The following is a 72,089-nucleotide window of genomic DNA, read 5'->3' as shown; positions in this document are numbered from 1 at the left end:
TAAAGCACTAGAGTGTATTGACCCACTGGACTCACCGGCCAAGCCCCCCGACACCGGGACGGTGGGGGCTGCAGTGCAGATCGCCCGACATCCAGGAAGAGGAACTTCCGCTGCTGTCTCGCCGACCGGGGAGCCCACCCGGTGACCAGCCTGCGAGGAGGCGGAACGGCTCCGAGATCTAGGACAAGGAGAAGAAGTCCTGGGTAGGGTGTAACGGACATCAATACCCCTCCCGTCACGACCCCGGGAGCGCCTGCTCTGTACCGAAGCCTCCCGCTGACCTCTACCACCACGTGGCACCCTGGAACCCCTGGGGCTACGACTCCTCCCGTCTCTACTATTAGGCCGCCCCTGCCGACCATACCTAGGGGCTGCCGCACATTCCCCTGCCGAGCTGTCCGAGGGGGAGCAGTGCCGACCCGACCTCCCCCGCGCCTCCCGGGACCCCTGCGATCTAACGGGTGATGGACTGTCGCTACCACTCCCAGAATCCGGGCCCCCCCGCCGCCCGACCACTACCGAGGATCCCGGTCCCCGACCCCCCTTGGTCCTCCGACTGACTGCCTCCGGAACCCTTTTTCCCGCGCCTACCACCACCGCCCCTTTACCCTTACCCCCCTGCTGACTAGACCCCGACAGCCCAGACCTACCCACCACCCCTACGGGGGACCCGCTCTCTGACCTGGCCACATGCCGAGACCCCCCCCCGCCCCTGGAACTCACACCTTTCGATCCACGTTTACGCTTAGGGGCCTCAGAACCCTCCCCCCTTAGGACTATGGCCTGGGCACTCCCCCGCTGGCCTACTCCCGCCCCTCTCCGTGGCAGAGCTCCCCCTAACGACCTTCCCGCCAAGAGGGCCCCGGCCGGAGCCCCCTGCACTTGCCTGTTGCCTCCCAGGCCGGCCATGTGGTCTCCCGGATCCAGCCTCGTCATCCTCGTTACTCTCCGATGGGGGGGAAGCCCGCCCAGACCTCCCCTCCGTGGGTCCTGCAACACCAGGGGGCCGCCCGGCCACTTCCGACCCGAAAGCAGCAGCGCCCCCGTCCGCGACATCCTTCTGCCGCCGAGTGCTCGTCCGAGGCTCTGTCCGCACGCGGGGAGGCAAGGCCTCGACCACGCGGCTCCCGGGCCTGCTGCCGGTCGCAACCGAAACCCCACTGCTTCCAGGGACAACTTCACCGGGCCCCGTGCCCGGGCTTAGCCTCCTCGGGGGCCTCCGGGCCCTGACCGGTCTCCCGCCATCACCGTCCCGATCCGCCGCCTCCACCAGGGCAGGGCCGAGCTGTGCCCGTAGCCAGTCGACACCCTGATGCCGTGCTGCCGACCTGATCCCCTCCAGCAAACGCTCCACGTCGTCCATGGCCCTGCAGAGGAGACAAAGGAAATCCAACCAAGCAAAGTCCGCGCACACCGAGGTGAACACAAACTCAACCAGGTAGAAAGTTAGAATGACTCACCTAAAATGGCTGCTCATTTAAATAGCCAATCCTACTTACCCATAATCCAACCCTTGCTTACTTCCTCCTAAGCCTGCTTCCTAACCCCTGTCAAGGCCTTTTTCCGCTTAGCTGCGCTCTAGCTACATGGGGCTACAGGCATCATGGAGCTCTCCTCCAGATTCCAGCGCCATCTTGTTAATTCAAGGGTGTTAGTTGACTACAGGGGAAATTCCCTAGCGGCCATTTTAAGTAACTTATGAATAATATTGATTATAGTTATGCAGAGCAAATAGGCATTTTACGAAAATTAATAGTCATTCTGTGTAACAAGGATTTCCCATTCCTGTCCACTCTATCTAAGGCACTTTGTGGTCTGTAACTCCATGGTCGGCCCGTGTTCCAACCCGCTGCTTTCCAGGAACTACAGTGATGTCCCCAATGGTCACCAGTCACACAAATGTGTGGGTCCTTTTTATTAGGTATGTCTTTGTATATAGTCGAATGTTGGGATTGTGGAAAAGTACAAGAGACAATATCACAGTAAAGCTTCCTCTGGAGCTGGAACTTTCTTGCAGTGCGAAGCGTGTATCCAAGTGTCCTTCCCAGCTAGTTTTACTGAGGTAGATGTAGTTAGAAGGACTTGGAATAAACCATGAAATCTTGGCTCAAGTGTGTGCTTTCTCAGGAATTTCTTAACCAGAACCCAATCACCAGGGAGTAACTTATGGGTGATTGTATCAGACACTGGATCTGGAATAGAAGAAAACACTTGCGCATGGATTTTGGTCAAGGCATGAGAGAGAGCAGTTATGTAATTTACCATTGCATCTGACTGAATTTGGAGCTGCTGAGGAAAGTAACAGCCTAGCCTGGGAGCTGAACCAAATAGAATCTCGTAGGGGGACAAGCTAAATTTCCCTCTTGGAGTGTACCTCACGCTAAACAGTGCTATGGGAAGATAGGCTCAGAGCGTGGGCTGAGTAGTCTCTGCATATCATTTCCGCCCATTGTTGATGTGGACTGGTATAATTAAGGCAGAGTTTATCCCTGCCTGTTGAACAGAGCCAAGGGACACCAGCCACCTTATCCATTTTAATGAGCTGTCCCTTTAAGAGCAGAGCTCAGCTAAGAAGAACAGCACAATCACCAATTTCAGCATTTGATCAAACAATGAGATATAGAATAGGTTTGATGATTTCTTTGTGCTGCGGAATCTGTCTTCCCAAAAGGTGCAAACACCAGTGGTTTTTGAAGTGTGCGACCACACTGGGACCATTGGACAGTGGAATATCCAGGCCCAGTAACTACCATTAAGTTATTTATTTTCCCTTATAAATCCATTCTTCTCAAGCATTAAATCTATAACATGTCACTGCACAGAAAGGATCAGAATTGTAAGAGCAAATAAATCAGGCATTGTTGTAATGATGATGAGGGTTGGAAAGTGAGAGACAGCATTAGGAAGTTGGAGAATTTCAAAACGTCAGGTTCCCTGTGTACAATGTATTGATGGGCTTAAATCGCCTATCTGAAAATGGTCTGGGTGGCAGATCGGGATTATTAAGGAATGAAAGAATTAATATTACTGGTGCTCTCTTTGGTTCTAGACTTGCAATAAATTACAATTTGCAAACTAATGATTGCTTCCGGTTCCTACGTTTTCACTGTGCTTTGCCCTAATAATATAAAGCAGAATCCTCAGAAAAACAACAAAATAAAGAATTCAGTTATAAAACTTTTTTAATAAAAAACTTTTTCCTTTACAAGCAAGCAGTCTTTTTCCCCACAACAATTCCTTCTTTAAAAGACTTTCCATTTCATCTCTTCTTTCACCTTCGTCACCTCCATCACCTCTTCCTCATTCTTCTTCTCCATGCCTTCCATTGCCATCTTCCCCCTCTTGGCCAAGTCTATTAAGACTATCTGGAATACACAGAAAACTGTGGCCACTAGATAAAGGTGCTCATAAATAAGGAGGAGAAGGAGGTACAGTGCGTATGTTGTACTCAGGAAGACTGCCGTATAATGAACACGGGATTTGACCGTCCCTTGTAGAAATAAAGAGTCCAGCATTAGCCGACATGTTGCTGAGTTCACAGAAACACATACATAAATGCACGTGTAACATATGAGCAGGAAAGAGCTGGCACAAATATGGAAATATTCACTGCTAATGGAGGGTGGTGGCGGTTTAAATTTCCTATTCACTAAGAATTTTACCTGTATTAAAGAGGAAAAACACTGTTAGACGGAGTATATAATTTTATCGAGAGTCACAATCTTTCCAGTTTGATTTTTGTCACAATCGAGTCACAATCTTTCCAGTTTGATTTTTTTTCTATTGATTAAAGATGGCATAGGACACAGCAATGTACCCAATAACTGGAATATCTATTAGAGACAAACAAATCTGACCAATTGTTAGCTACCACTCACTTTAGGCAGTCTGACAGTGAAATAGCCTGTTGGTAGCCATATGTATTGGGCAGGTAGTAGATTGAGAGGGATAGAATGTGGAAAGAAGGGAGCTGTAAAAAACAGGACTGGTATCTGAAATAAAGTGTGTGAACAGAATCCTGTTGCAGCAGCTGGCTTTATATGCAGAGTAAAGTTGGACATATTATGGAAGCATGGGTTGGTGAATAAATGAAGAGAAAATTACACAAATAAATATCAACTGTGTCTGGAGGAACAGAAAAGGGTAACAATGAGTGGTATGGGTATTGAAAGGTCAAAGCAGTGGTTTCTGGGAAAATTGATATATGGCTGCCGGCAGCATAAGAAATAAACGTTGGATTCCATTATTTTAACAATCACCTATGGTGTATTTATATGGAGTTTATATCAATACTTTATTTATAGCACAAGGAAATCAGTAAGGACTTTATAATCAATAATTAATTATTGTTATTAATATCTAAGCATTTTATTATTGTGTTGCTGTTTAAGCTCATATTTTAAAGTAACAGTATAATCACCAAAACAACTTTATATTAATGAAGCAGTTTTTCTGTATACATTATGCCTCTGAAGTCTTACTGCTCAATTCTCTACCATTTTGAAGTAAAATCACTTTTAATTCTGTCTATCCAGCCCTAGCTACACCTCCCCTGGCTGTAAATCACAAAGCCTGCAAAAAAACATGTAATTTTCTTTTAGATGTTACTTATTTTAAACGTTTTTATCTCCTGCTATTCAAATGAAACTTTAATCACACACAGGATACCCCTGCATGGTCTAGCAAGCTATTAACAGAGTAGGAGATACGAAATTCTAAATTAAACATAATTTGTAGTAAAGGAAGTGTAAGCTTTACAAAGCTCTTTTCAGGAAGTGTTTAGGAAAGTTGTGTAAGTCACATGCAGGGAGTTGTGACTAGGGCTGCATGAACATAGTGATTCAATTCCTAAATGATATAGAATTGAGCAGTGTTCCTTTAGGTTTTTATTTAATGCAAAAAAGTAACAAAATAAAAACTTAAAATTTGTAATTTCATTTGTTTTAATTATTTGAAAATGATAGCTAGACAGATAGATATAAAGCAGAAAAAGAATCACTCACCATTCTCATTATACTTGTTTTATAGGATAGCAAAGTACAAGTCAACGGTCCTGTACTCAAGAGGTGCCTTTTCACAAGATCCCTTTGCAGGTGAGTAGGAAATATATATTTCCAGTTAATATAACCACTGTCCAGGTAAAGTGTAGCTCTGAGTGCTGTGAGTGTTCACGGAATGTTTGAAAATGACATCACTGTGTGTTACCTAGACGTACTCTGCTGTAATTTATGACATCACAGACTCTGCTCTTGTGCATAGGCCTTACTAAGTATTGCAATGTCAACTTTGTTATTACTTATTTTTTTCATAGATAAAGCAGAGGGTTTGAAAAGGCCATTAGGTACTTTTTTTGCATGAAATATAACTTCTAATCTAAACTTCAAATTGACTGTACGAACAACAAAAACAGAAATATATTTTTATATTATTAACAGCAATGAATAATATATATACCTATGTCCCTTATAGATTTCTAAGTAGTGCATAATCGCTATTATATACAATATATGAGTTCATGCGCTGTTAATTATTGTTAAATGTTACATTTGTGGAGTTTTTTCTTTATTTGCTTTTCCTGTGATCAACTTGGACTCTACTTGAATTTGTTATATACATCTAGTTAAATAATATATAAGCACACACATATTATATACATAGAGAGCTTAACATCTATAGCCTGGAGAGCCCATGGCATACTCTCCATAAATTGCCAATGACTTACCAGTAGTGAGTTGAAATTATTATAGATACTGTGACGAAACCAATCTCACCACATTGTATTGGAGGAGCCTGGTTGCCCGCCTGCTGCCTCTGGACTATGGACCGGCAGCTAAAGGGTTAATTTTACTGTGCAGAAGGATTTATTTCTCCCTTTCTGCACAGCAGTTCGGTAGATTTAATCTACCGAACAAACAGCCGTTCACCAACCTCCCCAGAGCCGTGGGAAGCCGGCCAGCGTTGTTAATTGGCCACCCAGAAGCTGGAGTGTGCTGCCAATTTACCTCCCTGAAGCTGCGGTTAATTGCCTGTTAACTGTGTGGCCGCTGTTACACTTAGCGGCCGCTAGGTGGCGCTGTTCTGGAGCTCCCCGGGCAGCCAGCACTTTTCTGCCCGGTTTTCATGCACCAAAATCGGACACTTTTCCGTGCAGGCACCGCTGAACCTCCAGCCCCTGGTTCTCATTCGTATGGATTTGGTGAATGCAGGGAAATTCGGTAGTTTATGTTTTATGTGAACTGTAGTAACCCAGATAGCCTGCCATGGAGCCTGTTCGTATAATTAAAGACTTTGGCTCCATGGCAATTAAAATGTATTTGTGTGATCTGGGTGCCATTCACCTAATAATGTGCACCCAGACCTGAGCTATCTGGGGATATGTTACATGTCTATGTTTTGTGTATAAAATGTGTCTGTATGTATTTTAAAGTGATAGTCTGTTTCTGTGTCACCATGTGCATAATGGAGTCTGGCCTTTGTCCTAGGAGATAATTGAATTACTTCATTAATTATCTCCAGGACAGAGAGGAGGAAACCAAGATGCATTGTGGGAAAGTATTGTGGCTGTGTGTACTAATCTGATACATGTCTGTCTGCTGTTTCAGTCTTCCATCTGGTCCCCTAGGGGAGTGTCCACCAGGTGGGAGACCTGCATAAATACAGGGGCAGGTAGCCCTGAATAAACAGACCACTGCTTGACCTTCAACACGGAGCCTTGTCTTGTTCTTGGGGGGATTCACTGTATGCTGTTGGAGTTTGACTGCTAGGAGTGTAAGCTGATGTCTGCTTTTCCTATTCATCTGCTAGCAGCTATTCGTGAGGTTCCAGCTTAGAGTGCTATCTTATTCCCTGGTATGCAGTTCGGGAGTTTGGTGCATTCATTTATATCCAAATTCGTGAGTTTTGGTGCTTTTACAGTAGCTGTGCCTTTTTGGGAAAATGGGATTATCGCCTAAACCGATTTTTCCCCTTTTATGCTGAAACGGTCCGTAACAGATACATATATATATACATGTATGTGTGTGTGTAAATATAATCATACCTTGTCCAGATATTTGTTATGTGTTGGAGCAGCTCTTGGACAAGTTGGTAGATTTGATTAATAGTATTAATAATCGATCTATCTGTAAATATATATATATATATATATATATATATATATATATATATATATATATATATATATATATATATATAAACTTCATTGAGATACACCTTTTGTATAATCATCCCTTATTCGGGTTTTGTAAAATCTGGAGAAGATACATAGATGATTCTTTTTATGTGTTGGAGCAGCTCTTTTCCACGTTTGAAGATTACATTGATAGTATCAATAATCTTGATTAGAATATCAAACTCACTGCTATGGTTACAAAGGTACCTAGTTTGAACTAAATTGTACATGAGCCTAGAGAATGTTCTTTATATGAAACCCAAATATAAAAAATAATCTGTTGTTATTTTAGATTTTTCTATCCTAAAAATCATTAGAGAAAATTACCATATTGCCTGTTGCTGGGAAAACAGTTTCTAGTTTCTAATCAAAAGTGAAGAAAAATTGCAAGAAATTTGTGCTGGGTTTACAGAAAAGCTGTTGTGGATCAAATCAAGTGCTTGATATTTTTGCATATCTGCCCCTGTCCAAATTAATAAGTATTTACGTGCACGCTCCCAAAGTAATTCACACCAGACACAAGTTTCAGGTTAATGAAAGACTTGAGGAATCTTTATTCCGAGGGTCCGGTAAAGCAATTGGTTAGGTGTTAAGTGGTTCATCAATTGCTCATCCTACCGGGTGTGATGTCACTGGCATCATGGAGCTCTCCTCCAGATTCTAGCGCCATCTTGTTAATTCAAGGGTGTTAGTTGACTACAGGGTAAATTCCCTAGCGGCCATTTTAAGTAACTTATGAATAATATTGATTATAGTTATGCAGAGCAAATAGGCATTTTACGAAAATTAATAGAGTTAATATTCTGTCCACAACAGTCCCCCCTAAAAATTACTATTTACGATGTAAACAACTACTATCTATCCCTAATAATATCCCTAATAGGCTGCTGCTCATCTTCTCAAACATGTTTTCTTGAACTCTTCACTGCACTAGAACCCGTAGCGGCTTGTCCACTACATCTCCGCAACAGACTTTTTACCCGTTAGACAAGACGCTGTCCCTATAGTTTCCCTAGAGAGAAGTAATTGTATACTTAATGTGGTGGGACTGAAGAGGTGCATGTGTTGTGTCACAGGTTCCGTCATCAATGTCTTGGTGTAGGAATGTTGGGGTGGTGCGGTCAATGGTTTGATCTACAGTCTTCTGCAAATATTTCTGTGCACAAGGCATTATACAGCAGACAAAGAAGAGGAAAAGAATCATTACAGTTAGGACAGCCATACCCACTTGGAAGAGTACTTTCTGCCATCCGTTCATCCATCCAAACCATCTATCCCAAGAATTGGTGATCCCTGAGTTTCTTTTTAACTCTTCAGAGAGGCTTTCAAGCTTCTCGATGGCCATAGTTACTTTCCCGTTAGGGCCTGTGTTATCTGGGATAAAAGTGCAGCATGTCATGGTATCTGGGAGTATTTCACACACACACCTCCTCTCCCCCGCCAGAATCATGTCTATGGCCATCCTATTCTGAAATGACATTTGGGAGGTGGCTTGTAATTGTTCTGCCAGTCCCTGGAGGGCATCTCTGGTATAATTGACAAGACATTGTTGGTTTTAGTAGATGTAATTAATCCAATTTACATTCTTATAGGCCGTGATGAGTGGAATCAAGGATTTGAATCCAGCTGCAACCTCATCCCTGGCTTTAAAATCATTTGGCACCCCCCTTGGCATCTATGTATATGTGAGGGTCGAAACTGCCCTGTACAGGAGTGTCTCTTTTTACTCTAAAGTATGTGTGTGGTGAGTCAAGAGGGCCTTGGTGGTTGTCTGATATTATGTGTATGGGCATGATAACTTTAGTAAAAGCACATTCCCCCCACCATAGGCCTGTCAATTTGGATCTGAGTTGCATGTATCCACATAGCCAATAAATGTCTCTCAAGTATTTAACTTGATGTATTAACAGGGTAGCTGGAGGCTTTCGGTATGTAGCACAATAACCAGAAGGGAATTTTCCCACAAACTTCCCTGTGGTACTGTGTGTAGTGTATCAAGTGTAATTACCTGAATATACTGTGACTCCATAAGGTGGCCTGATATCCCTTTGGGTTAGAGGGTATATCTTCTTCCATGATTCACATACTGATGAGTTTGTAATTGACTGCACATAGAGACTTAAAGGACCACTCTAGGCACCCAGACCACTTCAGCTTAATGAAGTGGTCTGGGTGCCAGGTCCTTCTAGGGTTAACCCATTTTTTCATAAACATAGCAGTTTCAGAGAAACTGCTATGTTTGTGAATGTGTTAAGCCTTCCCCTATTTCCTCTAGTGGCTGTCTCACTGACAGCCGCTAGAGGCGCTTGCGTGATTCTCACTGTGAAAATCACAGTGAGAGCACGCAAGCGTCCATAGGAAAGCATTATGAATGCTTTCCTATGTGACCGGCTGAATGCGCGCGCAGCTCTTGCCGCGCGCGCGCATTCAGCCGACGGGGAGGAGAAGAGGAGGATCGGAGGAGGAGATCTATCCGCCCACCGCTGGAAAAAGGTAAGTTTTTACCCCTTTCCCCTTTCCAGAGCCGGGCGGGAGGGGGTCCCTGAGGGTGGGGGCACCCTCAGGTTACTCTATTGCCAAGAAAACTAGTATGTTTTCCTGGCACTAGAGTGGTCCTTTAAGAAACATGTTTCAACATCAGGAGGTAGATTTAGAGGCACTGTACCTAGATGGGGTCTGGCTCCACCACAAACATAACAGTTAGTTTTATTATGAGAATTAGCATTATATCTCATCCACTCAAGCCATAGATTAGTGTCTGAAAAAACAGTCTCTACTGCCATAGTGTCTTCAAATGTAGGGTTAGCTATGGCTACCATGTCTTTAAGAGTCTTAATGTGGGGTTTGAGAGGGTTGATGGTCATATGTCTTGTATCTACGCACTCAGGTGATGTGTGCATGTCTTGTAAATAGAAAGTTCCCAATTTATTGTATGAACTACCCCCTCTCCAGTACATTCCCATTATATACTCCCCAGTGTCTCCTGGACTAGGGTGTTCTATGTTTAAGGTAAGTTTCATTGGAGTAGACCCAGTTGGTTTGCACAAAGTCATTCTGTGTAACAAGGATTTCCCATTCCTGTCCACTCTATCTAAGGCACTTTGTGGTCTGTAACCCCATGGTCGGCCCGTGTTCCAACCCGCTGCTTTCCAGGAACTACAGTGATGTCCCCAATGGTCACCAGTCACACAAATGTGTGGGTCCTTTTTATTAGGTATGTCTTTGTATATAGTCGAATGTTGGGATTGTGGAAAAGTACAAGAGACAATATCACAGTAAAGCTTCCTCTGGAGCTGGAACTTTCTTGCAGTGCGAAGCGTGTATCCAAGTGTCCTTCCCAGCTAGTTTTACTGAGGTAGATGTAGTTAGAAGGACTTGGAATAAACCATGAAATCTTGGCTCAAGTGTGTGCTTTCTCAGGAATTTCTTAACCAGAACCCAATCACCAGGGAGTAACTTATGGGTGATTGTATCAGACACTGGATCTGGAATAGAAGAAAACACTTGCGCATGGATTTTGGTCAAAGCATGAGAGAGAGCAGTTATGTAATTTACCATTGCATCTGACTGAATTTGGAGCTGCTGAGGAAAGTAACAGCCTAGCCTGGGAGCTGAACCAAATAGAATCTCTTAGGGGGACAAGCTAAATTTCCCTCTTGGAGTGTACCTCACGCTAAACAGTGCTATGGGAAGATAGGCTCAGAGCGTGGGCTGAGTAGTCTCTGCATATCATTTCCGCCCATTGTTGATGTGGACTGGTATAATTAAGGCAGAGTTTATCCCTGCCTGTTGAACAGAGCCAAGGGACACCAGCCACCTTATCCATTTTAATGAGCTGTCCCTTTAAGAGCAGAGCTCAGCTAAGAAGAACAGCACAATCACCAATTTCAGCATTTGATCAAACAATGAGATATAGAATAGGTTTGATGATTTCTTTGTGCTGCGGAATCTGTCTTCCCAAAAGGTGCAAACACCAGTGGTTTTTGAAGTGTGCGACCACACTGGGACCATTGGACAGTGGAATATCCAGGCCCAGTAACTACCATTAAGTTATTTATTTTCCCTTATAAATCCATTCTTCTCAAGCATTAAATCTATAACATGTCACTGCACAGAAAGGATCAGAATTGTAAGAGCAAATAAATCAGGCATTGTTGTAATGATGATGAGGGTTGGAAAGTGAGAGACAGCATTAGGAAGTTGGAGAATTTCAAAACGTCAGGTTCCCTGTGTACAATGTATTGATGGGCTTAAATCGCCTATCTGAAAATGGTCTGGGTGGCAGATCGGGATTATTAAGGAATGAAAGAATTAATATTACTGGTGCTCTCTTTGGTTCTAGACTTGCAATAAATTACAATCTGCAAACTAATGATTGCTTCCGGTTCCTACGTTTTCACTGTGCTTTGCCCTAATAATATAAAGCAGAATCCTCAGAAAAACAACAAAATAAAGAATTCAGTTATAAAACTTTTTTAATAAAAAACTTTTTCCTTTACAAGCAAGCAGTCTTTTTCCCCACAACAATTCCTTCTTTAAAAGACTTTCCATTTCATCTCTTCTTTCACCTTCGTCACCTCCATCACCTCTTCCTCATTCTTCTTCTCCATGCCTTCCATTGCCATCTTCCCCCTCTTGGCCAAGTCTATTAAGACTATCTGTAATACACAGAAAACTGTGGCCACTAGATAAAGGTGCTCATAAATAAGGAGGAGAAGGAGGTACAGTGCGTATGTTGTGCTCAGGAAGACTGCCGTATAATGAACACGGGATTTGACCGTCCCTTGTAGAAATAAAGAGTCCAGCATTAGCCGACATGTTGCTGAGTTCACAGAAACACATACATAAATGCACGTGTAACATATGAGCAGGAAAGAGCTGGCACAAATATGGAAATATTCACTGCTAATGGAGGGTGGTGGCGGTTTAAATTTCCTATTCACTGAGAATTTTACCTGCATTAAAGAGGAAAAACACTGTTAGACGGAGTATATAATTTTATCGAGAGTCACAATCTTTCCAGTTTGATTTTTGTCACAATCGAGTCGCAATCTTTCCAGTTTGATTTTTTTTCTATTGATTAAAGATGGCATAGGACACAGCAATGTACCCAATAACTGGAATATCTATTAGAGACAAACAAATCTGACCAATTGTTAGCTACCACTCACTTTAGGCAGTCTGACAGTGAAATAGCCTGTTGGTAGCCATATGTATTGGGCAGGTAGTAGATTGAGAGGGATAGAATGTGGAAAGAAGGGAGCTGTAAAAAACAGGACTGGTATCTGAAATAAAGTGTGTGAACAGAATCCTGTTGCAGCAGCTGGTTTTATATGCAGAGTAAAGTTGGACATATTATGGAAGCATGGGTTGGTGAATAAATGAAGAGAAAATTACACAAATAAATATCAACTGTGTCTGGAGGAACAGAAAAGGGTAACAATGAGTGGTATGGGTATTGAAAGGTCAAAGCAGTGGTTTCTGGGAAAATTGATATATGGCTGCCGGCAGCATAAGAAATAAACGTTGGATTCCATTATTTTAACAATCACCTATGGTGTATTTATATGGAGTTTATATCAATACTTTATGTATAGCACAAGGAAATCAGTAAGGACTTTATAATCAATAATTAATTATTGTTATTAATATCTAAGCATTTTATTATTGTGTTGCTGTTTAAGCTCATATTTTAAAGTAACAGTATAATCACCAAAACAACTTTATATTAATGAAGCAGTTTTTCTGTATACATTATGCCTCTGAAGTCTTACTGCTCAATTCTCTACCATTTTGAAGTAAAATCCACTTTTAATTCTGTCTATCCAGCCCTAGCTACACCTCCTCTGGCTGTAAATCTGTCAGGGTACCTGAGGTCTCTACCTCTGAGAGAGGTAGAGACTTAGTCGTTTATCCGTCTAGACGAGCCGTTTCCTCCGTTCCTCGCGGTCCATCCAGTCACTTAAACGCTGGCCGCGAGGGATCCGCTTCCTTTTCTAACATGACGCTCAGTACGTGACGTCATGACGCCAATCCCGAGTGACCTGTAACTCAATTGTCCGATATCAAATCAGGACTTGTCGGAGGCGTGTCTACTCTCCGGAGTCAGGGTATTTAAGCTTGCTTCTCTCTTCAGCTCATTGCCCTGTCGTGGTTCTAGCTTGTCTAGTCACTCAGTGCTCTTGTATTCTAGTATTCTCTTTGGTTCTGACCCGGCTTGTTGTACTATTCTGCTTATCTCTGTTATCCCTCTGACCCGGCTTGTCTCTCGCTTACCTGTCTTCTCGTTCCCTCGACCTCGGCTTGTCTCTGACCATTCTCTGTTATTCTCTGTACGTTAGTCCGGCCATTCTAAGGCCCGGTACACGTACCTTTCTACTGTTTGGACTCTGCGTGTTGGATCCCTGTCCCGATCCTGACATTACGACAGGGCCAATGGATCCTGCAGGTACAAACAGTCAGCTTGGTTCTTCCGACCCCAGGTTTGATGCCATGGAACACAGGATGGATCAGATGGCCCTAGCACTACAGGCGCTATTGTCTCGTGCTAGTAACCCACCAGAGGAGACACGTACTCCTTCGATCTCTCCTGTAAGTTCAGGTCTAGAAGTAGCTACTGTAGGTGCTTCTTCTCGTATTACTCCACCAGTACGTTATGGCGGTTCTCCTGAGAAGTGTCGTGGCTTTTTGAACCAGATCAGCATCCATTTCGAATTACAACCCCGCTCCTATCCTACAGATAGAGCGAAGGTTGGATTTATTGTTACGTTACTCATTGAGAAGGCTCTGAGATGGGCTAATCCTTTATGGGAGAATGATAACCCGTTAGTGTATAACTATAATGCCTTTGTAGCTGCTTTTAAAAGAACTTTTGACCCCCCTGGTAGGAAGGTCAATGCAGCTAGATTACTGTTGCGCCTTAGACAGGAAAATCGAACACTTGTGGATTATGCACTAGAGTTCAGATCCTTGGCGGCAGAAGTTAAGTGGAACGAACAGGCTTATATAGACGTATTTTTAAATGGGTTATCAGATGTAATCCTTGACGAGGTCGCTACTAGAGAGCTCCCTGAGAATTTGGAGGATTTAATTTCTTTTATCTCTCGCATTGATGAACGCTTAAGAGAGAGGCAGAATACTCGAGATAGGACTCGTAGACCCTCCTTTAAACTAGCTCCTGCATTTCAAAATTCTGAGATCAAAACCTCACGTTTCCCAGAGCCTATGCAGATAGGTAATACTCACCTCACAGAGGAGGAGAGACAGTACAGGAGAAGGGAGGGTTTATGTATGTACTGTGGAGTCAGAGGTCATTTACGCCTAAATTGTCCCAATCGTTCGGGAAACGCTCGCACCTAAGTTTCTCTAGAGGACAGGCCTTGGGTGTATCTATTTTGTCCTCTGTTCACAATTATAAAGATCACAGGCTTCTGTTACCCGTTTCTTTGACTTGGGAGAGGGGAGTAGTAAAAACCATGGCTTTGATCGATTCTGGAGCCGCTGAGAGCTTTATCGATCAAGTTTTTGTTAACAAGCATACTATCCCATCCCAGTTAAGGGAGACACCCCTGGCCGTTGAGGCCATAGATGGTAGACCTTTACTTGAGCCTGTTATTTTCCGTGAGACCATACCTGTTAATTTAACTGTTGGTATCTTGCATGAGGAAGACCTATCCCTGTTGATCATTTCCTCTCCTTCTATTCCCATAGTCCTGGGGTACTCCTGGTTAAAGAGACATAACCCTATCTTTAATTGGGAGTTAGGGGAGATAGTTTCATGGGGTCAGAATTGTCAAGAGAGATGTTTGCGGAGGGTCTCGCCTCTTTGCCTGGCTAACACGTCGGCTAACTCCTCTAATCCTACAGAGACACAAATACCGCCTCAGTACCTGGATTTAAAGGCAGTATTTGATAAAAAGAGAGCCGATACCTTACCTCCACACAGATCCTTTGACTGCAAGATTAACCTACTTCCTGGTACTATGCCTCCCAGGGGTCATGTATACCCGTTATCTACTAAAGAGAATTCAGTTCTAGAGGAGTATATTCACGAGAATTTAGACAAGGGATTCATTAGGAGATCCTCCTCCCCTGCCGGGGCTGGATTCTTTTTTGTTAAAAAGAAGGATGGTACACTTAGGCCTTGTATTGATTATCGAGGTTTGAACAAGATAACCATTAGGAATGCTTATCCCATTCCTTTGATTACCGAACTCTTTGATCGTTTAAAGGGTTCTAACATTTTCACCAAGTTAGATCTCAGAGGGGCATATAACTTGGTGAGAGTCCAGCAGGGACACGAGTGGATGACGGCGTTCAATACTCGATACGGTCACTATGAATATACAGTTATGCCTTTTGGGTTATGTAATGCACCGGCTGTATTCCAGAATCTGATAAATGAGGTTCTTAGGGAATTTCAGCATGAGTGTGTTATTGTATACCTGGACGATATACTCATACATTCTAGAGAGATTGAGACTCACCACGAACAAGTCAGAAGGGTTTTGCACAAACTTCTTCAACATGGTCTGTACTGCAAATTGGAGAAATGTAGTTTCGATCAATCCCAAGTAAACTTCCTCGGTTATGTGATCTCTGGGGAGGGATTTAAGATGGACCCGGATAAACTCCAGTCCATTCTAGATTGGCCTCTACCCAAGGGTCTTAAGGCCGTTCAGAGATTTATTGGGTTCTCCAATTATTATAGGCGCTTTATTAAGGGTTATTCTTCTATTATTGCGCCCATTACCAATATGACCAAACAGGGGGCTGATACTAAGAATTGGTGTAAGGAAGCTCTCCTTGCTTTCAAAACTCTCAAGGAGCTTTTTGCTTCCGCCCCAATTTTAGTTCACCCTAATACCACTCTTCCTTTCCTACTTGAGGTTGACGCCTCGGAGACTGGCATTGGTGCTATCCTATCCCAAAGGCTAGGTGTGGATAAACCGTTACACCCATGTGGATTTTTTTCTAAAAAATTGTCTGGTGCTGAGAGCAGATATGACATTGGTGACAGAGAACTACTAGCTGTTATCAAGGCTTTAAAAGAATGGAGACATTTATTGGAAGGGACATTACATCCTGTTACTATTTTAACGGATCACAAGAACTTGTCCTATATTGGAGAGGCCAAGCGATTGTCCTCCAGGCAAGCTCGTTGGTCGTTATTCCTCACCCATTTCAATTACGTTCTCACTTATAGGCCTGGTTCGAAAAATTCTAAAGCCGATGCCCTATCTCGCCAATATGAACCTTCTGCTTATCTGAACCGGTTCTGTCCTCTATTGTACCTAAATGCAATATTATTGCTAACACAAGTCTCAAAATCCATTCTCCGTTGCTTGCCCAGATCATGAATTCACAACATCTGGCACCTGGACAGACTCCTGAGGGAAGAAACTTTGTTCCTCCTGAACTCCAATTGGAGCTCTTACAGTGTTTCCACGAAAGTAAGGTGGCTGGTCATCCTGGCATTCGCAAGACTTATTCCCTGATCTCCAAGGATTTCTGGTGGCCTTCCTTATGAAAGGATATTAAGGAGTTCATCGGAGCTTGTGAGATTTGTACCAAGACTAAACAGCCTCACACATCGCCATGTGGTCTATTACACCCTTTGGACATTCCTGAGAAACCATGGTCCTGCTTGGCCATGGACTTTATTGTGGATTTACCTGCTTCCAAGAGACAGACTGTTATTCTCACGGTGGTTGATAGATTTACTAAGATGGCTCATTTTGTGCCGTTACCTAAACTCCCGACTTCTCCTGAATTGGCGGAGATTTTCGCGAGAGAGGTTTTTCGCTTACATGGGATACCTTCTGAAATTGTTTCTGATAGAGGTTCTCAATTTGTCTCACGATTCTGGAGATCCTTCTGTTCTCAATTAGGCATCAAATTGAACTTTTCCTCTGCCTATCACCCCCAGTCTAACGGGGCTGCTGAACGTACCAATCAAAAGATTGAACAATATCTGCGCTGCTTTGTTTCCGAACACCAGGATGATTGGGTCGGTTTGATTCCTTGGGCGGAGTTCGCACACAATAATCTCGTTTGTGATTCTACTCGTTCTAGCCCCTTCTTCATGAACTATGGCTTTCATCCTTCCATTTTTCCTTCGGTCTCTTCTTCCCAAGGAGTACCGTCGGTTGATGATCATGTCGCCAATCTGAAGAAGTTGTGGGATCAGACTCGTCAGATTCTCCTGCATAATTCTATGTTGTTCAAAAAACACGCTGATAAGCACAGAAGGGCGGCTCCAGTTTTTGTTCCTGGGGATAGAGTATGGTTGAGTACTAAGAACATTCGTTTAAAAGTTCCCTCTATGAAGTTTGCTCCTCGTTACATAGGTCCTTACAGGGTTCTGACTCGTATCAACCCGGTTGCGTATCGCCTAGCTCTGCCATCTGCCTTACGCATCCCCAACTCCTTCCATGTGTCTTTGCTGAAACCGCTAATTTGCAACAGATTTTCCTCTACGGTTTCCTCACCTCGTTCAGTTCAGGTGGAGGGTCAGGAGGAGTACGAGGTCAACTCCATTATCGATTCCCGAGTCTCCCGGGGGAAGCTACAATATCTAGTCAACTGGAAGGGATATGGTCCTGAGGAGAGGAGTTGGGTACCTCAGGAGGATGTTCATGCTCCTCGCCTCCGCAGGGCGTTTCTCACCCGCTTTCCATCTCGTCCCGGTTCCTTCCGCCCGGTGGGCGTATCTGAGAGGGGGGGTACTGTCAGGGTACCTGAGGTCTCTACCTCTGAGAGAGGTAGAGACTTAGTCGTTTATCCGTCTAGACGAGCCGTTTCCTCCGTTCCTCGCGGTCCATCCAGTCACTTAAACGCTGGCCGCGAGGGATCCGCTTCCTTTTCTAACATGACGCTCAGTACGTGACGTCATGACGCCAATCCCGAGTGACCTGTCACTCAATTGTCCGATATCAAATCAGGACTTGTCGGAGGCGTGTCTACTCTCCGGAGTCAGGGTATTTAAGCTTGCTTCTCTCTTCAGCTCATTGCCCTGTCGTGGTTCTAGCTTGTCTAGTCACTCAGTGCTCTTGTATTCTAGTATTCTCTTTGGTTCTGACCCGGCTTGTTGTACTATTCTGCTTATCTCTGTTATCCCTCTGACCCGGCTTGTCTCTCGCTTACCTGTCTTCTCGTTCCCTCGACCTCGGCTTGTCTCTGACCATTCTCTGTTATTCTCTGTACGTTAGTCCGGCCATTCTAAGGCCCGGTACACGTAACTTTCTACTGTTTGGACTCTGCGTGTTGGATCCCTGTCCCGATCCTGACAAAATCACAAAGCCTGCAAAAAAACATGTAATTTTCTTTTAGATGTTACTTATTTTAAACGTTTTTATCTCCTGCTATTCAAATGAAACTTTAATCACACACAAGATACCCCTGCATGGTCTAGCAAGCTATTAACAGAGTAGGAGATACGAAATTCTAAATTAAACATAATTTGTAGTAAAGGAAGTGTAAGCTTTACAAAGCTCTTTTCAGGAAGTGTTTAAGAAAGTTGTGTAAGTCACATGCAGGGAGTTGTGACTAGGGCTGCATGAACATAGTGATTCAATTCCTAAATGGTATAGAATTGAGCAGTGTTCCTTTAGGTTTTTATTTAATGCAAAAAAGTAACAAAATAAAAACTTAAAGTTTGTAATTTCATTTGTTTTAATTATTTGAAAATGATAGCTAGACAGATAGATATAAAGCAGAAAAAGAATCACTCACCATTCTCATTATACTTGTTTTATAGGATAGCAAAGTACAAGTCAACGGTCCTGTACTCAAGAGGTGCCTTTTCACAAGATCCCTTTGCAGGTGAGTAGGAAATATATATTTCCAGTTAATATAACCACTGTCCAGGTAAAGTGTAGCTCTGAGTGCTGTGAGTGTTCACGGAATGTTTGAAAATGACATCACTGTGTGTTACCTAGACGTACTCTGCTGTAATTTATGACATCACAGACTCTGCTCTTGTGCATAGGCCTTACTAAGTATTGCAATGTCAACTTTGTTATTACTTATTTTTTTCATAGATAAAGCAGAGGGTTTGAAAAGGCCATTAGGTACTTTTTTTGCATGAAATATAACTTCTAATCTAAACTTCAAATTGACTGTACGAACAACAAAAACAGAAATATATTTTTATATTATTAACAGCAATGAATAATATATATACCTATGTCCCTTATAGATTTCTAAGTAGTGCATAATCGCTATTATATACAATATATGAGTTCATGCGCTGTTAATTATTGTTAAATGTTACATTTGTGGAGTTTTTTCTTTATTTGCTTTTCCTGTGATCAACTTGGACTCTACTTGAATTTGTTATATACATCTAGTTAAATAATATATAAGCACACACATATTATATACAGAGAGCTTAAAATCTATAGCCTGGAGAGCCCATGGCATACTCTCCATAAATTGCCAATGACTTACCAGTAGTGAGTTGAAATTATTATAGATACTGTGACGAAACCAATCTCACCACATTGTATTGGAGGAGCCTGGTTGCCCGCCTGCTGCCTCTGGACTATGGACCGGCAGCTAAAGGGTTAATTTTACTGTGCAGAAGGATTTATTTCTCCCTTTCTGCACAGCAGTTCGGTAGATTTAATCTACCGAACAAACAGCCGTTCACCAACCTCCCCAGAGCCGTGGGAAGCCGGCCAGCGTTGTTAATTGGCCACCCAGAAGCTGGAGTGTGCTGCCAATTTTATAACAAGACACGGAGGCTCATATTGCATATCCCTTTCTTTACTGTTGACAAATAGCAGCAAAGGAAACAAACAGAATGAAAAAAGAATGAACATGTGATAACATAGGCCCCTCCCCCTCAGGTCCCAGTATAACAGGCAGCACTTCCCTTCCATTTCCCTCTTTCTTTGCTGCTCTGACACAAAGATAAGTACATGCCATATTTCTCTTATATACTGTTCATTGATAATTTTTCTCTTATTTAACTTGTATTGATTTAGTCTTTTATTTTCTAAGGTTAGTATTTGTCTCTTTATACACTAGCCTCAGGGCCCAGACCTCCCCTGCTTATGTAATCTTGTCTGTTTCTTCTGCTCGAGCGCCTTTCTGCGCACTTCTTCTTGTTTCGTAGTTTTACCGCGTATCTCGCGGGTGCCGCGAATCCCGCGAGATTCCCGGCGGCCATTTTCTGACATCCTGTCCCTACCTCTTAGTGTGTCGCTGGTCTGGGCCCTGGTGAGAGCGTTTTTTCCTTGCTTAGTTTGTTTGGGTGACTAACCCATACGTCCTTATTTCCTATCACCATCATGCCTAAACCCAGACTATCTACTGGGTCCGCTCACTCTGGGGAGTCGGATTCCCCAGTAATCAGAACTGAGGCCCCTGTCACCTCAGATATTTCGCCTTCTATGGCGGATGGGAATACCCAACCCGGTGGACCACAGTTTCTAGCGCTACAGCGCTCAGTAACAGACGCCATTATGGCTGCTATGGGGTCTATGTCCTCCACCCTCTCCCACACCATTTCACAAGCCCTCTTGCCCCGTCCTTCTGACGAGCAACTCTCGGGCACCTTGACACCCCAGGGAGAGGTGTCTAAAGGGGACTTCAAAATGGCTGCCCGTAAGTCCAAACACTCCTCTGCCTCCAGAAACACCATGACTGGCGTACCTTCGGTCGCCCCAGAAAGCGTGTCCCATCCACGCAAAAGAGCCTTTCCGCGCCAGGCAGAACGGGCGCGGCTATGGAAATGTGCTAGAGCACAGATTGAGAGCGACACCGACTCAGAAATCGGGTCAAATGAGGAGGCTATGAACGAGTCAGATACCGACTCTGATGCGGATTCCGCCGATGGCGCTCTTGACCTCCTTTCCTCTGCTCAGGCAGAGATGCCCGGAGGCGAGACAGGGACCAGGAACCCCGCGGCTGCGGGGCCATCCCTCGTGGATCCTTCGGGGGTCCCACTCTTCGACCCGGATGACCTTCATCATCCGAGGTCGGCGGAGTGGCTCCCGGCCGACCACGTTGCCACATACCTGGAAAATTGGGTCAGAAAACCCTTAAGCAAGGCGGCCCGCAACAAATTGAGGGCGGAGTGTCCTAGGCCTCTGGTGCCCAACAAGGTGTGTGACACCCCAGAGGTTGATCCTAAAATGACTCAGTTCCTCACTAAACTGGGCTGGAATCCCCGTAAAGGACTAGAGTCCGCTTTGAAGTCCTGCCAGGACAAGCACCTGGACATATTCGGGCCTTTGGCCAAACTATTTGACTTGGCGGAAGACGCCAGAGCGGAGAACCGCATGGTCGACCCTGAAGACCTTAGAGGTTGGGTCCAGAGAGCAATTTGTATTGCTGGGAGCGTAAATACCTCCCTATCTATTGAAAGGCGTAAAGCCATATTATTCAAAATTGAGCCCAAACTGGCCAACCTCGCCCTTACGGAGGCGGGCAAAGACGCCCAAGGACTCCTCTTCGGAGATTCCTTCATTAAAGACTTAGGGCGTTTTGTGGGAGCATTCACGGCTCTAGACAAGGCCCAGGCCTCCATGAGGCGAGTATTCCAGGGGCGGGTCTCTACCAGGGCCGGCAGAATCAGGAGCCGTCTGTCCGGCCGCAACTATCCCCAATCCCGTGGCACGGGAAGAGGCTCCTTTCAACACTATAACCAGTACCAGGAGACCTCCCGCCCCATGTTTTTTCCATCCCGCGGACGTCAATGGCGATCCAGAGGCCTTCGGGGTAACCCAAACTCAAGACGACTATACGGTGAGTTGCCTTATACCACACATTTCTTCTCCGGGTTACATAGGGGGCAGACTCCAACATTTTTTCCCAGCCTGGTCGCAAATCACTTCAGATCCCTGGGTACTGGCCACTATCCGGGGCTTCAATATAGAACTCTCCTGCCGCCCTACACACATTCCCCCTCCTCGACCGATCCGCTTTTCCCTCCAGGATCGCGGTCGGATCGACGAAGAACTTTCAACCCTCCGGTCCAAAGGGGCTATCGAACTAGCACCCCCCAACCCTGCGGGCGTAATAAGCAATATATTCCTAGTGGAAAAGAAAGGCGGCCAATTGAGGCCAGTCATAAATTTGCGCCCCCTCAATGCCGTAGTCAGGTACCGCCATTTCAAGATGGAGGGTATTCACCTGCTAAGGGATCTCCTCCTTCACGGAGACTGGCTAGCGAAACTAGACCTAAAAGACGCGTACCTGACAGGGCCAATAGCGGAGGCCTCTCGGGACCTCCTACGCTTTTACTGGCGACACGAAACATGGCGGTTCACCTGTCTGCCCTTTGGCCTATCCTCAGCCCCGTGGTGCTTCACAAAGCTTCTACGGCCCGTTATGGCCTGGCTACGCAGTCGAGGAGTTCGACTAATCGTCTACCTAGACGACATTCTCCTCATGGCTCAGGAGCGTTCCACCCTCCTCACACATCTCCGACTAGCCATAAACCTCCTGTCACGCTTAGGTTTCATAATCAACTGGGAAAAGTCATGCCTGACCCCCGCCACCCGCTTGGAATTCCTAGGATTCCAAGTGGATTCGGGGGCTGCAACACTGAGTCTCCCGATATCCAAGATTCGATCCATCCGCAAAGAATTGCGCAGGGCCCTTATCCGACCCCAACTCACCTTACGCCAATTGGCACGCCTCATAGGCCTGCTGGCCTCTTCAATCCAGGCCGTGTTCCCAGGCCCACTCCACTACCGAGTGCTACAGCGCCTAAAGATCGCTCACCTAAGAGCCGGGGCATCCTACGCAGACCTGGTCTCTCTGGACAACGAGACGAAAGACGAGTTGCGATGGTGGATTCTCAACCTGTCTGCATGGAATGGCAAAGCCATCTTCGGCTCAATGCCGGAATTCACGATCGACTCGGATGCGAGTCTACACGGTTGGGGAGCCCACTGCGAGGGAATCTCAACTGGGGGCCGGTGGTCGGAGTCCGAAGCCCGACTACATATCAATGCCCTGGAGCTTCTGGCAGGCTCCTTCGCCATCCGCAGCTTCGCCAAGGACCGTGCCCTATCATGTATACGGCTCCGCATGGACAATGTTTCGGCGGTGAGATATGTCAACCACCTGGGTGGTACACAGTCGGCGGTCTTGGCCAGGTTGGCGAAAGATTTTTGGGAATTCTGCCTGGAACGGAACCTGATGGTCTACGCGGAGTACTTACCTGGTCTGCACAACGTCCAGGCGGACTGGGGTTCACGTTATCTTTCAGACACCAGCGACTGGAGATTAGCCAGGAAGGTGTTCTCCAATATTTCATCTCTCTGGGGACCATTTACCATAGACCTTTTCGCCTCCCGGCTCAATGCCCAACTCCCACGCTTCTTCAGCTGGAGGCCGGATCCAATGGCGGAGGCAGTGGATGCCTTCCTGCAAGATTGGCAGGGAGGCCTCCTCTATGCCTTTCCCCCATTTTCCATGATCCCTCGCTCACTCCTGCAAGCCCGCAATCACCGGGCGGAGCTAGTCATGGTCACCCCATTCTGGGAAACGCAGTCTTGGTTTCCCCAAATACTCGAGATGACGTTGGACTACCCTCGACTCCTGCCGGGACACCACGACCTGCTGCAAGACCCGACGGGGCGCTATCATCCCCTCCGGCTAGAGGGCTCTCTCCCACTTCTAGCTTGGCGAATCTCCGGGGACCCTGGGAAATCCCAGGAGTTTCGGACGCAACTAGACACTTATTGGCAGCAGCATGGGCTCCCGGCACTAGACGGGCATATGGGTCAGCTTGGCGAGCTTGGGCTAGCTGGTGCATGGCTCGGAACGAGGATCCCGTTTCGGCCCCTGTAACAACGATCCTGCAGTTCCTGACGTCCCTCTTCGAAGCCGGTAAGGCTTACAGGACTATTAACCTTTACCGTTCCGCTATCTCGGCTATTCACCAAGGTTTCGAGGGCCGCCCCGCGGGACAACACCCTCTTGTGTGCCGACTCGTCAAGGGTTCTAGATTTTCAAGGCCGCCCAGGCCCCGCTACTCCACGACCTGGGATGTTTCCGGTATTGGCTTTCCTCTCATCCTGGCCCGCTAACGCTGGACTCTCCCTCAAACAGCTGTCCGCCAAATTGGTGTGCCTGCTCTGTCTCATCTCATGCAAGAGAGTCTCGGATGTTAGTGCACTAGACGTCGATGCCAAGTCATACACCCCGGACGGGGTAACTTTTAACATCAGCAGGCGCACTAAGACTTCCATCAAAGCGGTATCCTACCCTAGTTTCCCTGCCTCTCCTTCGCTATGCCCAGTGACCTGCCTTCGTGAATATGAATCTCGCACCGAACCACACCGCTCTACTGCCTCTCATCAGTTGTTCTTATCTTTCCGTCCTCCTTTTCACCCAGTTTCCAGCACTACCTTGTCACGCTGGGTGAAATGGCTGCTAACCCAAGCGGGCATTGACACTACAGTGTTTGGCGCCCATTCAGTACGAGGGGCATCAGCCTCTTCTATGATGTCAGCGGGCGCCCGCCTAGAAGACATTATGAGAACAGCTGATTGGTCTAGGGAATCTACCTTCCGAGAATTCTACTTTCGGCCGGCCCCACACACATTCGCTGTGATAATGGATCAGCTTTAAACTTGCAATATGAGCCTCCGTGTCTTGTTATAAAATTGCATGATTTTGCTATTACATGACGAAAAGTCATGATTTTATTAAAGACACGGAGGCGAGTATTGCCCCACCCTTTTTTGTTCTTCTTACACGATGGTAAGTATGTATCTCCCCACCCAAATTACTCATACCACGATACACCGCATAGTATAGTTTGAGAAGGTAAGTGGGGCCGTCCTCAGACCTTGTTGTTTTCAATAATAATGGAAATGTTAACGTTAATTGTTTTGTGGGACTGTACATACAGGGGTCTTTGTTCTCACTGGTGTAACCTTGTAACTTGTTGCAAGTATCGACTTTAACCTGTTGGCTCCTGTTCTTTATATCTCCACAGCTTAATCCGGCAAGACGTCTAACAATGGTCCGGTTTATTGGTCTCCTCCCGCTGTCCTCCATCGGTCCTATGGATTCTACGGTCACACTTCCCAGTTTTTGATGTTATGCCTTCTTCGGTTTTATGCTAGTACCTTGGAACTTTATTCTCACACTACTCTAGTTATTGACATTGTTCTTTGGTCGCATCTGCAGAAAGAGGGAAATGGAAGGGAAGTGCTGCCTGTTATACTGGGACCTGAGGGGGAGGGGCCTATGTTATCACATGTTCATTCTTTTTTCATTCTGTTTGTTTCCTTTGCTGCTATTTGTCAACAGTAAAGAAAGGGATATGCAATACTCGCCTCCGTGTCTTTAATAAAATCATGACTTTTCGTCATGTAATAGCAAAATCATGCAATTTACCTCCCTGAAGCTGCGGTTAATTGCCTGTTAACTGTGTGGCCGCTGTTACACTTAGCGGCCGCTAGGTGGCGCTGTTCTGGAGCTCCCCGGGCAGCCAGCACTTTTCTGCCCGGTTTTCATGCACCAAAATCGGACACTTTTCCGTGCAGGCACCGCTGAACCTCCAGCCCCTGGTTCTCATTCGTATGGATTTGGTGAATGCAGGGAAATTCGGTAGTTTATGTTTTATGTGAACTGTAGTAACCCAGATAGCCTGCCATGGAGCCTGTTCGTATAATTAAAGACTTTGGCTCCATGGCAATTAAAATGTATTTGTGTGATCTGGGTGCCATTCACCTAATAATGTGCACCCAGACCTGAGCTATCTGGGGATATGTTACATGTCTATGTTTTGTGTATAAAATGTGTCTGTATGTATTTTAAAGTGATAGTCTGTTTCTGTGTCACCATGTGCATTATGGAGTCTGGCCTTTGTCCTAGGAGATAATTGAATTACTTCATTAATTATCTCCAGGACAGAGAGGAGGAAACCAAGATGCATTGTGGGAAAGTATTGTGGCTGTGTGTACTAATCTGATACATGTCTGTCTGCTGTTTCAGTCTTCCATCTGGTCCCCTAGGGGAGTGTCCACCAGGTGGGAGACCTGCATAAATACAGGGGCAGGTAGCCCTGAATAAACAGACCACTGCATGACCTTCAAAACGGAGCCTTGTCTTGTTCTTGGGGGGATTCACTGTATGCTGTTGGAGTTTGACTGCTAGGAGTGTAAGCTGATGTCTGCTTTTCCTATTCATCTGCTAGCAGCTATTCGTGAGGTTCCAGCTTAGAGTGCTATCTTATTCCCTGGTATGCAGTTCGGGAGTTTGAGTCCTATTCACTGAGAATTTTACCTGCATTAAAGAGGAAAAACACTGTTAGACGGAGTATATAATTTTATCGAGAGTCACAATCTTTCCAGTTTGATTTTTGTCACAATCGAGTCGCAATCTTTCCAGTTTGTTTTTTTTTCTATTGATTAAAGATGGCATAGGACACAGCAATGTACCCAATAACTGGAATATCTATTAGAGACAAACAAATCTGACCAATTGTTAGCTACCACTCACTTTAGGCAGTCTGACAGTGAAATAGCCTGTTGGTAGCCATATGTATTGGGCAGGTAGTAGATTGAGAGGGATAGAATGTGGAAAGAAGGGAGCTGTAAAAAACAGGACTGGTATCTGAAATAAAGTGTGTGAACAGAATCCTGTTGCAGCAGCTGGTTTTATATGCAGAGTAAAGTTGGACATATTATGGAAGCATGGGTTGGTGAATAAATGAAGAGAAAATTACACAAATAAATATCAACTGTGTCTGGAGGAACAGAAAAGGGTAACAATGAGTGGTATGGGTATTGAAAGGTCAAAGCAGTGGTTTCTGGGAAAATTGATATATGGCTGCCGGCAGCATAAGAAATAAACGTTGGATTCCATTATTTTAACAATCACCTATGGTGTATTTATATGGAGTTTATATCAATACTTTATGTATAGCACAAGGAAATCAGTAAGGACTTTATAATCAATAATTAATTATTGTTATTAATATCTAAGCATTTTATTATTGTGTTGCTGTTTAAGCTCATATTTTAAAGTAACAGTATAATCACCAAAACAACTTTATATTAATGAAGCAGTTTTTCTGTATACATTATGCCTCTGAAGTCTTACTGCTCAATTCTCTACCATTTTGAAGTAAAATCACTTTTAATTCTGTCTATCCAGCCCTAGCTACACCTCCCCTGGCTGTAAATCACAAAGCCTGCAAAAAAACATGTAATTTTCTTTTAGATGTTACTTATTTTAAACGTTTTTATCTCCTGCTATTCAAATGAAACTTTAATCACACACAAGATACCCCTGCATGGTCTAGCAAGCTATTAACAGAGTAGGAGATACGAAATTCTAAATTAAACATAATTTGTAGTAAAGGAAGTGTAAGCTTTACAAAGCTCTTTTCAGGAAGTGTTTAGGAAAGTTGTGTAAGTCACATGCAGGGAGTTGTGACTAGGGCTGCATGAACATAGTGATTCAATTCCTAAATGGTATAGAATTGAGCAGTGTTCCTTTAGGTTTTTATTTAATGCAAAAAAGTAACAAAATAAAAACTTAAAATTTGTAATTTCATTTGTTTTAATTATTTGAAAATGATAGCTAGACAGATAGATATAAAGCAGAAAAAGAATCACTCACCATTCTCATTATACTTGTTTTATAGGATAGCAAAGTACAAGTCAACGGTCCTGTACTCAAGAGGTGCCTTTTCACAAGATCCCTTTGCAGGTGAGTAGGAAATATATATTTCCAGTTAGTATAACCACTGTCCAGGTAAAGTGTAGCTCTGAGTGCTGTGAGTGTTCACGGAATGTTTGAAAATGACATCACTGTGTGTTACCTAGACGTACAATAAGATAAGGGAAGCTTTACAATATATTGACTGGCATAAACTCTTTAGTGAAAAGAACACTGAGGATAAATGGATCATCTTCCAACAAATATTAGAAAGGTACATTTCTCAGTATGTACCATTGGGAAATAAGTATAAAAGAAACAAATTAAAACCAATGTGGCTTAGTAGAGAAGTAAAACAAGAGATTAAAAATAAGAAAAGGGCATTTAAAGCATTTAAATCAGACAAATCAGATGCATCTTATAAAAGATATAAGAAAGCAAATAATGCGTGCAAAAAGGCAATTAAACTTGCTAAACTTCAAAATGAAAAAATGATAGCTAAAGAGAGCAAAACCAACCCAAAGCATTTTTTAAGTACATAAATTCCAAAAAACCCAAAAATGAAAGTATAGGTACACTTAAAACTGAAACGGGGGTGTTAGTTAATGAAGACCAAGAAAAGGCAGGAATTCTAAATAACTATTTCTCCTCCGTATATATTAAAGAAGAACCCATGGCAATAGATGTGCAAATGATTGCTACTAAAAACTTGCAGAATAATTGTAATTGGTTAACTCAAGACAATGTGCTGCAGCAACTAAAGAAAGTTAATATAAACAAAGCTCCAGGGCCTGACGGTATCCATCCACGTGTACTTAAGGAACTAAGTGTAGAAATAAGTGAACCTCTGTTTTTAATCTTTCAAGATTCTTTTCTTTCAGGAAGTGTTCCGGAGGATTGGAGGAAGGCAGATGTGGTTCCTATATTCAAAAAGGGTTCAAAATCCTTGTCTGGAAATTATAGACCTGTGAGCTTAACTTCTGTGGCTGGTAAAATATTTGAAAGGTTATTAAGGGATAATATTCAAGAATTCCTTGAGAAGAATATGGTTATCAGCAAAAATCAGCACGGTTTTATGAAGCACAGGTCATGTCAAACTAACTTGATTGCGTTCTACGAAGAAGTAAGTAGAAGTATAGATCAGGGTGTTGCAGTGGATGTGATCTATTTGGATTTTGCCAAGGCATTTGATACAGTTCCACACAAAAGATTAGTGTTCAAACTCAAGGAAATCGGTCTTGATGAAAATGCTTGTTCTTGGGTAGAACATTGGCTTAAAAACAGAATACAAAGAGTTGTCGTTAATGGTAAATTTTCAAGCTGGACAGAGGTGGCAAGTGGTGTCCCTCAGGGGTCTGTTCTGGGACCCCTTCTATTTAACATTTTTATAAATGATCTTGAAGACAGCATTGAAAGTCATGTTTCAGTGTTTGCAGATGACACAAAACTTTGTAAAATAATACAATGTGAGCAAGATATTACTTTGCTGCAGAATTATTTAGATAGACTGGAGGACTGGGCACTCAAATGGCAGATGAAATTTAATGTTGAAAAATGCAAAGTTATGCACTTCGGCGTAAAGAATACACAAGCAACGTATACCCTTAATGGAAGCGAATTAGGGATAACAACACACGAAAAGGACTTGGGAATTGTTATAGACAACAAACTATGCAACAATGTGCAATGTCAATCAGCAGTGGCCAAGGCCAGTAAGGTATTGTCATGCATGAAAAAGGGCATTCATTCTCGGGACGAGAATATCATTTTGCCTCTCTATAAATCACTGGTAAGACCACATATTGAATATGCTGTGCAATTTTGGGCACCTGTTCTAAAGAAGGATATCATGGCACTAGAAAAAGTGCAGAGGCGGGCTACAAAATTAATAAAAGGAATGGAACATATCAGCTATGAAGAAAGGTTAACAAATTTAAACCTATTTAGTTTAGAAAAACGTCGCCTGAGAGGGGATATGATAACATTATACAAATATATTCGGGGCCAATACAAACCATTGTGTGGAAATCTATTCACAAACCGGACTTTACATAGGACACGAGGCCATGCGTTTAGACTGGAAGAAAGAAGATTTCGTCTAAGGCAAAGGAAAGGTTTTTTTACTGTAAGAACAATCAGGATGTGGAATTCTCTGCCTGAAGAAGTGGTTTTATCAGAGTCCATACAGATGTTCAAACAGCTACTAGATGCATACTTGCAAAGACAGAATATTCAAGGATATAATCTTTCAATGTAGGGTAATAACTGCTTGATTCAAGGATAAATCTGACTTCCATTCTGGGGTCAATAAGGAATTTTTTGTCCTAGCTTGTTGCAAAATTGTGCTTCAAACTGGGTTTTTTTTTTTTTTTCTCTTTTGGATCAACAGCAAAAAACAGGTGTGAGGAAGGCTGAACTTGATGGACGCAAGTCTCTTTTCAGCTATCTAACTATGTAACTATGTAACATAAATGCACGTGTAACATATGAGCAGGAAAGAGCTGGCACAAATATGGAAATATTCACTGCTAATGGAGGGTGGTGGCGGTTTAAATTTCCTATTCACTGAGAATTTTACCTGCATTAAAGAGGAAAAACACTGTTAGACGGAGTATATCATTTTATCGAGAGTCACAATCTTTCCAGTTTGATTTTTGTCACAATCGAGTCGCAATCTTTCCAGTTTGATTTTTTTTCTATTGATTAAAGATGGCATAGGACACAGCAATGTACCCAATAACTGGAATATCTATTAGAGACAAACAAAGCTGACCAATTGTTAGCTACCACTCACTTTAGGCAGTCTGACAGTGAAATAGCCTGTTGGTAGCCATATGTATTGGGCAGGTAGTAGATTGAGAGGGATAGAATGTGGAAAGAAGGGAGCTGTAAAAAACAGGACTGGTATCTGAAATAAAGTGTGTGAACAGAATCCTGTTGCAGCAGCTGGTTTTATATGCAGAGTAAAGTTGGACATATTATGGAAGCATGGGTTGGTGAATAAATGAAGAGAAAATTACACAAATAAATATCAACTGTGTCTGGAGGAACAGAAAAGGGTAACAATGAGTGGTATGAAGCCCATGGAACAGTGAAACAGGGGAGTGGGCCTTGACAAGGCCAGGAAGTGGGCAGGTGGAAAATTATGGGATGGTTTAGGGCGGGGCTAAGTAGGGGAGGAGTCAGGTAGTGTAAATAGGTGGCCATCTTAAGTGAGGAGCCAGTTAATCTGAATTGCACTGACCTGTCACTTGTCCCTCCCTCCCTCCCTATAGTTGAGGTTTGATCCCGTTTGGTCACAGCGGCGGGAACAGGGCGTGTTAAAGCCAGGAGTTAGCTGGAATTGGGAATGGACAGGCCAAGGCCTAGGCTGGAGTAGGCCAGATGGATAAGAGTGTTGGTAGGTTCAAGCTCTTCGGTGGCTACGAACCTAGGGGGCAGGGGTGTCTGGGTACACCCCTACAGTTAACAGTATGGTTTTGGGGCCTCTCTGGTAGGCCGTGTGTTACTAGTTATATGTTAAGTGAATGTTAATTATTGTTCAAAAGATAGGGTCATTGTCAGGGGTATTGTGCAGGGGGATAGTAATATAATGTTAGCTGGACAATGACCCTAAATTGTTAATTTATTTATTTATATATTTAATAATTAATAAAGCTGTGGACGTTATAATCCAACAGATAAATTTGGTGTCAGTGTTTTATTTAAGGTAAAACTAAAAGTAGCACCTGCCGAATAACGATGGTGCATATGTCATGGGTATTGAAAGGTCAAAGCAGTGGTTTCTGGGAAAATTGATATATGGCTGCCGGCAGCATAAGAAATAAACGTTGGATTCCATTATTTTAACAATCACCTATGGTGTATTTATATGGAGTTTATATCAATACTTTATGTATAGCACAAGGAAATCAGTAAGGACTTTATAATCAATAATTAATTATTGTTATTAATATCTAAGCATTTTATTATTGTGTTGCTGTTTAAGCTCATATTTTAAAGTAACAGTATAATCACCAAAACAACTTTATATTAATGAAGCAGTTTTTCTGTATACATTATGCCTCTGAAGTCTTACTGCTCAATTCTCTACCATTTTGAAGTAAAATCACTTTTTATTCTGTCTATCCAGCCCTAGCTACACCTCCCCTGGCTGTAAATCACAAAGCCTGCAAAAAAACATGTAATTTTCTTTTAGATGTTACTTATTTTAAACGTTTTTATCTCCTGCTATTCAAATTAAACTTTAATCACACACAAGATACCCCTGCATGGTCTAGCAAGCTATTAACAGAGTAGGAGATACGAAATTCTAAATTAAACATAATTTGTAGTAAAGGAAGTGTAAGCTTTACAAAGCTCTTTTCAGGAAGTGTTTAGGAAAGTTGTGTAAGTCACATGCAGGGAGTTGTGACTAGGGCTGCATGAACATAGTGATTCAATTCCTAAATGGTATAGAATTGAGCAGTGTTCCTTTAGGTTTTTATTTAATGCAAAAAAGTAACAAAATAAAAACTTAAAATTTGTAATTTCATTTGTTTTAATTATTTGAAAATGATAGCTAGACAGATAGATATAAAGCAGAAAAAGAATCACTCACCATTCTCATTATACTTGTTTTATAGGATAGCAAAGTACAAGTCAACGGTCCTGTACTCAAGAGGTGCCTTTTCACAAGATCTCTTTGCAGGTGAGTAGGAAATATATATTTCCAGTTAATATAACCACTGTCCAGGTGAAGTGTAGCTCTGAGTGCTGTGAGTGTTCACGGAATGTTTGAAAATGACATCACTGTGTGTTACCTAGACGTACTCTGCTGTAATTTATGACATCACAGACTCTGCTCTTGTGCATAGGCCTTACTAAGTATTGCAATGTCAACTTTGTTATTACTTATTTTTTTCATAGATAAAGCAGAGGGTTTGAAAAGGCCATTAGGTACTTTTTTTGCATGAAATATAACTTCTAATCTAAACTTCAAATTGACTGTACGAACAACAAAAACAGAAATAGATTTTTATATTATTAACAGCAATGAATAATATATATACCTATGTCCCTTATAGATTTCTAAGTAGTGCATAATCGCTATTATATACAATATATGAGTTCATGCGCTGTTAATTATTATAGATACATATATATAAACATGTATGTGTGTGTGTAAATATAATCATACCTTGTCCAGATATTTGTTATGTGTTGGAGCAGCTCTTGGACAAGTTGGTAGATTTGATTAATAGTATTAATAATCGATCTATCTGTAAATATATATATATATATATATATATATATATATATATAAACTTCATTGAGATACACCTTTTGTATAATCATCCCTTATTCGGGTTTTGTAAAATCTGGAGAAGATACATAGATGATGCTTTTTATGTGTTGGAGCAGCTCTTTTCCACGTTTGAAGATTACATTGATAGTATCAATAATCTTGATTAGAATATCAAACTCACTGCTATGGTTACAACGGTACCTAGTTTGAACTAAATTGTACATGAGCCTAGAGAATGTTCTTTATATGAAACCCAAATATAAAAAATAATCTGTTGTTATTTTAGATTTTTCTATCCTAAAAATCATTAGAGAAAATTACCATATTGCCTGTTGCTGGGAAAACAGTTTCTAGTTTCTAATCAAAAGTGAAGAAAAATTGCAAGAAATTTGTGCTGGGTTTACAGAAAAGCTGTTGTGGATCAAATCAAGTGCTTGATATTTTTGCATATCTGCCCCTGTCCAAATTAATAAGTATTTACGTGCACGCTCCCAAAGTAATTCACACCAGACACAAGTTTCAGGTTAATGAAAGACTTGAGGAATCTTTATTCCGAGGGTCCGGTAAAGCAATTGGTTAGGTGTTAAGTGGTTCATCAATTGCTCATCCTACCGGGTGTGATATCACTGGCATCATGGAGCTCTCCTCCAGATTCCAGCGCCATCTTGTTAATTCAAGGGTGTTAGTTGACTACAGGGGAAATTCCCTAGCGGCCATTTTAAGTAACTTATGAATAATATTGATTATAGTTATGCAGTGCAAATAGGCATTTTACGAAAATTAATAGTCATTCTGTGTAACAAGGATTTCCCATTCCTGTCCACTCTATCTAAGGCACTTTGTGGTCTGTAACCCCATGGTCGGCCCGTGTTCCAACCCGCTGCTTTCCAGGAACTACAGTGATGTCCCCAATGGTCACCAGTCACACAAATGTGTGGGTCCTTTTTATTAGGTATGTCTTTGTATATAGTCGAATGTTGGGATTGTGGAAAAGTACAAGAGACAATATCACAGTAAAGCTTCCTCTGGAGCTGGAACTTTCTTGCAGTGCGAAGCGTGTATCCAAGTGTCCTTCCCAGCTAGTTTTACTGAGGTAGATGTAGTTAGAAGGACTTGGAATAAACCATGAAATCTTGGCTCAAGTGTGTGCTTTCTCAGGAATTTCTTAACCAGAACCCAATCACCAGGGAGTAACTTATGGGTGATTGTATCAGACACTGGATCTGGAATAGAAGAAAACACTTGCGCATGGATTTTGGTCAAGGCATGAGAGAGAGCAGTTATGTAATTTACCATTGCATCTGACTGAATTTGGAGCTGCTGAGGAAAGTAACAGCCTAGCCTGGGAGCTGAACCAAATAGAATCTCGTAGGGGGACAAGCTAAATTTCCCTCTTGGAGTGTACCTCACGCTAAACAGTGCTATGGGAAGATAGGCTCAGAGCGTGGGCTGAGTAGTCTCTGCATATCATTTCCGCCCATTGTTGATGTGGACTGGTATAATTAAGGCAGAGTTTATCCCTGCCTGTTGAACAGAGCCAAGGGACACCAGCCACCTTATCCATTTTAATGAGCTGTCCCTTTAAGAGCAGAGCTCAGCTAAGAAGAACAGCACAATCACCAATTTCAGCATTTGATCAAACAATGAGATATAGAATAGGTTTGATGATTTCTTTGTGCTGCGGAATCTGTCTTCCCAAAAGGTGCAAACACCAGTGGTTTTTGAAGTGTGCGACCACACTGGGACCATTGGACAGTGGAATATCCAGGCCCAGTAACTACCATTAAGTTATTTATTTTCCCTTATAAATCCATTCTTCTCAAGCATTAAATCTATAACATGTCACTGCACAGAAAGGATCAGAATTGTAAGAGCAAATAAATCAGGCATTGTTGTAATGATGATGAGGGTTGGAAAGTGAGAGACAGCATTAGGAAGTTGGAGAATTTCAAAACGTCAGGTTCCCTGTGTACAATGTATTGATGGGCTTAAATCGCCTATCTGAAAATGGTCTGGGTGGCAGATCGGGATTATTAAGGAATGAAAGAATTAATATTACTGGTGCTCTCTTTGGTTCTAGACTTGCAATAAATTACAATCTGCAAACTAATGATTGCTTCCGGTTCCTACGTTTTCACTGTGCTTTGCCCTAATAATATAAAGCAGAATCCTCAGAAAAACAACAAAATAAAGAATTCAGTTATAAAACTTTTTTAATAAAAAACTTTTTCCTTTACAAGCAAGCAGTCTTTTTCACCACAACAATTCCTTCTTTAAAAGACTTTCCATTTCATCTCTTCTTTCACCTTCGTCACCTCCATCACCTCTTCCTCATTCTTCTTCTCCATGCCTTCCATTGCCATCTTCCCCCTCTTGGCCAAGTCTATTAAGACTATCTGTAATACACAGAAAACTGTGGCCACTAGATAATGGTGCTCATAAATAAGGAGGAGAAGAAGGTACAGTGCGTATGTTGTGCTCAGGAAGACTGCCGTATAATGAACACGGGATTTGACCGTCCCTTGTAGAAATAAAGAGTCCAGCATTAGCCGACATGTTGCTGAGTTCACAGAAACACATACATAAATGCACGTGTAACATATGAGCAGGAAAGAGCTGGCACAAATATGGAAATATTCACTGCTAATGGAGGGTGGTGGCGGTTTAAATTTCCTATTCACTGAGAATTTTACCTGCATTAAAGAGGAAAAACACTGTTAGACGGAGTATATAATTTTATCGAGAGTCACAATCTTTCCAGTTTGATTTTTGTCACAATCGAGTCGCAATCTTTCCAGTTTGATTTTTTTTCTATTGATTAAAGATGGCATAGGACACAGCAATGTACCCAATAACTGGAATATCTATTAGAGACAAACAAATCTGACCAATTGTTAGCTACCACTCACTTTAGGCAGTCTGACAGTGAAATAGCCTGTTGGTAGCCATATGTATTGGGCAGGTAGTAGATTGAGAGGGATAGAATGTGGAAAGAAGGGAGCTGTAAAAAACAGGACTGGTATCTGAAATAAAGTGTGTGAACAGAATCCTGTTGCAGCAGCTGGTTTTATATGCAGAGTAAAGTTGGACATATTATGGAAGCATGGGTTGGTGAATAAATGAAGAGAAAATTACACAAATAAATATCAACTGTGTCTGGAGGAACAGAAAAGGGTAACAATGAGTGGTATGAAGCCCATGGAACAGTGAAACAGGGGAGTGGGCCTTGACAAGGCCAGGAAGAGGGCAGGTGGAAAATTATGGGATGTTTAGGGCGGGGCTAAGTAGGGGAGGAGTCAGGTAGTGTAAATAGGCGGCCATCTTAAGTGAGGAGCCAGTTAATCTGAATTGCACTGACATGTCACTTGTCCCTCCCTCCCTCCCTCCCTATAGTTGAGGTTTGATCCCGTTTGGTCACAGCGGCGGGAACAGGGCGTGTTAAAGCCAGGAGTTAGCTGGAATTGGGAATGGACAGGCCAAGGCCTAGGCTGGAGTAGGCCAGATGGATTAGAGTGTTGGTAGGTTCAAGCTCTTCGGTGGCTACGAACCTAGGGGGCAGGGGTGTCTGGGTACACCCCTACAGTTAACAGTATGGTTTTGGGGCCTCTCTGGTAGGCCGTGTGTTACTAGTTATATGTTAAGTGAATGTTAATTATTGTTCAAAAGATAGGGTCATTGTCAGGGGTATTGTGCGGGGGGATAGTAATATAATGTTAGCTGGACAATGACCCTAAATTGTTAATTTATTTATTTATATATTTAATAATTAATAAAGCTGTGGACGTTATAATCCAACAGATAAATTTGGTGTCAGTGTTTTATTTAAGGTAAAACTAAAAGTAGCACCTGCCGAATAACGACGGTGCATATGTCATGGGTATTGAAAGGTCAAAGCAGTGGTTTCTGGGAAAATTGATATATGGCTGCCGGCAGCATAAGAAATAAACGTTGGATTCCATTATTTTAACAATCACCTATGGTGTATTTATATGGAGTTTATATCAATACTTTATGTATAGCACAAGGAAATCAGTAAGGACTTTATAATTAATAATTAATTATTGTTATTAATATCTAAGCATTTTATTATTGTGTTGCTGTTTAAGCTCATATTTTAAAGTAACAGTATAATCACCAAAACAACTTTATATTAATGAAGCAGTTTTTCTGTATACATTATGCCTCTGAAGTCTTACTGCTCAATTCTCTACCATTTTGAAGTAAAATCACTTTTAATTCTGTCTATCCAGCCCTAGCTACACCTCCCCTGGCTGTAAATCACAAAGCCTGCAAAAAAAACATGTAATTTTCTTTTAGATGTTACTTATTTTAAACGTTTTTATCTCCTGCTATTCAAATGAAACTTTAATCACACACAAGATACCCCTGCATGGTCTAGCAAGCTATTAACAGAGTAGGAGATACGAAATTCTAAATTAAACATAATTTGTAGTAAAGGAAGTGTAAGCTTTACAAAGCTCTTTTCAGGAAGTGTTTAGGAAAGTTGTGTAAGTCACATGCAGGGAGTTGTGACTAGGGCTGCATGAACATAGTGATTCAATTCCTAAATGGTATAGAATTGAGCAGTGTTCCTTTAGGTTTTTATTTAATGCAAAAAAGTAACAAAATAAAAACTTAAAATTTGTAATTTCATTTGTTTTAATTATTTGAAAATGATAGCTAGACAGATAGATATAAAGCAGAAAAAGAATCACTCACCATTCTCATTATACTTGTTTTATAGGATAGCAAAGTACAAGTCAACAGTCCTGTACTCAAGAGGTGCCTTTTCACAAGATCCCTTTGCAGGTGAGTAGGAAATATATATTTCCAGTTAATATAACCACTGTCCAGGTGAAGTGTAGCTCTGAGTGCTGTGAGTGTTCACGGAATGTTTGAAAATGACATCACTGTGTGTTACCTAGACGTACTCTGCTGTAATTTATGACATCACAGACTCTGCTCTTGTGCATAGGCCTTACTAAGTATTGCAATGTCAACTTTGTTATTACTTATTTTTTTCATAGATAAAGCAGAGGGTTTGAAAAGGCCATTAGGTACTTTTTTTGCATGAAATATAACTTCTAATCTAAACTTCAAATTGACTGTACGAACAACAAAAACAGAAATAGATTTTTATATTATTAACAGCAATGAATAATATATATACCTATGTCCCTTATAGATTTCTAAGTAGTGCATAATCGCTATTATATACAATATATGAGTTCATGCGCTGTTAATTATTATAGATACATATATATAAACATGTATGTGTGTGTGTAAATATAATCATACCTTGTCCAGATATTTGTTATGTGTTGGAGCAGCTCTTGGACAAGTTGGTAGATTTGATTAATAGTATTAATAATCGATCTATCTGTAAATATATATATATATATATATATATATATATATATATAAACTTCATTGAGATACACCTTTTGTATAATCATCCCTTATTCGGGTTTTGTAAAATCTGGAGAAGATACATAGATGATGCTTTTTATGTGTTGGAGCAGCTCTTTTCCACGTTTGAAGATTACATTGATAGTATCAATAATCTTGATTAGAATATCAAACTCACTGCTATGGTTACAACGGTACCTAGTTTGAACTAAATTGTACATGAGCCTAGAGAATGTTCTTTATATGAAACCCAAATATAAAAAATAATCTGTTGTTATTTTAGATTTTTCTATCCTAAAAATCATTAGAGAAAATTACCATATTGCCTGTTGCTGGGAAAACAGTTTCTAGTTTCTAATCAAAAGTGAAGAAAAATTGCAAGAAATTTGTGCTGGGTTTACAGAAAAGCTGTTGTGGATCAAATCAAGTGCTTGATATTTTTGCATATCTGCCCCTGTCCAAATTAATAAGTATTTACGTGCACGCTCCCAAAGTAATTCACACCAGACACAAGTTTCAGGTTAATGAAAGACTTGAGGAATCTTTATTCCGAGGGTCCGGTAAAGCAATTGGTTAGGTGTTAAGTGGTTCATCAATTGCTCATCCTACCGGGTGTGATATCACTGGCATCATGGAGCTCTCCTCCAGATTCCAGCGCCATCTTGTTAATTCAAGGGTGTTAGTTGACTACAGGGGAAATTCCCTAGCGGCCATTTTAAGTAACTTATGAATAATATTGATTATAGTTATGCAGTGCAAATAGGCATTTTACGAAAATTAATAGTCATTCTGTGTAACAAGGATTTCCCATTCCTGTCCACTCTATCTAAGGCACTTTGTGGTCTGTAACCCCATGGTCGGCCCGTGTTCCAACCCGCTGCTTTCCAGGAACTACAGTGATGTCCCCAATGGTCACCAGTCACACAAATGTGTGGGTCCTTTTTATTAGGTATGTCTTTGTATATAGTCGAATGTTGGGATTGTGGAAAAGTACAAGAGACAATATCACAGTAAAGCTTCCTCTGGAGCTGGAACTTTCTTGCAGTGCGAAGCGTGTATCCAAGTGTCCTTCCCAGCTAGTTTTACTGAGGTAGATGTAGTTAGAAGGACTTGGAATAAACCATGAAATCTTGGCTCAAGTGTGTGCTTTCTCAGGAATTTCTTAACCAGAACCCAATCACCAGGGAGTAACTTATGGGTGATTGTATCAGACACTGGATCTGGAATAGAAGAAAACACTTGCGCATGGATTTTGGTCAAGGCATGAGAGAGAGCAGTTATGTAATTTACCATTGCATCTGACTGAATTTGGAGCTGCTGAGGAAAGTAACAGCCTAGCCTGGGAGCTGAACCAAATAGAATCTCGTAGGGGGACAAGCTAAATTTCCCTCTTGGAGTGTACCTCACGCTAAACAGTGCTATGGGAAGATAGGCTCAGAGCGTGGGCTGAGTAGTCTCTGCATATCATTTCCGCCCATTGTTGATGTGGACTGGTATAATTAAGGCAGAGTTTATCCCTGCCTGTTGAACAGAGCCAAGGGACACCAGCCACCTTATCCATTTTAATGAGCTGTCCCTTTAAGAGCAGAGCTCAGCTAAGAAGAACAGCACAATCACCAATTTCAGCATTTGATCAAACAATGAGATATAGAATAGGTTTGATGATTTCTTTGTGCTGCGGAATCTGTCTTCCCAAAAGGTGCAAACACCAGTGGTTTTTGAAGTGTGCGACCACACTGGGACCATTGGACAGTGGAATATCCAGGCCCAGTAACTACCATTAAGTTATTTATTTTCCCTTATAAATCCATTCTTCTCAAGCATTAAATCTATAACATGTCACTGCACAGAAAGGATCAGAATTGTAAGAGCAAATAAATCAGGCATTGTTGTAATGATGATGAGGGTTGGAAAGTGAGAGACAGCATTAGGAAGTTGGAGAATTTCAAAACGTCAGGTTCCCTGTGTACAATGTATTGATGGGCTTAAATCGCCTATCTGAAAATGGTCTGGGTGGCAGATCGGGATTATTAAGGAATGAAAGAATTAATATTACTGGTGCTCTCTTTGGTTCTAGACTTGCAATAAATTACAATCTGCAAACTAATGATTGCTTCCGGTTCCTACGTTTTCACTGTGCTTTGCCCTAATAATATAAAGCAGAATCCTCAGAAAAACAACAAAATAAAGAATTCAGTTATAAAACTTTTTTAATAAAAAACTTTTTCCTTTACAAGCAAGCAGTCTTTTTCACCACAACAATTCCTTCTTTAAAAGACTTTCCATTTCATCTCTTCTTTCACCTTCGTCACCTCCATCACCTCTTCCTCATTCTTCTTCTCCATGCCTTCCATTGCCATCTTCCCCCTCTTGGCCAAGTCTATTAAGACTATCTGTAATACACAGAAAACTGTGGCCACTAGATAAAGGTGCTCATAAATAAGGAGGAGAAGAAGGTACAGTGCGTATGTTGTGCTCAGGAAGACTGCCGTATAATGAACACGGGATTTGACCGTCCCTTGTAGAAATAAAGAGTCCAGCATTAGCCGACATGTTGCTGAGTTCACAGAAACACATACATAAATGCACGTGTAACATATGAGCAGGAAAGAGCTGGCACAAATATGGAAATATTCACTGCTAATGGAGGGTGGTGGCGGTTTAAATTTCCTATTCACTGAGAATTTTACCTGCATTAAAGAGGAAAAACACTGTTAGACGGAGTATATAATTTTATCGAGAGTCACAATCTTTCCAGTTTGATTTTTGTCACAATCGAGTCGCAATCTTTCCAGTTTGATTTTTTTTCTATTGATTAAAGATGGCATAGGACACAGCAATGTACCCAATAACTGGAATATCTATTAGAGACAAACAAATCTGACCAATTGTTAGCTACCACTCACTTTAGGCAGTCTGACAGTGAAATAGCCTGTTGGTAGCCATATGTATTGGGCAGGTAGTAGATTGAGAGGGATAGAATGTGGAAAGAAGGGAGCTGTAAAAAACAGGACTGGTATCTGAAATAAAGTGTGTGAACAGAATCCTGTTGCAGCAGCTGGTTTTATATGCAGAGTAAAGTTGGACATATTATGGAAGCATGGGTTGGTGAATAAATGAAGAGAAAATTACACAAATAAATATCAACTGTGTCTGGAGGAACAGAAAAGGGTAACAATGAGTGGTATGAAGCCCATGGAACAGTGAAACAGGGGAGTGGGCCTTGACAAGGCCAGGAAGAGGGCAGGTGGAAAATTATGGGATGGTTTAGGGCGGGGCTAAGTAGGGGAGGAGTCAGGTAGTGTAAATAGGCGGCCATCTTAAGTGAGGAGCCAGTTAATCTGAATTGCACTGACCTGTCACTTGTCCCTCCCTCCCTCCCTCCCTATAGTTGAGGTTTGATCCCGTTTGGTCACAGCGGCGGGAACAGGGCGTGCTAAAGCCAGGAGTTAGCTGGAATTGGGAATGGACAGGCCAAGGCCTAGGCTGGAGTAGGCCAGATGGATTAGAGTGTTGGTAGGTTCAAGCTCTTCGGTGGCTACGAACCTAGGGGGCAGGGGTGTCTGGGTACACCCCTACAGTTAACAGTATGGTTTTGGGGCCTCTCTGGTAGGCCGTGTGTTACTAGTTATATGTTAAGTGAATGTTAATTATTGTTCAAAAGATAGGGTCATTGTCAGGGGTATTGTGCGGGGGGATAGTAATATAATGTTAGCTGGACAATGACCCTAAATTGTTAATTTATTTATTTATATATTTAATAATTAATAAAGCTGTGGACGTTATAATCCAACAGATAAATTTGGTGTCAGTGTTTTATTTAAGGTAAAACTAAAAGTAGCACCTGCCGAATAACGACGGTGCATATGTCATGGGTATTGAAAGGTCAAAGCAGTGGTTTCTGGGAAAATTGATATATGGCTGCCGGCAGCATAAGAAATAAACGTTGGATTCCATTATTTTAACAATCACCTATGGTGTATTTATATGGAGTTTATATCAATACTTTATGTATAGCACAAGGAAATCAGTAAGGACTTTATAATTAATAATTAATTATTGTTATTAATATCTAAGCATTTTATTATTGTGTTGCTGTTTAAGCTCATATTTTAAAGTAACAGTATAATCACCAAAACAACTTTATATTAATGAAGCAGTTTTTCTGTATACATTATGCCTCTGAAGTCTTACTGCTCAATTCTCTACCATTTTGAAGTAAAATCACTTTTAATTCTGTCTATCCAGCCCTAGCTACACCTCCCCTGGCTGTAAATCACAAAGCCTGCAAAAAAAACATGTAATTTTCTTTTAGATGTTACTTATTTTAAACGTTTTTATCTCCTGCTATTCAAATGAAACTTTAATCACACACAAGATACCCCTGCATGGTCTAGCAAGCTATTAACAGAGTAGGAGATACGAAATTCTAAATTAAACATAATTTGTAGTAAAGGAAGTGTAAGCTTTACAAAGCTCTTTTCAGGAAGTGTTTAGGAAAGTTGTGTAAGTCACATGCAGGGAGTTGTGACTAGGGCTGCATGAACATAGTGATTCAATTCCTAAATGGTATAGAATTGAGCAGTGTTCCTTTAGGTTTTTATTTAATGCAAAAAAGTAACAAAATAAAAACTTAAAATTTGTAATTTCATTTGTTTTAATTATTTGAAAATGATAGCTAGACAGATAGATATAAAGCAGAAAAAGAATCACTCACCATTCTCATTATACTTGTTTTATAGGATAGCAAAGTACAAGTCAACGGTCCTGTACTCAAGAGGTGCCTTTTCACAAGATCCCTTTGCAGGTGAGTAGGAAATATATATTTCCAGTTAATATAACCACTGTCCAGGTAAAGTGTAGCTCTGAGTGCTGTGAGTGTTCACGGAATGTTTGAAAATGACATCACTGTGTGTTACCTAGACGTACTCTGCTGTAATTTATGACATCACAGACTCTGCTCTTGTGCATAGGCCTTACTAAGTATTGCAATGTCAACTTTGTTATTACTTATTTTTTTCATAGATAAAGCAGAGGGTTTGAAAAGGCCATTAGGTACTTTTTTTGCATGAAATATAACTTCTAATCTAAACTTCAAATTGACTGTACGAACAACAAAAACAGAAATATATTTTTATATTATTAACAGCAATGAATAATATATATACCTATGTCCCTTATAGATTTCTAAGTAGTGCATAATCGCTATTATATACAATATATGAGTTCATGCGCTGTTAATTATTGTTAAATGTTACATTTGTGGAGTTTTTTCTTTATTTGCTTTTCCTGTGATCAACTTGGACTCTACTTGAATTTGTTATATACATCTAGTTAAATAATATATAAGCACACACATATTATATACATAGAGAGCTTAAAATCTATAGCCTGGAGAGCCCATGGCATACTCTCCATAAATTGCCAATGACTTACCAGTAGTGAGTTGAAATTATTATAGATACATATATATATACATGTATGTGTGTGTGTAAATATAATCATACCTTGTCCAGATATTTGTTATGTGTTGGAGCAGCTCTTGGACAAGTTGGTAGATTTGATTAATAGTATTAATAATCGATCTATCTGTAAATATATATATATATATAAACTTCATTGAGATACACCTTTTGTATAATCATCCCTTATTCGGGTTTTGTAAAATCTGGAGAAGATACATAGATGATGCTTTTTATGTGTTGGAGCAGCTCTTTTCCACGTTTGAAGATTACATTGATAGTATCAATAATCTTGATTAGAATATCAAACTCACTGCTATGGTTACAAAGGTACCTAGTTTGAACTAAATTGTACATGAGCCTAGAGAATGTTCTTTATATGAAACCCAAATATAAAAAATAATCTGTTGTTATTTTAGATTTTTCTATCCTAAAAATCATTAGAGAAAATTACCATATTGCCTGTTGCTGGGAAAACAGTTTCTAGTTTCTAATCAAAAGTGAAGAAAAATTGCAAGAAATTTGTGCTGGGTTTACAGAAAAGCTGTTGTGGATCAAATCAAGTGCTTGATATTTTTGCATATCTGCCCCTGTCAAAATTAATAAGTATTTATGTGCACGCTCCCAAAGTAATTCACACCAGACACAAGTTTCAGGTTAATGAAAGACTTGAGGAATCTTTATTCCGAGGGTCCGGTAAAGCAATTGGTTAGGTGTTAAGTGGTTCATCAATTGCTCATCCTACCGGGTGTGATGTCACTGGCATCATGGAGCTCTCCTCCAGATTCCAGCGCCATCTTGTTAATTCAAGGGTGTTAGTTGACTACAGGGGAAATTCCCTAGCGGCCATTTTAAGTAACTTATGAATAATATTGATTATAGTTATGCAGAGCAAATAGGCATTTTACGAAAATTAATAGAGTTAATATTCTGTCCACAACAGTCCCCCCTAAAAATTACTATTTACGATGTAAACAACTACTATCTATCCCTAATAATATCCCTAATAGGCTGCTGCTCATCTTCTCAAACATGTTTTCTTGAACTCTTCACTGCACTAGAACCCGTAGCGGCTTGTCCACTACATCTCCGCAACAGACTTTTTACCCGTTAGACAAGACGCTGTCCCTATAGTTTCCCTAGAGAGACGTAATTGTATACTTAATGTGGTGGGACTGAAGAGGTGCATGTGTTGTGTCACAGGTTCCGTCATCAATGTCTTGTTGTAGGAATGTTGGGGTGGTGCGGTCAATGGTTTGATCTACAGTCTTCTGCAAATATTTCTGTGCACAAGGCATTATACAGCAGACAAAGAAGAGGAAAAGAATCATTACAGTTAGGACAGCCATACCCACTTGGAAGAGTACTTTCTGCCATCCGTTCATCCATCCAAACCATCTATCCCAAGAATTGGTGATCCCTGAGTTTCTTTTTAACTCTTCAGAGAGGCTTTCAAGCTTCTCGATGGCCATAGTTACTTTCCCGTTAGGGCCTGTGTTATCTGGGATAAAAGTGCAGCATGTCATGGTATCTGGGAGTATTTCACACACACCTCCTTTCCCCCGCCAGAATCATGTCTATGGCCATCCTATTCTGAAATGACATTTGGGAGGTGGCTTGTAATTGTTCTGCCAGTCCCTGGAGGGCATTGTTGGTTTTAGTAGATGTAATTAATCCAATTTACATTCTTATATGCCGTGATGAGTGGAATCAAGGATTTGAATCCAGCTGCAACCTCATCCCTGGCTTTAAAATCATTTGGCACCCCCCTTGGCATCTATGTATATGTGAGGGTCGAAACTGCCCTGTACAGGAGTGTCTCTTTTTACTCTAAAGTATGTGTGTGGTGAGTCAAGAGGGCCTTGGTGGTTGTCTGATATTATGTGTATGGGCATGATAACTTTAGTAAAAGCAGATTCCCCCCACCATAGGCCTGTCAATTTGGATCTGAGTTGCATGTATCCACATAGCCAATAAATGTCTCTCAAGTATTTAACTTGATGTATTAACAGGGTAGCTGGAGGCTTTCGGCATGTAGCACAATAACCAGAAGGGAATTTTCCCACAAACTTCCCTGTGGTACTGTGTGTAGTGTATCAAGTTTAATTACCTGAATATACTGTGACTCCATAAGGTGGCCTGATATCCCTTTGGGTTAGAGGGTATATCTTCTTCCATGATTCACATACTGATGAGTTTGTAATTGACTGCACATAGAGACTTAAAGGACCACTCTAGGCACCCAGACCACTTCAGCTTAATGAAGTGGTCTGGGTGCCAGGTCCTTCTAGGGTTAACCCATTTTTTCATAAACATAGCAGTTTCAGAGAAACTGCTATGTTTGTGAATGGGTTAAGCCTTCCCCTATTTCCTCTAGTGGCTGTCTCACTGACAGCCGCTAGAGGCGCTTGCGTGATTCTCACTGTGAAAATCACAGTGAGAGCACGCAAGCGTCCATAGGAAAGCATTATGAATGCTTTCCTATGTGACCGGCTGAATGCGCGCGCAGCTCTTGCCGCACGTGCGCATTCAGCCGACGGGGAGGAGAAGAGGAGGATCGGAGGAGGAGATCTCTCCGCCCACCGCTGGAAAAAGGTAAGTTTTTACCCCTTTCCCCTTTCCAGAGCCGGGCGGGAGGGGGTCCCTGAGGGTGGGGGCACCCTCAGGGCACTCTAGTGCCAGGAAAACGAGTATGTTTTCCTGGCACTAGAGTGGTCCTTTAAGAAACATGTTTCAACATCAGGAGGTAGATTTAGAGGCACTGTACCTAGATGGGGTCTGGCTCCACCACAAACATAACAGTTAGTTTTATTATGAGAATTAGCATTATATCTCATCCACTCAAGCCATAGATTAGTGTCTGAAAAAACAGTCTCTACTGCCATAGTGTCTTCAAATGTAGGGTTAGCTATGGCTACCATGTCTTTAAGAGTCTTAATGTGGGGATTGAGAGGGTTGATGGTCATATGTCTTGTATCTACCCACTCAGGTGATGTGTGCATGTCTTGTAAATAGAAAGTTCCCAATTTATTGTATGAACTACCCCCTCTCCAGTACATTCCCATTATATACTCTCCAGTGTCTCCTGGACTAGGGTGTTCTATGTTTAAGGTAAGTTTAATTGGAGTAGACCCAGTTGGTTTGCACAAAGTCCTTCTGTGTAACAAGGATTTCCCATTCCTGTCCACTCTATCTAAGGCACTTTGTGGTCTGTAACCCCATGGTCGGCCCGTGTTCCAACCCGCTGCTTTCCAGGAACTACAGTGATGTCCCCAATGGTCACCAGTCACACAAATGTGTGGGTCCTTTTTATTAGGTATGTCTTTGTATATAGTCGAATGTTGGGATTGTGGAAAAGTAAAAAGAGACAATATCACAGTAAAACTTCCTCTGGAGCTGGAACTTTCTTGCAGTGCGAAGCGTGTATCCAAGTGTCCTTCCCAGCTAGTTTTACTGAGGTAGATGTAGTTAGAAGGACTTGGAAGAAACCATGAAATCTTGGCTCAAGTGTGTGCTTTCTCAGGAATTTCTTAACCAGAACCCAATCACCAGGGAGTAACTTATGGGTGATTGTATCAGACACTGGATCTGGAATAGAAGAAAACACTTGCGCATGGATTTTGGTCAAGGCATGAGAGAGAGCAGTTATGTAATTTACCATTGCATCTGACTGAATTTGGAGCTGCTGAGGAAAGTAACAGCCTAGCCTGGGAGCTGAACCAAATAGAATCTCGTAGGGGGACAAGCTAAATTTCCCTCTTGGAGTGTACCTCATGCTAAACAGTGCTATGGGAAGATAGGCTCAGAGCGTGGGCTGAGTAGTCTCTGCATATCATTTCCGCCCATTGTTGATGTGGACTGGTATAATTAAGGCAGAGTTTATCCCTGCCTGTTGAACAGAGCCAAGGGACACCAGCCACCTTATCCATTTTAATGAGCTGTCCCTTTAAGAGCAGAGCTCAGCTGAGAAGAACAGCACAATCACCGATTTCAGCATTTGATCAAACAATGAGATATAGAATAGGTTTGATGATTTCTTTGTGCTGCGGAATCTGTCTTCCCAAAAGGTGCAAACACCAGTGGTTTTTGAAGTGTGCGACCACACTGGGACCATTGGACAGTGGAATATCCAGGCCCAGTAACTACCATTAAGTTATTTATTTTCCCTTATAAATCCATTCTTCTCAAGCATTAAATCTATAACATGTCACTGCACAGAAAGGATCAGAATTGTAAGAGCAAATAAATCAGGCATTGTTGTAATGATGATGAGGGTTGGAAAGTGAGAGACAGCATTAGGAAGTTGGAGAATTTCAAAACGTCAGGTTCCCTGTGTACAATGTATTGATGGGCTTAAATCGCCTATCTGAAAATGGTCTGGGTGGCAGATCGGGATTATTAAGGAATGAAAGAATTAATATTACTGGTGCTCTCTTTGGTTCTAGACTTGCAATAAATTACAATCTGCAAACTAATGATTGCTTCCGGTTCCTACGTTTTCACTGTGCTTTGCCCTAATAATATAAAGCAGAATCCTCAGAAAAACAACAAAATAAAGAATTCAGTTATAAAACTTTTTTAATAAAAAACTTTTTCCTTTACAAGCAAGCAGTCTTTTTCCCCACAACAATTCCTTCTTTAAAAGACTTTCCATTTCATCTCTTCTTTCACCTTCGTCACCTCCATCACCTCTTCCTCATTCTTCTTCTCCATGCCTTCCATTGCCATCTTCCCCCTCTTGGCCAAGTCTATTAAGACTATCTGTAATACACAGAAAACTGTGGCCACTAGATAAAGGTGCTCATAAATAAGGAGGAGAAGGAGGTACAGTGCGTATGTTGTGCTCAGGAAGACTGCCGTATAATGAACACGGGATTTGACCGTCCCTTGTAGAAATAAATAGTCCAGCATTAGCCGACATGTTGCTGAGTTCACAGAAACACATACATAAATGCACGTGTAACATATGAGCAGGAAAGATCTGGCACAAATATGGAAATATTCACTGCTAATGGAGGGTGGTGGCGGTTTAAATTTCCTATTTACTGAGAATTTTACCTGCATTAAAGAGGAAAAACACTGTTAGACGGAGTATATAATTTTATCGAGAGTCACAATCTTTCCAGTTTGATTTTTGTCACAATCGAGTCACAATCTTTCCAGTTTGATTTTTTTTCTATTGATTAAAGATGGCATAGGACACAGCAATGTACCCAATAACTGGAATATCTATTAGAGACAAACAAATCTGACCAATTGTTAGCTACCACTCACTTTAGGCAGTCTGACAGTGAAATAGCCTGTTGGTAGCCATATGTATTGGGCAGGTAGTAGATTGAGAGGGATAGAATGTGGAAAGAAGGGAACTGTAAAAAACAGGACTGGTATCTGAAATAAAGTGTGTGAACAGAATCCTGTTGCAGCAGCTGGTTTTATATGCAGAGTAAAGTTGGACATATTATGGAAGCATGGGTTGGTGAATAAATGAAGAGAAAATTACACAAATAAATATCAACTGTGTCTGGAGGAACAGAAAAGGGTAACAATGAGTGGTATGGGTATTGAAAGGTCAAAGCAGTGGTTTCTGGGAAAATTGATATATGGCTGCCGGCAGCATAAGAAATAAACGTTGGATTCCATTATTTTAACAATCACCTATGGTGTATTTATATGGAGTTTATATCAATACTTTATGTATAGCACAAGGAAATCAGTAAGGACTTTATAATCAATAATTAATTATTGTTATTAATATCTAAGCATTTTATTATTGTGTTGCTGTTTAAGCTCATATTTTAAAGTAACAGTATAATCACCAAAACAACTTTATATTAATGAAGCAGTTTTTCTGTATACATTATGCCTCTGAAGTCTTACTGCTCAATTCTCTACCATTTTGAAGTAAAATCACTTTTAATTCTGTCTATCCAGCCCTAGCTACACCTCCCCTGGCTGTAAATCACAAAGCCTGCAAAAAAACATGTAATTTTCTTTTAGATGTTACTTATTTTAAACGTTTTTATCTCCTGCTATTCAAATGAAACTTTAATCACACACAAGATACCCCTGCATGGTCTAGCAAGCTATTAACAGAGTAGGAGATACAAAATTCTAAATTAAACATAATTTGTAGTAAAGGAAGTGTAAGCTTTACAAAGCTCTTTTCAGGAAGTGTTTAGGAAAGTTGTGTAAGTCACATGCAGGGAGTTGTGACTAGGGCTGCATGAACATAGTGATTCAATTCCTAAATGGTATAGAATTGAGCAGTGTTCCTTTAGGTTTTTATTTAATGCAAAAAAGTAACAAAATAAAAACTTAAAATTTGTAATTTCATTTGTTTTAATTATTTGAAAATGATAGCTAGACAGATAGATATAAAGCAGAAAAAGAATCACTCACCATTCTCATTGTACTTGTTTTATAGGATAGCAAAGTACAAGTCAACGGTCCTGTACTCAAGAGGTGCCTTTTCACAAGATCCCTTTGCAGGTGAGTAGGAAATATATATTTCCAGTTAATATAACCACTGTCCAGGTAAAGTGTAGCTCTGAGTGCTGTGAGTGTTCACGGAATGTTTGAAAATGACATCACTGTGTGTTACCTAGACGTACTCTGCTGTAATTTATGACATCACAGACTCTGCTCTTGTGCATAGGCCTTACTAAGTATTGCAATGTCAACTTTGTTATTACTTATTTTTTTCATAGATAAAGCAGAGGGTTTGAAAAGGCCATTAGGTACTTTTTTTTGCATGAAATATAACTTCTAATCTAAACTTCAAATTGACTGTACGAACAACAAAAACAGAAATATATTTTTATATTATTAACAGCAATGAATAATATATATACCTATGTCCCTTATAGATTTCTAAGTAGTGCATAATCGCTATTATATACAATATATGAGTTCATGCGCTGTTAATTATTGTTAAATGTTACATTTGTGGAGTTTTTTCTTTATTTGCTTTTCCTGTGATCAACTTGGACTCTACTTGAATTTGTTATATACATCTAGTTAAATAATATATAAGCACACACATATTATATACATAGAGAGCTTAAAATCTATAGCCTGGAGAGCCCATGGCATACTCTCCATAAATTGCCAATGACTTACCAGTAGTGAGTTGAAATTATTATAGATACTGTGACGAAACCAATCTCGCCACATTGTATTGGAGGAGCCTGGTTGCCCGCCTGCTGCCTCTGGACTATGGACCGGCAGCTAAAGGGTTAATTTTACTGTGCAGAAGGATTTATTTCTCCCTTTCTGCACAGCAGCTCTTGCCGCGCGCGCGCATTCAGCCGACGGGGAGGAGAAGAGGAGGATCGGAGGAGGAGATCTCTCCGCCCACCGCTGGAAAAAGGTAAGTTTTTACCCCTTTCCAGAGCCGGGCGAGAGGGGGTCCCTGAGGGTGGGGGCACCCTCAGGGCACTCTATTGCCAGGAAAACGAGTATGTTTTCCTGGCACTAGAGTGGTCCTTTAAGAAACATGTTTCAACATCAGGAGGTAGATTTAGAGGCACTGTACCTAGATGGGGTCTGGCTCCACCACAAACATAACAGTTAGTTTTATTATGAGAATTAGCATTATATCTCATCCACTCAAGCCATAGATTAGTGTCTGAAAAAAGAGTCTCTACTGCCATAGTGTCTTCAAATGTAGGGTTAGCTATGGCTACCATGTCTTTAAGAGTCTTAATGTGGGGTTTGAGAGGGTTGATGGTCATATGTCTTGTATCTACCCACTCAGGTGATGTGTGCATGTCTTGTAAATAGAAAGTTCCCAATTTATTGTATGAACTACCCCCTCTCCAGTACATTCCCATTATATACTCTCCAGTGTCTCCTGGACTAGGGTGTTCTATGTTTAAGGTAAGTTTCATTGGAGTAGACCCAGTTGGTTTGCACAAAGTCATTCTGTGTAACAAGGATTTCCCATTCCTGTCCACTCTATCTAAGGCACTTTGTGGTCTGTAACCCCATTGTCGGCCCGTGTTCCAACCCGCTGCTTTCCAGGAACTACAGTGATGTCCCCAATGGTCACCAGTCACACAAATGTGTGGGTCCTTTTTATTAGGTATGTCTTTGTATATAGTCGAATGTTGGGATTGTGGAAAAGTACAAGAGACAATATCACAGTAAAGCTTCCTCTGGAGCTGGAACTTTCTTGCAGTGCGAAGCGTGTATCCAAGTGTCCTTCCCAGCTAGTTTTACTGAGGTAGATGTAGTTAGAAGGACTTGGAAGAAACCATGAAATCTTGGCTCAAGTGTGTGCTTTCTCAGGAATTTCTTAACCAGAACCCAATCACCAGGGAGTAACTTATGGGTGATTGTATCAGACACTGGATCTGGAATAGAAGAAAACACTTGCGCATGGATTTTGGTCAAGGCATGAGAGAGAGCAGTTATGTAATTTACCATTGCATCTGACTGAATTTGGAGCTGCTGAGGAAAGTAACAGCCTAGCCTGGGAGCTGAACCAAATAGAATCTCGTAGGGGGACAAGCTAAATTTCCCTCTTGGAGTGTACCTCACGCTAAACAGTGCTATGGGAAGATAGGCTCAGAGCGTGGGCTGAGTAGTCTCTGCATATCATTTCCGCCCATTGTTGATGTGGACTGGTATAATTAAGGCAGAGTTTATCCCTGCCTGTTGAACAGAGCCAAGGGACACCAGCCACCTTATCCATTTTAATGAGCTGTCCCTTTAAGAGCAGAGCTCAGATAAGAAGAACAGCACAATCACCAATTTCAGCATTTGATCAAACAATGAGATATAGAATAGGTTTGATGATTTCTTTGTGCTGCGGAATCTGTCTTCCCAAAAGGTGCAAACACCAGTGGTTTTTGAAGTGTGCGACCACACTGGGACCATTGGACAGTGGAATATCCAGGCCCAGTAACTACCATTAAGTTATTTATTTTCCCTTATAAATCCATTCTTCTCAAGCATTAAATCTATAACATGTCACTGCACAGAAAGGATCAGAATTGTAAGAGCAAATAAATCAGGCATTGTTGTAATGATGATGAGGGTTGGAAAGTGAGAGACAGCATTAGGAAGTTGGAGAATTTCAAAACGTCAGGTTCCCTGTGTACAATGTATTGATGGGCTTAAATCGCCTATCTGAAAATGGTCTGGGTGGCAGATCGGGATTATTAAGGAATGAAAGAATTAATATTACTGGTGCTCTCTTTGGTTCTAGACTTGCAATAAATTACAATCTGCAAACTAATGATTGCTTCCGGTTCCTACGTTTTCACTGTGCTTTGCCCTAATAATATAAAGCAGAATCCTCAGAAAAACAACAAAATAAAGAATTCAGTTATAAAACTTTTTTAATAAAAAACTTTTTCCTTTACAAGCAAGCAGTCTTTTTCCCCACAACAATTCCTTCTTTAAAAGACTTTCCATTTCATCTCTTCTTTCACCTTCGTCACCTCCATCACCTCTTCCTCATTCTTCTTCTCCATGCCTTCCATTGCCATCTTCCCCCTCTTGGCCAAGTCTATTAAGACTATCTGTAATACACAGAAAACTGTGGCCACTAGATAAAGGTGCTCATAAATAAGGAGGAGAAGGAGGTACAGTGCGTATGTTGTGCTCAGGAAGACTGCCGTATAATGAACACGGGATTTGACCGTCCCTTGTAGAAATAAATAGTCCAGCATTAGCCGACATGTTGCTGAGTTCACAGAAACACATACATAAATGCACGTGTAACATATGAGCAGGAAAGATCTGGCACAAATATGGAAATATTCACTGCTAATGGAGGGTGGTGGCGGTTTAAATTTCCTATTCACTGAGAATTTTACCTGCATTAAAGAGGAAAAACACTGTTAGACGGAGTATATAATTTTATCGAGAGTCACAATCTTTCCAGTTTGATTTTTGTCACAATCGAGTCACAATCTTTCCAGTTTGATTTTTTTTCTATTGATTAAAGATGGCATAGGACACAGCAATGTACCCAATAACTGGAATATCTATTAGAGACAAACAAATCTGACCAATTGTTAGCTACCACTCACTTTAGGCAGTCTGACAGTGAAATAGCCTGTTGGTAGCCATATGTATTGGGCAGGTAGTAGATTGAGAGGGATAGAATGTGGAAAGAAGGGAACTGTAAAAAACAGGACTGGTATCTGAAATAAAGTGTGTGAACAGAATCCTGTTGCAGCAGCTGGTTTTATATGCAGAGTAAAGTTGGACATATTATGGAAGCATGGGTTGGTGAATAAATGAAGAGAAAATTACACAAATAAATATCAACTGTGTCTGGAGGAACAGAAAAGGGTAACAATGAGTGGTATGGGTATTGAAAGGTCAAAGCAGTGGTTTCTGGGAAAATTGATATATGGCTGCCGGCAGCATAAGAAATAAACGTTGGATTCCATTATTTTAACAATCACTTATGGTGTATTTATATGGAGTTTATATCAATACGTTATGTATAGCACAAGGAAATCAGTAAGGACTTTATAATCAATAATTAATTATTGTTATTAATATCTAAGCATTTTATTATTGTGTTGCTGTTTAAGCTCATATTTTAAAGTAACAGTATAATCACCAAAACAACTTTATATTAATGAAGCAGTTTTTCTGTATACATTATGCCTCTGAAGTCTTACTGCTCAATTCTCTACCATTTTGAAGTAAAATCACTTTTAATTCTGTCTATCCAGCCCTAGCTACACCTCCCCTGGCTGTAAATCACAAAGCCTGCAAAAAAACATGTAATTTTCTTTTAGATGTTACTTATTTTAAACGTTTTTATCTCCTGCTATTCAAATGAAACTTTAATCACACACAAGATACCCCTGCATGGTCTAGCAAGCTATTAACAGAGTAGGAGATACAAAATTCTAAATTAAACATAATTTGTAGTAAAGGAAGTGTAAGCTTTACAAAGCTCTTTTCAGGAAGTGTTTAGGAAAGTTGTGTAAGTCACATGCAGGGAGTTGTGACTAGGGCTGCATGAACATAGTGATTCAATTCCTAAATGGTATAGAATTGAGCAGTGTTCCTTTAGGTTTTTATTTAATGCAAAAAAGTAACAAAATAAAAACGTAAAATTTGTAATTTCATTTGTTTTAATTATTTGAAAATGATAGCTAGACAGATAGATATAAAGCAGAAAAAGAATCACTCACCATTCTCATTGTACTTGTTTTATAGGATAGCAAAGTACAAGTCAACGGTCCTGTACTCAAGAGGTGCCTTTTCACAAGATCCCTTTGCAGGTGAGTAGGAAATATATATTTCCAGTTAATATAACCACTGTCCAGGTAAAGTGTAGCTCTGAGTGCTGTGAGTGTTCACGGAATGTTTGAAAATGACATCACTGTGTGTTACCTAGACGTACTCTGCTGTAATTTATGACATCACAGACTCTGCTCTTGTGCATAGGCCTTACTAAGTATTGCAATGTCAACTTTGTTATTACTTATTTTTTTCATAGATAAAGCAGAGGGTTTGAAAAGGCCATTAGGTACTTTTTTTTGCATGAAATATAACTTCTAATCTAAACTTCAAATTGACTGTACGAACAACAAAAACAGAAATATATTTTTATATTATTAACAGCAATGAATAATATATATACCTATGTCCCTTATAGATTTCTAAGTAGTGCATAATCGCTATTATATACAATATATGAGTTCATGCGCTGTTAATTATTGTTAAATGTTACATTTGTGGAGTTTTTTCTTTATTTGCTTTTCCTGTGATCAACTTGGACTCTACTTGAATTTGTTATATACATCTAGTTAAATAATATATAAGCACACACATATTATATACATAGAGAGCTTAAAATCTATAGCCTGGAGAGCCCATGGCATACTCTCCATAAATTGCCAATGACTTACCAGTAGTGAGTTGAAATTATTATAGATACTGTGACGAAACCAATCTCGCCACATTGTATTGGAGGAGCCTGGTTGCCCGCCTGCTGCCTCTGGACTATGGACCGGCAGCTAAAGGGTTAATTTTACTGTGCAGAAGGATTTATTTCTCCCTTTCTGCACAGCAGTTCGGTAGATTTCATCTACCGAACAAACAGCCGTTCACCAACCTCCCCAGAGCCGTGGGAAGCCGGCCGGCGTTGTTAATTGGCCACCCAGAAGCTGGAGTGTGCTGCCAATTTACCTCCCTGAAGCTGCGGTTAATTGCCTGTTAACTGTGTGGCCGCTGTTACACTTAGCGGCCGCTAGGTGGCGCTGTTCTGGAGCTCCCCGGGCAGCCATCACTTTTCTACCCGGCTTTCATGCACCAAAATCGGACACTTTTCCGTGCAGGCACCGCTGATCCTCCAGCCCCTGGTTCTCATTCGTATGGATTTGGTGAATGCAGGGAAATTCGGTAGTTTATGTTTTATGTGAACTGTAGTAACCCAGATAGCCTGCCATGGAGCCTGTTCGTATAATTAAAGACTTTGGCTCCATGGCAATTAAAATGTATTTGTGTGATCTGGGTGCCATTCTAACCTAATAATGTGCACCCAGACCTGAACTATCTGGGGATATGTTACATGTCTATGTTTTGTGTATAAAATGTGTCTGTATGTATTTTAAAGTGATAGTCTGTTTCTGTGTCACCATGTGCATAATGGAGTCTGGCCTTTGTCCTAGGAGATAATTGAATTACTTCATTAATTATCTCCAGGACAGAGAGGAGGAAACCAAGATACATTGTGGGAAAGTATTGTGGCTGTGTGTACTAATCTGATACATGTCTGTCTGCTGTTTCAGTCTTCCATCTGGTCCCCTAGGGGAGTGTCCACCAGGTGGGAGACCTGCATAAATACAGGGGCAGGTAGCCCTGAATAAACAGACCACTGCTTGACCTTCAACACGGAGCCTTGTCTCGTTCTTGGGGGGATTCACTGTATGCTGTTGGAGTTTGACTGCTAGGAGTGTAAGCTGATGTCTGCTTTTCCTATTCATCTGCTAGCAGCTATTCGTGAGGTTCCAGCTTAGAGTGCTATCTTATTACCTGGTATGCAGTTCGGGAGTTGGGTGCATTCATTTATATCCAAATTCGTGAGTTTTGGTGCTTTTACAGTCGCTGTGCCTTTTTGGGAAAAGGGGATTATCGCCTAAACCGATTTTTCCCCTTTTATGCTGAAACGGTCCGTAACAGATACATATATATATACATGTATGTGTGTGTGTAAATATAATCATACCTTGTCCAGATATTTGTTATGTGTTGGAGCAGCTCTTGGACAAGTTGGTAGATTTGATTAATAGTATTAATAATCGATCTATCTGTAAATATATATATATATATATATATAAACTTCATTGAGATACACCTTTTGTATAATCATCCCTTATTCGGGTTTTGTAAAATCTGGAGAAGATACATAGATGATGCTTTTTATGTGTTGGAGCAGCTCTTTTCCACGTTTGAAGATTACATTGATAGTATCAATAATCTTGATTAGAATATCAAACTCACTGCTATGGTTACAAAGGTACCTAGTTTGAACTAAATTGTACATGAGCCTAGAGAATGTTCTTTATATGAAACCCAAATATAAAAAATAATCTGTTGTTATTTTAAATTTTTCTATCCTAAAAATCATTAGAGAAAATTACCATATTGCCTGTTGCTGGGAAAACAGTTTCTAGTTTCTAATCAAAAGTGAAGAAAAATTGCAAGAAATTTGTGCTGGGTTTACAGAAAAGCTGTTGTGGATCAAATCAAGTGCTTGATATTTTTGCATATCTGCCCCTGTCCAAATTAATAAGTATTTACGTGCACGCTCCCAAAGTAATTCACACCAGACACAAGTTTCAGGTTAATGAAAGACTTGAGGAATCTTTATCCCGAGGGTCCGGTAAAGCAATTGGTTAGTTGTTAAGTGGTTCATCAATTGCTCATCCTACCGGGTGTGATGTCACTGGCATCATGGAGCTCTCCTCCAGATTCCAGCGCCATCTTGTTAATTTAAGGGTGTTAGTTGACTACAGGGGAAATTCCCTAGCGGCCATTTTAAGTAACTTATGAATAATATTGATTATAGTTATGCAGAGCAAATAGGCATTTTACGAAAATTAATAGAGTTAATATTCTGTCCACAACAGTCCCCCCTAAAAATTACTATTTACGATGTAAACAACTACTATCTATCCCTAATAATATCCCTAATAGGCTGCTGCTCATCTTCTCAAACATGTTTTCTTGAACTCTTCACTGCACTAGAACCCGTAGCGGCTTGTCCACTACATCTCCGCAACAGACTTTTTACCCGTTAGACAAGACGCTGTCCCTATAGTTTCCCTAGAGAGAAGTAATTGTATACTTAATGTGGTGGGACTGAAGAGGTGCATGTGTTGTGTCACAGGTTCCGTCATCAATGTCTTGGTGTAGGAATGTTGGGGTGGTGCGGTCAATGGTTTGATCTACAGTCTTCTGCAAATATTTCTGTGCACAAGGCATTATACAGCAGACAAAGAAGAGGAAAAGAATCATTACAGTTAGGACAGCCATACCCACTTGGAAGAGTACTTTCTGCCATCCGTTTATCCATCCAAACCATCTATCCCAGGAATTGGTGATCCCTGAGTTTCTTTTTAACTCTTCAGAGAGGCTTTCAAGCTTCTCGATGGCCATAGTTACTTTCCCGTTAGGGCCTGTGTTATCTGGTATAAAAGTGCAGCATGTCATGGTATCTGGGAGTATTTCACACACACCTCCTTTCCCCCGCCAGAATCATGTCTATGGCCATCCTATTCTGAAATGACATTTGGGAGGTGGCTTGTAATTGTTCTGCCAGTCCCTGGAGGGCATCTCTGGTATAATTGACAAAACATTGTTGGTTTTAGTAGATGTAATTAATCCAATTTACATTCTTATAGGCCGTGATGAGTGGAATCAAGGATTTGAATCCAGCTGCAACCTCATCCCTGGCTTTAAAATCATTTGGCACCCCCCTTGGCATCTATGTATACGTGAGGGTCGAAACTGCCCTGTACAGGAGTGTCTCTTTTTACTCTAAAGTATGTGTGTGGTGAGTCAAGAGGGCCTTGGTGGTTGTCTGATATTATGTGTATGGGCATGATAACTTTAGTAAAAGCACATTCCCCCCACCATAGGCCTGTCAATTTGGATCTGAGTTGCATGTATCCACATAGCCAATAAATGTCTCTCAAGTATTTAACTTGATGTATTAACAGGGTAGCTGGAGGCTTTCGGTATGTAGCACAATAACCAGAAGGGAATTTTCCCACAAACTTCCCTGTAGTACTGTGTGTAGTGTATCAAGTGTAATTACCTGAATATACTGTGACTCCATAAGGTGGCCTGATATCCCTTTGGGTTAGAGGGTATATCTTCTTCCATGATTCACATACTGATGAGTTTGTAATTGACTGCACATAGAGACTTAAAGGACCACTCTAGGCACCCAGACCACTTCAGCTTAATGAAGTGGTCTGGGTGCCAGGTCCTTCTAGGGTTAACCCATTTTTTCATAAACATAGCAGTTTCAGAGAAACTGCTATGTTTGTGAATGGGTTAAGCCTTCCCCTATTTCCTCTAGTGGCTGTCTCACTGACAGCCGCTAGAGGCGCTTGCGTGATTCTCACTGTAAAAATCACAGTGAGAGCACGCAAGCGTCCATAGGAAAGAATTATGAATGCTTTCCTATGTGACCGGCTGAATGCGCGCGCAGCACTTGCCGCGCGTGCGCATTCAGCCGACGGGGAGGAGAAGAGGAGGATCGGAGGAGGAGATCTCTCCGCCCACCGCTGGAAAAAGGTAAGTTTTTACCCCTTTCCAGAGCTGGGCGGGAGGGGGTCCCTGAGGGTGGGGGCACCCTCAGGGCACTCTATTGCCAGGAAAACGAGTATGTTTTCCTGGCACTAGAGTGGTCCTTTAAGAAACATGTTTCAACATCAGGAGGTAGATTTAGAGGCACTGTACCTAGATGGGGTCTGGCTCCACCACAAACATAACAGTTAGTTTTATTATGAGAATTAGCATTATATCTCATCCACTCAAGCCATAGATTAGTGTCTGAAAAACCAGTCTCTACTGCCATAGTGTCTTCAAATGTAGGGTTAGCTATGGCTACCATGCCTTTAAGAGTCTTAATGTGGGGTTTGAGAGGGTTGATGGTCATATGTCTTGTATCTACCCACTCAGGTGATGTGTGCATGTCTTGTAAATAGAAAGTTCCCAATTTATTGTATGAACTACCCCCTCTCCAGTACATTCCCATTATATACTCTCCAGTGTCTCCTGGACTAGGGTGTTCTATGTTTAAGGTAAGTTTCATTGGAGTAGACCCAGTTGGTTTGCACAAAGTCATTCTGTGTAACAAGGATTTCCCATTCCTGTCCACTCTATCTAAGGCACTTTGTGGTCTGTAACCCCATGGTCGGCCCGTGTTCCAACCCGCTGCTTTCCAGGAACTACAGTGATGTCCCCAATGGTCACCAGTCACACAAATGTGTGGGTCCTTTTTATTAGGTATGTCTTTGTATATAGTCGAATGTTGGGATTGTGGAAAAGTACAAGAGACAATATCACAGTAAAGCTTCCTCTGGAGCTGGAACTTTCTTGCAGTGCGAAGCGTGTATCCAAGTGTCCTTCCCAGCTAGTTTTACTGAGGTAGATGTAGTTAGAAGGACTTGGAATAAACCATGAAATCTTGGCTCAAGTGTGTGCTTTCTCAGGAATTTCTTAACCAGAACCCAATCACCAGGGAGTAACTTATGGGTGATTGTATCAGACACTGGATCTGGAATAGAAGAAAACACTTGCGCATGGATTTTGGTCAAGGCATGAGAGAGAGAGCAGTTATGTAATTTACCATTGCATCTGACTGAATTTGGAGCTGCTGAGGAAAGTAACAGCCTAGCCTGGGAGCTGAACCAAATAGAATCTCGTAGGGGGACAAGCTAAATTTCCCTCTTGGAGTGTACCTCACGCTAAACAGTGCTATGGGAAGATAGGCTCAGAGCGTGGGCTGAGTAGTCTCTGCATATCATTTCCGCCCATTGTTGATGTGGACTGGTATAATTAAGGCAGAGTTTATCCCTGCCTGTTGAACAGAGCCAAGGGACACCAGCCACCTTATCCATTTTAATGAGCTATCCCTTTAAGAGCAGAGCTCAGCTAAGAAGAACAGCACAATCACCAATTTCAGCATTTGATCAAACAATGAGATATAGAATAGGTTTGATGATTTCTTTGTGCTGCGCAATCTGTCTTCCCAAAAGGTGCAAACAACAGTGGTTTTTGAAGTGTGCGACCACACTGGGACCATTGGACAGTGGAATATCCAGGCCCAGTAACTACCATTAAGTTATTTATTTTCCCTTATAAATCCATTCTTCTCAAGCATTAAATCTATAACATGTCACTGCACAGAAAGGATCAGAATTGTAAGAGCAAATAAATCAGGCATTGTTGTAATGATGATGAGGGTTGGAAAGTGAGAGACAGCATTAGGAAGTTGGAGAATTTCAAAACGTCAGGTTCCCTGTGTACAATGTATTGATGGGCTTAAATCGCCTATCTGAAAATGGTCTGGGTGGCAGATCGGGATTATTAAGGAATGAAAGAATGAATATTATTGGTGCTCTCTTTGGTTCTAGACTTGCAATAAATTACAATCTGCAAACTAATGATTGCTTCCGGTTCCTACGTTTTCACTGTGCTTTGCCCTAATAATATAAAGCAGAATCCTCAGAAAAACAACAAAATAAAGAATTCAGTTATAAAACTTTTTTAATAAAAAACTTTTTCCTTTACAAGCAAGCAGTCTTTTTCCCCACAACAATTCCTTCTTTAAAAGACTTTCCATTTCATCTCTTCTTTCACCTTCGTCACCTCCATCACCTCTTCCTCATTCTTCTTCTCCATGCCTTCCATTGCCATCTTCCCCCTCTTGGCCAAGTCTATTAAGACTATCTGTAATACACAGAAAACTGTGGCCACTAGATAAAGGTGCTCATAAATAAGGAGGAGAAGGAGGTACAGTGCGTATGTTGTGCTCAGGAAGACTGCCGTATAATGAACACGGGATTTGACCGTCCCTTGTAGAAATAAAGAGTCCAGCATTAGCCGACATGTTGCTGAGTTCACAGAAACACATACATAAATGCACGTGTAACATATGAGCAGGAAAGAGCTGGCACAAATATGGAAATATTCACTGCTAATGGAGGGTGGTGGCGGTTTAAGTTTCCTATTCACTGAGAATTTTACCTGTATTAAAGAGGAAAAACACTGTTAGACGGAGTATATAATTTTATCGAGAGTCACAATCTTTCCAGTTTGATTTTTGTCACAATCGAGTCACAATCTTTCCAGTTTGATTTTTTTTCTATTGATTAAAGATGGCATAGGACACAGCAATGTACCCAATAACTGGAATATCTATTAGAGACAAACAAATCTGACCAATTGTTAGCTACCACTCACTTTAGGCAGTCTGACAGTGAAATAGCCTGTTGGTAGCCATATGTATTGGGCAGGTAGTAGATTGAGAGGGATAGAATGTGGAAAGAAGGGAGCTGTAAAAAACAGGACTGGTATCTGAAATAAAGTGTGTGAACAGAATCCTGTTGCAGCAGCTGGTTTTATATGCAGAGTAAAGTTGGACATATTATGGAAGCATGGGTTGGTGAATAAATGAAGAGAAAATTACACAAATAAATATCAACTGTGTCTGGAGGAACAGAAAAGGGTAACAATGAGTGGTATGGGTATTGAAAGGTCAAAGCAGTGGTTTCTGGGAAAATTGATATATGGCTGCCGGCAGCATAAGAAATAAACGTTGGATTCCATTATTTTAACAATCACCTATGGTGTATTTATATGGAGTTTATATCAATACTTTATGTATAGCACAAGGAAATCAGTAAGGACTTTATAATCAATAATTAATTATTGTTATTAATATCTAAGCATTTTATTATTGTGTTGCTGTTTAAGCTCATATTTTAAAGTAACAGTATAATCACCAAAACAACTTTATATTAATGAAGCCGTTTTTCTGTATACATTATGCCTCTGAAGTCTTACTGCTCAATTCTCTACCATTTTGAAGTAAAATCACTTTTAATTCTGTCTATCCAGCCCTAGCTACACCTCCCCTGGCTGTAAATCACAAAGCCTGCAAAAAAACATGTAATTTTCTTTTAGATGTTACTTATTTTAAACGTTTTTATCTCCTGCTATTCAAATGAAACTTTAATCACACACAAGATACCCCTGCATGGTCTAGCAAGCTATTAACAGAGTAGGAGATACGAAATTCTAAATTAAACATAATTTGTAGTAAAGGAAGTGTAAGCTTTACAAAGCTCTTTTCAGGAAGTGTTTAGGAAAGTTGTGTAAGTCACATGCAGGGAGTTGTGACTAGGGCTGCATGAACATAGTGATTCAATTCCTAAATGGTATAGAATTGAGCAGTGTTCCTTTAGGTTTTTATTTAATGCAAAAAAGTAACAAAATAAAAACTTAAAATTTGTAATTTCATTTGTTTTAATTATTTGAAAATGATAGCTAGACAGATAGATATAAAGCAGAAAAAGAATCACTCACCATTCTCATTATACTTGTTTTATAGGATAGCAAAGTACAAGTCAACGGTCCTGTACTCAAGAGGTGCCTTTTCACAAGATCCCTTTGCAGGTGAGTAGGAAATATATATTTCCAGTTAATATAACCACTGTCCAGGTGAAGTGTAGCTCTGAATGCTGTGAGTGTTCACGGAATGTTTGAAAATGACATCACTGTGTGTTACCTAGACATACTCTGCTGTAATTTATGACATCACAGACTCTGCTCTTGTGCATAGGCCTTACTAAGTATTGCAATGTCAACTTTGTTATTACTTATTTTTTTCATAGATAAAGCAGAGGGTTTGAAAAGGCCATTAGGTACTTTTTTTGCATGAAATATAACTTCTAATCTAAACTTCAAATTGACTGTACGAACAACAAAAACAGAAATATATTTTTATATTATTAACAGCAATGAATAATATATATACCTATGTCCCTTATAGATTTCTAAGTAGTGCATAATCGCTATTATATACAATATATGAGTTCATGCGCTGTTAATTATTGTTAAATGTTACATTTGTGGAGTTTTTTCTTTATTTGCTTTTCCTGTGATCAACTTGGACTCTACTTGAATTTGTTATATACATTTAGTTAAATAATATATAAGCACACACATATTATATACATAGAGAGCTTAAAATCTATAGCCTGGAGAGCCCATGGCATACTCTCCATAAATTGCCAATGACTTACCAGTAGTGAGTTGAAATTATTATAGATACTGTGACGAAACCAATCTCGCCACATTGTATTGGAGGAGCCTGGTTGCCCGCCTGCTGCCTCTGGACTATGGACCGGCAGCTAAAGGGTTAATTTTACTGTGCAGAAGGATTTATTTCTCCCTTTCTGCACAGCAGTTCGGTAGATTTCATCTACCGAACAAACAGCCGTTCACCAACCTCCCCAGAGACGTGGGAAGCCGGCCGGCGTTGTTAATTGGCCACCCAGAAGCTGGAGTGTGCTGCCAATTTACCTCCCTGAAGCTGCGGTTAATTGCCTGTTAACTGTGTGGCCGCTGTTACACTTAGCGGCCGCTAGGTGGCGCTGTTCTGGAGCTCCCCGGGCAGCCATCACTTTTCTACCCGGCTTTCATGCACCAAAATCGGACACTTTTCCGTGCAGGCACCGCTGATCCTCCAGCCCCTGGTTCTCATTCGTATGGATTTGGTGAATGCAGGGAAATTCGGTAGTTTATGTTTTATGTGAACTGTAGTAACCCAGATAGCCTGCCATGGAGCCTGTTCGTATAATTAAAGACTTTGGCTCCATGGCAATTAAAATGTATTTGTGTGATCTGGGTGCCATTCTAACCTAATAATGTGCACCCAGACCTGAACTATCTGGGGATATGTTACATGTCTATGTTTTGTGTATAAAATGTGTCTGTATGTATTTTAAAGTGATAGTCTGTTTCTGTGTCACCATGTGCATAATGGAGTCTGGCCTTTGTCCTAGGAGATAATTGAATTACTTCATTAATTATCTCCAGGACAGAGAGGAGGAAACCAAGATACATTGTGGGAAAGTATTGTGGCTGTGTGTACTAATCTGATACATGTCTGTCTGCTGTTTCAGTCTTCCATCTGGTCCCCTAGGGGAGTGTCCACCAGGTGGGAGACCTGCATAAATACAGGGGCAGGTAGCCCTGAATAAACAGACCACTGCTTGACCTTCAACACGGAGCCTTGTCTCGTTCTTGGGGGGATTCACTGTATGCTGTTGGAGTTTGACTGCTAGGAGTGTAAGCTGATGTCTGCTTTTCCTATTCATCTGCTAGCAGCTATTCGTGAGGTTCCAGCTTAGAGTGCTATCTTATTACCTGGTATGCAGTTCGGGAGTTGGGTGCATTCATTTATATCCAAATTCGTGAGTTTTGGTGCTTTTACAGTCGCTGTGCCTTTTTGGGAAAAGGGGATTATCGCCTAAACCGATTTTTCCCCTTTTATGCTGAAACGGTCCGTAACAGATACATATATATATATACATGTATGTGTGTGTGTAAATATAATCATACCTTGTCCAGATATTTGTTATGTGTTGGAGCAGCTCTTGGACAAGTTGGTAGATTTGATTAATAGTATTAATAATCGATCTATCTGTAAATATATATATATATATATATATATAAACTTCATTGAGATACACCTTTTGTATAATCATCCCTTATTCGGGTTTTGTAAAATCTGGAGAAGATACATAGATGATGCTTTTTATGTGTTGGAGCAGCTCTTTTCCACGTTTGAAGATTACATTGATAGTATCAATAATCTTGATTAGAATATCAAACTCACTGCTATGGTTACAAAGGTACCTAGTTTGAACTAAATTGTACATGAGCCTAGAGAATGTTCTTTATATGAAACCCAAATATAAAAAATAATCTGTTGTTATTTTAGATTTTTCTATCCTAAAAATCATTAGAGAAAATTACCATATTGCCTGTTGCTGGGAAAACAGTTTCTAGTTTCTAATCAAAAGTGAAGAAAAATTGCAAGAAATTTGTGCTGGGTTTACAGAAAAGCTGTTGTGGATCAAATCAAGTGCTTGATATTTTTGCATATCTGCCCCTGTCCAAATTAATAAGTATTTACGTGCACGCTCCCAAAGTAATTCACACCAGACACAAGTTTCAGGTTAATGAAAGACTTGAGGAATCTTTATTCCGAGGGTCCGGTAAAGCAATTGGTTAGTTGTTAAGTGGTTCATCAATTGCTCATCCTACCAGGTGTGATGTCACTGGCATCATGGAGCTCTCCTCCAGATTCCAGCGCCATCTTGTTAATTTAAGGGTGTTAGTTGACTACAGGGGAAATTCCCTAGCGGCCATTTTAAGTAACTTATGAATAATATTGATTATAGTTATGCAGAGCAAATAGGCATTTTACGAAAATTAATAGAGTTAATATTCTGTCCACAACAGTCCCCCCTAAAAATTACTATTTACGATGTAAACAACTACTATCTATCCCTAATAATATCCCTAATAGGCTGCTGCTCATCTTCTCAAACATGTTTTCTTGAACTCTTCACTGCACTAGAACCCGTAGCGGCTTGTCCACTACATCTCCGCAACAGACTTTTTACCCGTTAGACAAGACGCTGTCCCTATAGTTTCCCTAGAGAGAAGTAATTGTATACTTAATGTGGTGGGACTGAAGAGGTGCATGTGTTGTGTCACAGGTTCCGTCATCAATGTCTTGGTGTAGGAATGTTGGGGTGGTGCGGTCAATGGTTTGATCTACAGTCTTCTGCAAATATTTCTGTGCACAAGGCATTATACAGCAGACAAAGAAGAGGAAAAGAATCATTACAGTTAGGACAGCCATACCCACTTGGAAGAGTACTTTCTGCCATCCGTTTATCCATCCAAACCATCTATCCCAGGAATTGGTGATCCCTGAGTTTCTTTTTAACTCTTCAGAGAGGCTTTCAAGCTTCTCGATGGCCATAGTTACTTTCCCGTTAGGGCCTGTGTTATCTGGTATAAAAGTGCAGTATGTCATGGTATCTGGGAGTATTTCACACACACCTCCTTTCCCCCGCCAGAATCATGTCTATGGCCATCCTATTCTGAAATGACATTTGGGAGGTGGCTTGTAATTGTTCTGCCAGTCCCTGGAGGGCATCTCTGGTATAATTGACAAAACATTGTTGGTTTTAGTAGATGTAATTAATCCAATTTACATTCTTATAGGCCGTGATGAGTGGAATCAAGGATTTGAATCCAGCTGCAATCTCATCCCTGGCTTTAAAATCATTTGGCACCCCCCTTGGCATCTATGTATACGTGAGGGTCGAAACTGCCCTGTACAGGAGTGTCTCTTTTTACTCTAAAGTATGTGTGTGGTGAGTCAAGAGGGCCTTGGTGGTTGTCTGATATTATGTGTATGGGCATGATAACTTTAGTAAAAGCACATTCCCCCCACCATAGGCCTGTCAATTTGGATCTGAGTTGCATGTATCCACATAGCCAATAAATGTCTCTCAAGTATTTAACTTGATGTATTAACAGGGTAGCTGGAGGCTTTCGGTATGTAGCACAATAACCAGAAGGGAATTTTCCCACAAACTTCCCTGTAGTACTGTGTGTAGTGTATCAAGTGTAATTACCTGAATATACTGTGACTCCATAAGGTGGCCTGATATCCCTTTGGGTTAGAGGGTATATCTTCTTCCATGATTCACATACTGATGAGTTTGTAATTGACTGCACATAGAGACTTAAAGGACCACTCTAGGCACCCAGACCACTTCAGCTTAATGAAGTGGTCTGGGTGCCAGGTCCTTCTAGGGTTAACCCATTTTTTCATAAACATAGCAGTTTCAGAGAAACTGCTATGTTTGTGAATGGGTTAAGCCTTCCCCTATTTCCTCTAGTGGCTGTCTCACTGACAGCCGCTAGAGGCGCTTGCGTGATTCTCACTGTAAAAATCACAGTGAGAGCACGCAAGCGTCCATAGGAAAGAATTATGAATGCTTTCCTATGTGACCGGCTGAATGCGCGCGCAGCACTTGCCGCGCGTGCGCATTCAGCCGACGGGGAGGAGAAGAGGAGGATCGGAGGAGGAGATCTCTCCGCCCACCGCTGGAAAAAGGTAAGTTTTTACCCCTTTCCAGAGCTGGGCGGGAGGGGGTCCCTGAGGGTGGGGGCACCCTCAGGGCACTCTATTGCCAGGAAAACGAGTATGTTTTCCTGGCACTAGAGTGGTCCTTTAAGAAACATGTTTCAACATCAGGAGGTAGATTTAGAGGCACTGTACCTAGATGGGGTCTGGCTCCACCACAAACATAACAGTTAGTTTTATTATGAGAATTAGCATTATATCTCATCCACTCAAGCCATAGATTAGTGTCTGAAAAACCAGTCTCTACTGCCATAGTGTCTTCAAATGTAGGGTTAGCTATGGCTACCATGCCTTTAAGAGTCTTAATGTGGGGTTTGAGAGGGTTGATGGTCATATGTCTTGTATCTACCCACTCAGGTGATGTGTGCATGTCTTGTAAATAGAAAGTTCCCAATTTATTGTATGAACTACCCCCTCTCCAGTACATTCCCATTATATACTCTCCAGTGTCTCCTGGACTAGGGTGTTCTATGTTTAAGGTAAGTTTCATTGGAGTAGACCCAGTTGGTTTGCACAAAGTCATTCTGTGTAACAAGGATTTCCCATTCCTGTCCACTCTATCTAAGGCACTTTGTGGTCTGTAACCCCATGGTCGGCCCGTGTTCCAACCCGCTGCTTTCCAGGAACTACAGTGATGTCCCCAATGGTCACCAGTCACACAAATGTGTGGGTCCTTTTTATTAGGTATGTCTTTGTATATAGTCGAATGTTGGGATTGTGGAAAAGTACAAGAGACAATATCACAGTAAAGCTTCCTCTGGAGCTGGAACTTTCTTGCAGTGCGAAGCGTGTATCCAAGTGTCCTTCCCAGCTAGTTTTACTGAGGTAGATGTAGTTAGAAGGACTTGGAATAAACCATGAAATCTTGGCTCAAGTGTGTGCTTTCTCAGGAATTTCTTAACCAGAACCCAATCACCAGGGAGTAACTTATGGGTGATTGTATCAGACACTGGATCTGGAATAGAAGAAAACACTTGCGCATGGATTTTGGTCAAGGCATGAGAGAGAGAGCAGTTATGTAATTTACCATTGCATCTGACTGAATTTGGAGCTGCTGAGGAAAGTAACAGCCTAGCCTGGGAGCTGAACCAAATAGAATCTCGTAGGGGGACAAGCTAAATTTCCCTCTTGGAGTGTACCTCACGCTAAACAGTGCTATGGGAAGATAGGCTCAGAGCGTGGGCTGAGTAGTCTCTGCATATCATTTCCGCCCATTGTTGATGTGGACTGGTATAATTAAGGCAGAGTTTATCCCTGCCTGTTGAACAGAGCCAAGGGACACCAGCCACCTTATCCATTTTAATGAGCTATCCCTTTAAGAGCAGAGCTCAGCTAAGAAGAACAGCACAATCACCAATTTCAGCATTTGATCAAACAATGAGATATAGAATAGGTTTGATGATTTCTTTGTGCTGCGCAATCTGTCTTCCCAAAAGGTGCAAACAACAGTGGTTTTTGAAGTGTGCGACCACACTGGGACCATTGGACAGTGGAATATCCAGGCCCAGTAACTACCATTAAGTTATTTATTTTCCCTTATAAATCCATTCTTCTCAAGCATTAAATCTATAACATGTCACTGCACAGAAAGGATCAGAATTGTAAGAGCAAATAAATCAGGCATTGTTGTAATGATGATGAGGGTTGGAAAGTGAGAGACAGCATTAGGAAGTTGGAGAATTTCAAAACGTCAGGTTCCCTGTGTACAATGTATTGATGGGCTTAAATCGCCTATCTGAAAATGGTCTGGGTGGCAGATCGGGATTATTAAGGAATGAAAGAATGAATATTATTGGTGCTCTCTTTGGTTCTAGACTTGCAATAAATTACAATCTGCAAACTAATGATTGCTTCCGGTTCCTACGTTTTCACTGTGCTTTGCCCTAATAATATAAAGCAGAATCCTCAGAAAAACAACAAAATAAAGAATTCAGTTATAAAACTTTTTTAATAAAAAACTTTTTCCTTTACAAGCAAGCAGTCTTTTTCCCCACAACAATTCCTTCTTTAAAAGACTTTCCATTTCATCTCTTCTTTCACCTTCGTCACCTCCATCACCTCTTCCTCATTCTTCTTCTCCATGCCTTCCATTGCCATCTTCCCCCTCTTGGCCAAGTCTATTAAGACTATCTGTAATACACAGAAAACTGTGGCCACTAGATAAAGGTGCTCATAAATAAGGAGGAGAAGGAGGTACAGTGCGTATGTTGTGCTCAGGAAGACTGCCGTATAATGAACACGGGATTTGACCGTCCCTTGTAGAAATAAAGAGTCCAGCATTAGCCGACATGTTGCTGAGTTCACAGAAACACATACATAAATGCACGTGTAACATATGAGCAGGAAAGAGCTGGCACAAATATGGAAATATTCACTGCTAATGGAGGGTGGTGGCGGTTTAAGTTTCCTATTCACTGAGAATTTTACCTGTATTAAAGAGGAAAAACACTGTTAGACGGAGTATATAATTTTATCGAGAGTCACAATCTTTCCAGTTTGATTTTTGTCACAATCGAGTCACAATCTTTCCAGTTTGATTTTTTTTCTATTGATTAAAGATGGCATAGGACACAGCAATGTACCCAATAACTGGAATATCTATTAGAGACAAACAAATCTGACCAATTGTTAGCTACCACTCACTTTAGGCAGTCTGACAGTGAAATAGCCTGTTGGTAGCCATATGTATTGGGCAGGTAGTAGATTGAGAGGGATAGAATGTGGAAAGAAGGGAGCTGTAAAAAACAGGACTGGTATCTGAAATAAAGTGTGTGAACAGAATCCTGTTGCAGCAGCTGGTTTTATATGCAGAGTAAAGTTGGACATATTATGGAAGCATGGGTTGGTGAATAAATGAAGAGAAAATTACACAAATAAATATCAACTGTGTCTGGAGGAACAGAAAAGGGTAACAATGAGTGGTATGGGTATTGAAAGGTCAAAGCAGTGGTTTCTGGGAAAATTGATATATGGCTGCCGGCAGCATAAGAAATAAACGTTGGATTCCATTATTTTAACAATCACCTATGGTGTATTTATATGGAGTTTATATCAATACTTTATGTATAGCACAAGGAAATCAGTAAGGACTTTATAATCAATAATTAATTATTGTTATTAATATCTAAGCATTTTATTATTGTGTTGCTGTTTAAGCTCATATTTTAAAGTAACAGTATAATCACCAAAACAACTTTATATTAATGAAGCCGTTTTTCTGTATACATTATGCCTCTGAAGTCTTACTGCTCAATTCTCTACCATTTTGAAGTAAAATCACTTTTAATTCTGTCTATCCAGCCCTAGCTACACCTCCCCTGGCTGTAAATCACAAAGCCTGCAAAAAAACATGTAATTTTCTTTTAGATGTTACTTATTTTAAACGTTTTTATCTCCTGCTATTCAAATGAAACTTTAATCACACACAAGATACCCCTGCATGGTCTAGCAAGCTATTAACAGAGTAGGAGATACGAAATTCTAAATTAAACATAATTTGTAGTAAAGGAAGTGTAAGCTTTACAAAGCTCTTTTCAGGAAGTGTTTAGGAAAGTTGTGTAAGTCACATGCAGGGAGTTGTGACTAGGGCTGCATGAACATAGTGATTCAATTCCTAAATGGTATAGAATTGAGCAGTGTTCCTTTAGGTTTTTATTTAATGCAAAAAAGTAACAAAATAAAAACTTAAAATTTGTAATTTCATTTGTTTTAATTATTTGAAAATGATAGCTAGACAGATAGATATAAAGCAGAAAAAGAATCACTCACCATTCTCATTATACTTGTTTTATAGGATAGCAAAGTACAAGTCAACGGTCCTGTACTCAAGAGGTGCCTTTTCACAAGATCCCTTTGCAGGTGAGTAGGAAATATATATTTCCAGTTAATATA

Source organism: Pelobates fuscus, chromosome 4 (assembly GCF_036172605.1).
Source record: "Pelobates fuscus isolate aPelFus1 chromosome 4, aPelFus1.pri, whole genome shotgun sequence".
Lineage (NCBI taxonomy): Eukaryota > Metazoa > Chordata > Amphibia > Anura > Pelobatidae > Pelobates > Pelobates fuscus.
This window is presented reverse-complemented; position numbering follows the sequence as displayed.